This window comes from Prinia subflava, chromosome 2 (assembly GCF_021018805.1).
Source record: "Prinia subflava isolate CZ2003 ecotype Zambia chromosome 2, Cam_Psub_1.2, whole genome shotgun sequence".
Classification (NCBI taxonomy): Eukaryota; Metazoa; Chordata; class Aves; order Passeriformes; family Cisticolidae; genus Prinia; species Prinia subflava.
In genome coordinates, this window is record NC_086248.1 from 22,905,672 (window position 1) to 22,977,760 (window position 72,089).

General features: G+C 37.3%; 1 protein-coding gene across 1 annotated transcript; it reads left to right on the top strand.

Annotated features, from left to right (window-relative positions):
- The first annotated feature begins 24,914 nt into the window (after positions 1–24,914).
- LOC134546528 (uncharacterized) lies at positions 24,915–32,662 on the top strand. The gene is made up of 2 exons (XM_063389342.1): positions 24,915–25,252; positions 30,676–32,662. Exon 2 carries the CDS (start codon positions 31,042–31,044, stop codon positions 32,254–32,256), a length of 1,215 nt encoding a protein of 404 aa, XP_063245412.1. The 5' UTR covers positions 24,915–25,252; positions 30,676–31,041; the 3' UTR covers positions 32,257–32,662.
- Positions 32,663–72,089: the final 39,427 nt, after the last annotated feature.

Consider the following 72,089-nt stretch of genomic DNA (forward strand, 5'->3'; position numbering starts at 1 on the left):
CTCTATTGGTTTGCCAAATGAATTAGTACAGAGGTTAATAATCATACTTTAGAAAAAATTGACATAAGTTTAATTCCCTTTTTTGGATGAGGTTTCTAGTCAAACTAATTGGTGCCAGTCCCTAAGAACAGCAAAACTAGTAACCTAATTATTTATAATAGCATTTCACAGAGATAACTCTAAATGCATGCAAAGACTATACCCTCAGAAAGTGTATGTTTTGCTACTGTAGCATGACAAAATTACATTACACTTCTTCAGAAGTCATGTCAGTATTATCTGTTTACAAAAAAAAAAATGCTGTTTCCTACAGAAAAAATTCCAGATGTGCCAAACAAGTAAAACTTCAAACATCTCCAAAAGACTTTGAATCACATCATCTTTTTCTTCTTATTTATTATCCACAAATACAAGTCAAAAATGAATTTTTGTTTGTAAAAGTGTTCAGGGAATCAAACTTCCCATTGATTAATGAGAAAAGTTCTCAGAAGCCACATTAAAACATAGTGGGATTTTGAGTCTGGAAACAAAAAAGACAATATTTGGAAATCTAGCACTATGGAGGAGATAAGGGTGAAGATTTGAAAATGCTGCTGTCTGGTTGTGTTTATTCGTTATGGCATTCCCTTACATGTTTATATTGGGCTCATTGTTAGGATCCCATTTCTGACAGCAAAATAATGTTATGACACACTGAAACAGTACTAGTGTCTGATTATTAAGAGATGTCTCTGCCTGAATGAAGGTGCAAATGAGACCATGTATCAAAATCAATAGTACAGATTCTATTTAGCAGTCAATGAGAGAAAGACAGAGAGCGAAAAATAAGGGGAGCAGGGGGGAGGGGAAGAGGTGAAAGAATGAGAGAGAGATTAAGCAAAAGATATCACCCAGCACATGTGTTCCTTCTTCTGGTTCTCTTGGTGCTGGGCATGTCCCACATATTCTTCTGGAGGTACCACTTTTATGCAGTCCAAGTCCTAGGTATCCACAAGGCATATGTGCTGTTCCCATAACTTGGGATGGCATGTGTGTAAGCAGCTGCTTCCTTTTCTCACAGTTTGTTATGGCAGAATTTTTTGCCTGGGTAAGATACCCAGATCTGGCTCACCAGGTCTCATCACCTCTTACTGTGTCTGTCCTTCTCCCATAGTCTGCACAGTAGAATCTTGTCTGGTGTGCTAGTTCTAAATCTCTTACGTCCATTTAGGCCTGAAATTAATGCCCTCCTGTTTGCCAACTGTGCCTGTTGTAGTATCTTATCTAACGGGAACTTCCCTCTTCAACGGTGTTTTGAGATAATTTAATTGCATTCTTTGAGTCCTCACAGCCATCAGTACAGAATTTTATAGCATGGCTCAAATTCATAGGTTTTCACTCAGGGACAGTGAAACAGGCCTTGCCATAAAACACTTTTGTTATATAAGTAAATTTTTTGTGGTTTTTGTACAGAGAGAGACTTCTGATTTTCTTCTCTGGTGTCACAGTAATATGAGTCTGTACCCCTTAAAGTTCTGAGGATTCTCTATGCTTGAATGGCCCTCTGAACATTGATTATTGGGTTCCAAACTATTCTAGGTTCTGCTTCACACTCTGTTAAAGACTAAAAAGTCTTTAGTTCTGTGAACTCTGAAGACAGAAAAGACCTTATGTCACCCAACATATCTTGCAGATGGAGGATAATAGAATTTTATGAATTGCATCCAGTAATTTCCCTTTGAAACATAAAAACTGATGCTTGAGGCATGAGTATACTGTGAATAAAAGAAAATCCATTCCTTCTGTGAAAATATGAAGGCACTTAGGATCCAATATTTTCCATTATATTTTTTGTAACTACTGATCATCCTTACAATTTAAAAAGTCTAACATTTTATATTTTAATTCTCTATCCTGAGTATCCCTTTAATCTTTGTATGTGTAATTAAAGATACACTTAGTACATAGGATTTTCTGCATATGAAGATATTTCAAGAATAACCAGATCATCTCTCAGTTTTTTAGTCAGAAAAAAAAAAAGGCTGAATTTATATGGCTGAATTATAGTTTGAAAGAAAACACTGCAACTTACTTAGTCCAAGCACCTGCTCTCTAAAGGGATATCTTTATGAATGCTGGTCAGATTGGTCCAACCAAGTTTTGAAACTGTGAAGGACAAAGATTTCACAACCTCTCCTGGCAGCCTATTTCAAATGATTGCTCACACACTTTGCAGTGAAAATACGTTGTCATAACTGCTGTGGAATTTCTTCTGCTGCAAGCATGAAAGTTCTTCGACTTCCTCCTCTTAAGACATTGTCTCTGACTCTGAAGTAGTGTTTCAGATTACTTTCCACTTTTTCTGATTTCTCAAGAACTTGTTAAAAAATTCTGGTCACTGAAGACTATTACTGGCATCACCAGCGCAGTAGATTTTGCTAAATCCCTGAACTGCCTGCATCCTTCCTGTCTGCATTCTTCTTTTTGCCTTTATGTCACGTTATCTGCATTTGTTGTCTTTTGTGGTCATTACAATTGTCATGTAGTAGTTGAGTCATTGTTGTCCAATGTACATAACCCGTAACCCACACAAGTCTGCAGTCACTGGTCTTAGATATATAGCTTGGCTGTTTAAAATACATTTTGTTTGAAGACTCCTAGGCATTGAAAAAAATCTACCTTGGTTCAATATGGCCACATAGATTCATCCCTATTTGTCACTTTATTAAGTTTTATTCCATCAATATTATTTTAAAATACATTTTATTTTCAACAATAAAATAGGTTTTATTTTCATCAATTTTATATTTATTTCCAGCTTATTCACTAAGCATTCAATTGCATTTTCTGTAGCACTCCTGAAAAACCTCAAATGCAGTTGGTTGGGAATTGTCAGAGAATCGGCATTAATTCATTTATTGTGTGCTCTGTTATACTTGTCAAGTATTAATTTAGTACTGTAATGTCATCAGGTATCAAGTCAAACACCTTCCAAAAGCACTTTGCATCTGCATAACTGAAATTATAACCATTACTATGACTACAAAATACAAAAATACTCTTTCTTCTAAGATCTGTTTTCAGCACAAAACATTAATTGACACTAATGACATTGTCAAAACATAATTCTTTATTAATTATATTAATTATATCTTCACAGGGTCATAGTATGTTAAGGGGCTGAAATGGACCTTAAAGGTCCATTAAATGGACCCCCCTGCTATGTGCAGGAACACATCCCGGTAGTCCAAGTTGCTAAAGACTTTATTCAACCTGGCTTTAAACACTGGTGGGTTTGGGGCACCCACAGCCTCCCTGGACAATTTGTTTCCCTATCTGGTAACTCTCAAAGTAAACATTTTCTTCTAATGTGAATTAATAATTGTATAATTTTTACAATCAGACTATTTTTCAAGAAAAAAAAGATGCTAGAACAAAACCCAACATTATTATCAAAATGCTGCTGGAGTTGTGGCAGCTAGTGAGTTTGGAAGGCGGTTCCCTGGAATATTGAGTACAAACAATTAATCATCCTTTAATTGGAAAATATATCATTAACAGAAATTTATTACCCAAGGTAAATTCTCACTACCTGGAAATAATGTCGTTTACTGAAAAATTAAATTGCCTTCCTCTGGTCTACAAAAACAGTAGTTTGTTATTTTATGATAGACTATACAATAATATTGTGTGGTAGTGTAGTAGAAAATGGATATTTCAGGATAAATTGGATGTCCTTCAAATATATTCATAAGAAAATGATTTATAATAAAGAACATAACTCTTAGAATATAATAGTAAACATATATTTATTTCAAATTTAATTGAGAACAAATCTGGGATGCTGGTTGCAGTGTTGGTTTTTTGGGGGTTTTGTATATTTTTATATATATCTGAGCAACACCTGGCTTTTGATGTTGATATACAGACATTCATGGGTTTACATATTTGGTAGAAACCATCAGCATCTGAAAGCTGAACAAATTCAGTATTCAGTCAACCAATAATGAAGGAGTATTTCCAGATGGATCCTGCCAGGTGTTAGCAATTAATTATTGATATATTCAGGAAAATATTTAAAGGTACATTCAAATATAGTCTTCCTGCATGAGACTGCTACATTATATTGATGGTTGGTGATTGTATGAATTTTCCCTTTCTATCTTACACAAAATGTTCAAAACAGATACTTATTAAGATATCAAAGATATCACTCTGGCAGGTTATTATGGGGCCTTTTGAAATCAGGGTTTGGAAGAGATTGTTTCAGAATGTATTTTGAAAAGGAATAATGATCACCCAAAAATGTGGAAGTTTTTCTTCTGCTTTCTTGTTTAAATGCATACTTAAATAGCAGCCATGAGTTACTAATAAAAAATCAAAATAAAATTAAGCATAACCTCCTGTTAATGGTCTGATTATGCTTTTGAAGTGCTGAAGGACAAGAAGAAACATGATTTACCCAGTCTATGATTTACACAGTATGATGCAATAGGTCAGCTGACAGCACAGAAGATTGATGTCCTGTCTTTCACAGAGAAGGGACCACAGTAGAAAAGTCACCATAGAGGCATGGAAATGCAATGTCTATCAAGCCTCTCACTGGTATCATAGCTCATGCTTTCCCAGCTCAATTTCACTGTCTCAGCTGGATGGTGAATAGTGGTGACAGTGGTTTCTGTGATATCAATATTTGTCTATAAATTCTACCCTATAGGAGCTTGCGAGAGACTACCTCAGGGTTCCAGTCCAACATATAGAAATAATGATGTGACCAATGAACTTAAACACTACATTCTATTTCTCTTTCTGCTAAAAACAATTAATTTTATTTTTACATGACTGAAAGTGGTCTTTGAGCCTATTTCTTCTTGAATATACCTTTGAAATAATGTTAAATAGAGCTAGGCACAGAGTTTCCCATCTGTAAAAAGCCACCTTCATCTCTTCTTCAATGAGATTTCTCTCTCATTGTGTCTTACTCTTAACAAGAAAAAGAAAAGTTGGGATTTGTTTTACCTAACTTTGACATGTAGAATTTTAGGTTACCTGTACACTAGTGAAGTTTCTGTCCTTTTTCAATCAAGAGAGAAATATTGGTGCATCCAGAAAGTAATTAATTTTGCCTATTCCATAAGCTTCTTTTACAGTGAAATGATTCTCCTTCTGCATTTATTTCTTTGCATTTACTATGGAAGGAAGGCAGTATAGCTTACTCAGTCTTAGAAATGTATACTCTGTGTACATAATTCTTATCCCCAAATATCTTGAAAATATTGCTTCAAAAAGAGCTCACAAAATCTTTATCCTAATGTCACGCTACCCATGAAAGGACTGTTCTACAACCTGAAAATTTGAACAGGTTCCTATCTTTCTAGAAAAAATTTCAGTGTGGAGAAAAGCTATCAAATGAGTTTCAAATCATGCCAGATGCGTTCATGATATAAAGAGGGTGAGACAAGGGGAAAGATTCCGTTCAAATTCAGCTGTCTACACATTGGTATCTGCATAGGTGTCTCCCACAAGTGAGATCTGAGCATCACTGTGTTTGTTCAGTAAGATTTTACTTGTCCTAGGGTCCCCTGTGCAGGCTCTTTTTACCTGTCTTAAAGGGGATGAATCTCACATTTTTCCCATGTCACACCCACCAGGGCATCCTATAGTGTCTCAAATTGCTGTAGGTGTCGATGAAGTTAAATTAAACCACTAGTTAATGTAGTCAGTGGAACCTAAACTGTGATTCAGCTCTCTCTAAACATAACCACTGTGCCATTTCATTGCTCTAGTACAAGCATCCATCAGCACGACCAGTCTTATCAGACACATCTGCAGGCTACAACAGCAGCTTTCTGGGAGGGCTGTGACCTTCTGGTGCACGAATCAGATGTGAGGCTGGATATGGTCAGCTGAACTGCTTACAAGTCTTCTCAATCTATTATGTTGACTCCTATTGGCTGTAAGGAGGTGTTGAGCCACCCATTATGGCAGTACATAATCAGGGAAACTGACCCCTAAGTCTAAGTTGTTTTAATCTTGAGACAGATTCTACCAATGAAACTTTTTGATGGTCTTTCTAAATTCCAGAGTTCAGACCTGGTGTTCCACACTTCTGAAGTCACACCAAAATTCAGAACAACATGAATCAGAGTTTTTGTTCTCGTCTATCTGCTTGCTCCAGCTGAGAAAGATGCTGACAGGTTTTTATGTTTGCATATCAGAGCAAAGGGTCTGCAAAGCCATTGGGCATCTGGGAATGCTTCAGGCAGGAATTCCAGGGACAAATACAAAGTCAACACATGTGGCTTCTTCATTTTTAGAATAGAAATTTTGACTGTGAAGAAGGGGGTATGGGCAGCATATTGCTCTGCTCCAAATATGCTTTTAGCCATCTGGGTCTCTACCTAGCTGAAGCAGCTTGACCAATCCTTTTGTAATTCCGAAAATTTGTTTATTTTATATATTAAATTATATATGTTTTTTCTAAAGCTGCCTGAACATTTGCATCCTAGAGGACTATTTGAGTATCTTTAAAATCTCAGTGAACATATTTAGACAGAAGAAAATGATCTCTTCCTTTGGGAACCAACCATAGTATTCTCTCTTGGATCATTTTGGGCCTAAAGATTTAGAGGGAAAAGGTGTAAGATCTGAAAGCCATTCAGATTTACCTAACTTCCAGATGATAACAACTTGAAAATTAGGGCCCTGGAATAAATAGGGTTCAGATAGAAAACAGAGGGAATTTAGATTGATTGTACTGTCAATGTGGAGATTGAGGAACTTATGAAATATAAAAATTTCACAAACATACATCAAGAAAGATCTGAGCTTAACTGCTGAGTTTGAGAATCATCTTTCCCTGGAGCTTAGGTGACTTAAATTGGAAATGCACATTATACACCTGTGTCTCAAGCTTTTATGGATGAAGTTAATTGGATAGAATTCCCTTTTTGCAGGTGGAGGGCTAAACAAGCTTGTGAATCACTGCTTTGAAGCTAGTTCGTGTCACTGACACCTCTCATTGAAGTTCAGTTTTCATTTCAGTCTGCACTGTAAAATATGAAACTTTACTATAAATTTTTACATTCAGTTGCCATAATTATTTTGATTTCTGAATGTTCTTGCTTTATGTTCTTGTCTAATTTAATTGGTTTATGTACAAAGAATGGTCATCGTTGATAAGAATGCATGAAATGACATTTCACACTCTAAAGGTGGCTGGTAACTGATCCTGAGAGAGATCCATGGCCATGCTGTCACATATTCAAGATCATTAGCATTGATCATACATGTGACATCTTTTCATCTCTGTTTATACCCCCCCTTGCTTCAGAACATTGTCTTTAAACCTTTTATGTTCCAGAGATCAATAAATGCCATTTTTACTATTCTATTGGACTGCGTAGGAATGGAATTATAGATGCTGCTGTTCAGGGTGGTATAGAGGCCAACAGCATTTTAAAATTAGGTATGTCTATTATCAACAATATTAAGAGTTAATGAAACAGACTTCAAAACAACAAAAAATGTGCACATAAATGCATTCTTATCTGACAATATAACTGGCTACAACCCAAGTGAATTTTTGCAAGTTATAACAAAATACTAATAAAAATAACATGAATATATGTAGTCAATGATCCCAATTTTGTCTTGCACCTTTTTTCCCTAGAGAAAATAAGGTTTTGATTGTTGTTTTGTCTTCTTGCAGAAAAAAGAAGGGTTTTCTCTTGCTTTCCCTTTCTACCCACCAAAGAGACAAACAGACACTTGTCCCTTCTCTGACTTGCACTGGATCCTGTCCTGAAAGTTCTTTTCTCAGATTTCACAGCAGCCCAAGGATACAGACTTTTTTCTTGTGAGGCTGCCTGACACCAATAGTTATGCCAAAGCATCTTTTCAAACAGCTATTTCTTTGAAGAGAGGGCTCCAAGTGATTCTATTATCTAAGGTTGTGTCTTCTTCCATCATACAAAGAACAGGCTGTTAGAGGCCTCTCTACACAGGCAAAGCTTGCTCCTGATGTGACTGACAGACTAAATAGTAGGCTTGAAAGCATATCTTACTTCTGCCCACCATCCTTACCAGATTGTCCCTTCTAAGCAGCACTTTTTTCTAGTGAAGCATCTCTTGCAGCCTCCTGGACAGCACAGACACCAATCTGACTCCTCACACTTATGGATTATTGCTTTATTTCCTTTTTCTCTGAGTATCAGCTTTGACTTTTCTTCCCTTAGCCCTTACACCTCTTCTTCCTTCTAGAGACATCCTGTTGAGATGCTGCCTCTCCTCCTGCTACTCCTCTGCAGCTTCTCTTTTAATGAATAAACTGAGCTCTTCCTGGGATGAGCCAATCCATCCCATTCCTTCCTCTAAGGTTTTCCATAAATCTAGGTATGCATCTGTCACACCAGGGTAAACATACACTCCTCTCCTGCCTACCTTCACAAATTTTTTTTTCCAGGGAATCCATTCAGGATTTTTATTGTGGGAATTTTTTTATGTTTTCATTTGGGATTTTGGTTTGCTTGTTTTTTGAGGGGGAGAACTCAACTCAGTTAAATTGTCCTAATGCATATTAAACTGCTGACAAAACCTAAATATGCTTACAAATTATGTCCCACCAGCCACCTCTTTTCTGTAGTTGTCTTACTCAGAGTGTGTCTCCAGCAGACCTGTTTGACTAGAATATTCTATGTAATACAATGTCTTCTTTTGATGTTTTTCTTGTAAATTTCCCACAAATTCTGAAAACTTTCAAGCTTGTTCTTAAGGTATTCCAAAGATAAGGAGCTTCCTCAAAACAAAATTTCCACACTGAACCAGTGTACTGGTGAAGAAGACAATTGTAGGATCATAGTCTGACTTATTTCCTACTCTGGCTCAATACCATTTCATGTAACAAATAGAAAGCAAAAAAAATTGGAAGGAGCAAGTTACAAATTGGACCATGTGAGATGAGTTTCTATCACATTTATTATTGTTCAGTGTTTATATATATTGAGGATAAGGCCAGTGACATGTAAATGCAGCAAAGATTTTCTTAACGAGGGATGAGTAAACAATTCATCACTGCCCCTTTCACTGCTTGCACTAAGGTCCAGTGAAAAGGTACCACAGATAGAAATTCAGATATAGAGAACAGAGAAAAAATTCTAAATCAATATGCACAAGACTAATGATTGAAAAAGTAATTTTTACATAGGCATTCATTTATTTTTGAGTGTTTTGCTCTGCAGCCATTAAGGTTGGTTGATAGTGATTTTCATATCAAATTCACAAGAAACATTTTCCTACCTCTTTTAATTCATGAACATACAGTGACATATTTTGCAATATTTTGTTCCAGGAAAAAAGGATATTTTTGAAATTGTAAAATCCTCATTGAGTTATCCACGGTGTCATAGAAAAAAATGTACTTAGAAAGTCATGTTAGAAAGTATATTTGTTGTGAGGTATTAATAGTTTGGTATTTGTTCATCCAAAATAGCTTTAAGATTTAGAAAGTGAACCATTTTTAAAACTTAATGTAAAAGGAGATCACTTTCCTCCATGTTTTGCTTTGTAATTTTTTCCCCAGATTTTAAAGCTCCAACTATAAACAGATATTGATATAATGTCTACATGTTGATATACTGCATATGTATTGATGTAGCTTTATTATTTTAAAGCTACTTCATTCCCTTCTACCCCAAAAAAATCAAAGCTATTTCATGTCATTTTTTGGAAATGACATATGTAGACTTTTTAGAGACCAATAGTATATTCTTATATTTGTCCTGAATTGAGGTTTTGTACAGAAGAAGGAAAAAAAATTATTTTATTTTTGCCTTCAATTGTTGGACAAATTAATATACACCTGTAAAGCAACAGTAGTAACAAAATTACTAAATAACAAGAAAAGTTAAACTATCAGACAGTGTTGAAAATATGACCGTAAAACAACTGTGACATTAAGAGAGTTTGATTTGGACTGGCAAAGTGTTTCTAGACAAAAGATACATGAATCTGTAGCAACATTACTTGGAACCCTTTTGTCATCTAGTGATTGAAATTAACAGAGACAATAATCTCACAGATAAAGGTAATTAACTAATATGAGAAGCTTAAGCAATTGTATTTGTAGATGAGGTTTGCCAAAAAAATTATAAACCAAATTATTTCATAAAAAGCCTGATCAAATGCCCACTAAAGCCCATAGGAATCTTTCCTATGATTCAGTGAGCTTTCTTCAGACTTGAAACAAAACATCAAAGCATTCATAGAGAATAAATGCTGTTACCAGAATATTTTTAATTTGAATTTTTATTAGGAAGAAGTTTTGCATAGTGGGCTGAGTCTGACAATATCTGCTTTTCTGTTGACTGGCACAGCAGTTTTTTGAGACAATGTTCCAATTGTGCCAGGACAGTAATTTGTACTGGTGTTACCACTGACTCACCTGCACCCACTGGTGTGACACCACTGTCCTTGGCTCTGAGGAGTGTGTGGTAACAATGACTTCAATTGCTGCCTGCTCAATTTGCTGTACTAAATGCACCATTCACCCTTACTTGTGTTTGGAGATTCAGCTTTCACCACAAGCAATCCATACCCAAGGAACTCCTGGTTGTCCTGCACAGATATTTGCATTGTTTTACAATTAGAGGAGCTTATATACAAAGATGATTGAAAGTTAATATAAAAGTATAGGGTACTGACACTAAATAAGATGTACTGCACAAGAAAAAGAAAATCCACTGACACTTAAAAAATAGCTAGATAGCACTAAAATCTCGACATTTTGCTTTGTTTGATTTATTAAATTGTCATTAGGGACAAAAAGCCATTCAATAAGTCAGTGTAACTGATGTGTGCAGCTGAGCCTGGGAAACTAAAGTAAATTAATTACTCCATTGCTTGTTAGTTTCTTTCACTACTTATTAACACATTGGTTTTCTCCTTTGGTAATAAAAAAAACCTCTGCTTCTTTATACATCAGCAAAAACAGTCCTAAAACTGTAATTACATCTCTATCAACTACTTGTTTTTTACTCAGTATAAACATGATATTTCAATTTTGCTTTTGTTTGACCTTAACAGAATTGTTCTTTTAACTCTGCAAGTTCTCTTTCACCTAGGCTCCTTGGACAACTTAATTTGTTTCAGTACACTTCTTACACATATTTTGACATTTTGCAGTTAATAAATCAGACCACCTAGTAAATGTAAATGAGCAGTCATCACTGAAAAACCTTCTCTCCCCATGTTGAAGATTCCTGGATGTATTTTCTCTGTACTGTAGCTGAAGTATCACCATTTTCCTGTGCTGTCAGGCATTTGAAAAGAGTGCAGATTTGTAGAGTCTTTCCCTCAATTTTGCAATTTTCATGTTTGTTTTCCTGATTTTCTCATTACAGGCCAACCTCTATTAGCCTGTACCAACAAAAGCAATATTGTTTACTGCTCACAGTCCTGTCTCTCTGTTTATCTAAAATTTATTCACACCAACAGAGAGGTGTCAAAACAAGGTTTTTTACCTCCAATGAATTTCTGGAACTTGCACAAAAGCTAAGTTGTTTTCCTAAACAATTTTCCAGGGCAAAAGAGGCCTATCTTAATCCCAGGGTTATTCTAGTTATTCTAAATTTCCAATCAGACACTGTAAATATCTAAATGAGAACATCCAAACTTTAGTTTTATAATGATTTCAAACACCATCAACACAATTTTGAGCTGACAAGAGTAAGAACTTTATTTTATGGTCAAAATCAATCAAAATCTTCCTGGATTCGATGTTTCCTGTGGAATTTGTAGTTTTGTGTGTTATACTCCCTCTTTCAGGAGGAAAGAAAAAAAAACCCAGCAGCATAAGCTACAGAATTAGGCTAAGTGTGGTATAAACCTCAAATAGCAACATCTCAAAAGTAGCCTCTGTAGAAATATAATATTCATAGGAAAAATTCATTGGTTTGAGGAGAAGGTTAAATGATCCTTATATATGTCTCTCTCATCCTCTCTCTCCTTATTCTTGTCATTAAGAGACAATACTGAGATGCTGAAAACATTTGCAGCAATGGAAATTAGAGTTTATAAATATTTCACACAACCAGATGATTATACTTGATTAATTAGTTTTCAAGGAGCAAGTTAAAAACCATGAAAGCATCAACAGACCTCTCTGAATAAATTCTCAAAGAGAGTATCTGTAAGCAGCAATCTCTTATAGCAGAAGTAGTACAAATTGCCAAGGCCACCTACCTCAAATACATGGGCTGTAGTATCAAGAAAAAAAAATTGATGCTTATTTTAGATAATAAATCTGTATCTACTCCAAGAGAAAAAAACAAGATACCTATACCAGAGTGCAAATATGAAAAAAAAATCAGCATTTTGGGGGTTGAATCTTAATTTTAATCCTGATTTTTTTAATACCATCTGCTACATAATAAGACACATCTCCTATCTTAAAGTGATATCTGAAATCTTTTAAGACCACTCAATATGGATGATAACTAGTGGTTAGAAAATAGTGTTTTCCCACACCTGCCAGCACCATTCAACATCCAATGATCAATTAATATAAAAGTCCAGTAATGAATAAAGGTGATGTTGGTCTCCAAGCCAAGTGACCATTTTTTCTTGCTTAAAACGGAAATTTAAGATTGTCCAGAGTTGTGGGTGCCCCATCCCCAGCAGTGTTCAAGGCCAGCTTGGATAGAGCTCTCTCAGCAACCCAGCGTAGTGAAAATTGCCCCTGCCCATGACAGAGTGGCTGAAACCTGAGGGTCATTGAAGTTTCTTCCAACACAAACCTTTCTATGAATCTTTGGAAGTAAAAACAATATTGAGTTTACAATACTGGTTCTGCTGTTAGGACATTAGTTTAAATTAGGCTTAATGTATATGCACATGTTGAATGCATTTCAACTGTTAATTTTTGATTCTTTATAGGAATGACTAAGGATTCCAAAGTTTGAAAATAAAATACAATTTCAAGATAGTATTTTTGCATTCCCATCAATCCATGAGATGCAACATAGAAGGCAGAATCTTCAGCTGCACTAGATAAAAGATTCAGTGTCCTAACTGAAAGAAAATAGTAAAAGAGGGCAAAACTCCATTTTATCCTGATACAGAGTAAGAACTACACCCTTTTTTAATAAATGCATGAAATAAGTTTTGAATTTGCTAACATTGGAGTTAATTTAGTTGATAGGGAGAGAAAGGAAGGTGTAACACTTTGCAGCACAGGCATACGTGTAAAATACTTATTTTATTTTTAAGAAGGAAAAATTCTGCTGTGGGAGCAAAATACTTGCTAGTTTACATAACAGTTCAAATATGGGGACAAAATTCTTAAGAGGTAGTGCTCTGCATCTCTGATGAACCTGGGTACTTGAGAAATAAAGTTACTTCTCTTTCAACAGTATTTTATTCTTCCCCAGCTAATTAATGGAAATAAGTAGATAGCTGTCTTTAAAACTGGAGAAAATAATTTTTTAACAGAAAGAATGCAAAAAAATTGCCAAAGCTCATGGGTAGTTTCTGTCCTATTTCTTTGCCAAAACAAGCAACATTCAATAATAATAAGCTAGATTTCACTACATGTAATTACTTGTGTTTGATTATATCCTCTCAGAAAACAATACCACTCTGTCTACCAATAAAAATAATCATTGCTCAGGTTGCAATGCACTTATCTGAAAAGCTCCAGCAAGCCATAACATGATCTTCTACTCTCTGAGGCTGTAATCTGTAGTTATCCCTGCACAACTACTGCTTGCTGCACATACTGTGTAAATTATGTATTTTGATTTTCTATCACTATCATAATTCTACCTCCTTACTTGAGGCCTGCTTTTCATCCTTTGTTATCTAAATGGCTTCTGTCTCAGCATGGCTATACTGCCATGGGAATATATCAAGAACAAGAGCAAAAAACAGAAGGAAAAGGTAGGTAAGCAGCAGTAAAAAAGGGGTTGGAGTGCCAGAACTGATAAAATGCAATCAGAAAAAAAGAAAGAAAGAGCTGATGGGAAAGGTGTTCCAAGTAGCAAATTTTCTAGTCACATTTCTGGTTCATTATTCTTTCATTACTGGAAGCTTTATTATTCTCTGGGATCATAGTGTAGGCAGGAGGAAAAAAACATCAAACAAAGCCTAAAACATAAGCAGAAGAGTCAGCAGTGTAGTGGTTGAAAATAACTTTCTATCTCTTCTCATCAGCCACCAATGCAAAATCCTTCCGGTGGATATGAAAAGAAAAATTGTAAGAGATTCACCAAATCCCCTACTTTCTCTCAATTCATGTAAAAAAAAACCCACCAAGATTTCAAGGGAATATGAAAGGAATTTTTCAAATTTATTTATGAAGGGGTTTTAATGGAGAGAATCCTGCCTTGAAGTATCAAAGTGTATCTCTATTACAATGTGTTTTATATACTGTGTAGATATACTCACCAATGTTAAAAATAGATTTACCAAGTTCAACAAAATCACTTCTGTCAATTAATATCATATTAAAAGCAAGAAAAACTTTTCTTTTTACTTAACTTGCTTCTGTTGCATTTTCCTCATGCTGAAATCTTTTCTTCTTGTATTATGAGAATGTAAACTGGGACATCCTACAATCCCAGTCTTCTTGGTCTCTCCTTGGATGGAAGCCTTTCCATGCCTCTATCTTAATTGACTCTTGAACTCTTCATGTGACAATTTGATCTAAACTAGGTAACCATGCCAACCTTCTAAATCATAACCTCTTCAAAAAAACCACCAAAAAAGCGCCAAATAATACAGGGCAGCTGTTATAAAATAATAGCAATGTTTTAAAATGCTACCACCTGGTGGTAACCGAGTAGCAAAACCTTGACACATTAAAAAAAGATGACCACATGCTGCCTCAGACCGAATATAAATTCAAACCTTACAGGGGTTGCAAACAGGTGAGTGGAACTGAATGGGATTGCACTGTTACACCTACAATGTCTTGAAATTATGCTCAAGAGAGGAAACATATATTCCCAATGTTGTATGAGCTAGAGCTAGTGGTAACTGTTTTGGAGTTGGGTGCTCTTCAATTCACATCCACATCTCTGGATAGGAAATCAAAATTGAAGTCTCCTAAACAAGATGACTACAAAGGGCTTGGTGCTTGATATTGAATAAGTAGGGTATTTTTCCCAGTACAGAGGAAAAAAAAAAAAAAAAAAAAAGAGAGAGACAAAAGGAGAAGAAAAGGCTGTATTTTCTGAAAATGTAATCATACTGACTTTAGCAGAGGTGCTGGCACAGCAAAACTCCATTCAGAGCTCCCTTTTTGACTGCATTATATAACATGATATGTATTAATCAGTAGGTAAGGTAATGTAAAGTAGAAAAATGTATTCTTCTAAAAATATCCAGTGATAGCTTTTAAAATCTTTACAATTGCCACTTTAAGGTAATGAAATCCCCATTCTCTGGGCAAGGAAACCAAGAACATTGAGCGCCTCCATAAACTGAGCTAAAAAAAAAATGAAAACTTTTATCGCAGACACCATGGACCTGGTCCTGATCTCACACTGAGTCAGTATAAGGCTGACTCTGCTGGCTTCAGCTGAATTATTTCTGATTTGTACTGGACTGAGATCAAAACAAAGTCTTCCTCCAAGTCTAATTAATTGTATTTTAATTTTGATTTGCACCTGAATTAGCAGTGAACAGTTGATGCATATGCATGAATATTTCCCTGCTAACTCAGATGATAGAAGCATATGTGCACTTCACACAGTGCTGTGTGTCAGGGTACCTGGAGAATATGGTTTTAGCTGGTACAGACAGATCATAAGGGAGGATACCCCCAGGTATGAGAAAAATGCCTGATCATTTGCATAAGCAGCTGGCAGTGTGCTCAGAGAGCCAAAAGCTCTCACCACAACTGCAGATCACCATCACATTGCGCTGCCTGTGCTTCTGAATGGCTTCTGTACATACATATCTTTCACTACAGAAATTACAGTTCCTTTTTCTGCCTTTCAATTTATTGTGAAGCTTAAAGATGAACATGCCAGCTCTTCACTTTCCCTCAGATATAGGAAGCTTTTCCCTATATGCAAAACCTTCTTTCTTTTTAAGGAAAGAAATAGAGTTCTGTTTTATATACCCTAGTACATTCAGTTTCCTAATCCAGAATTGCTGTGTTGTTTGACAGATGCATAATAGCCCGAAATGCATGGTAAAGTTGAAAAAGAGAGTAACATTTGCTGCAGTACAATATTTCATGTAAAAAGCTATACAGTTGCAAATTTCCTATATTATTTCCTATACTTATGATAGCATATAACTGTGATATCTATTTGCACTTACATTTTATGATGATCATTGCAGAAATTGACTACTGTGAAGCAGAATAGCTTGTTCAAATAAATAAGGAAACCTTTATTTAAAAATAAGACGACCCTTCCCTTTTTTCCAAAATAACAGGATTTTAGACTCTTTTATGTCTGTCTAATTTGTTCTGGTCCATGTTATTTCAAATACACTAGAACAGTAGTATAATACACAAAAGCAATAAATGCCTTCAATTATTTAAGCCATGGTCAGGATGCTTCTTTGATTGGGGCCGAAATGGAAGGTGATTTGCACATCATTACAAGTAGCTGCTACTAAAATCATTTTAGTAATCAAAAATATTCTTCAGATTTTTTGAGGTGGGGGGATTTGCTCATATTTCTGAGGAATGATCAAGAAATGAGAATTTGATTTTTTTACAGTATCAGTTCTGTCCTGACCCCTTGTTGTTACTGGTGTTTATTTACATCAACAACACAATAGGGCATTCTTTTGAACACTCATTTTTCTGCAGAAAATCACACAATACTAAATATACTTAATATTGTCAGCTTGCACGTTTTGTAAACCTGAGCATTGACCCAACTTTCTCTCAGGTGACAGTCTGGTAGTGGCTTAAGAGCCTTGCTGAGTAACTAAGATAGTGATGGATTGGAAAAACAAAACCATTTCAGCCACCCCCTACACACACACACACTTCAACCATTAAAGTTAGATTAGGTATTTTCAGTTTGAAGTCTGGCTGGTAAAAGGTCTGATTGCCCAGCATTTTGTCAATGCCCATAAAGCAAAAGGAAGTGTGCATCGGGGGAGAGGAATGAAATTACTGATGGGAGCTGCTGGTTGAGTCAGAAATCAGGAACTACTAGATAAGTGTAGTGTGATTAAAATCAAGGTAACATAGCTGGCACTAATAAACAAGATCCTCAAGAGGGACAGTCTAAAGCAGTGTAAAGAGCAAGGGAGACAAAAAAGATGAAGGAGAAAAGAATGCCACAACTTCAGAAAAAAAAAGGATGTTACATTTATATTAGAATTCCATGAACAAGTGAAACTACTTCACAAACAGTGATATACACATAGTTCTAGATAAATCTGTGACAGCCATGTTATGCAAAAAAAAAAAAAAAATTTGTAAACAACACAGTTTTCTCAAACTAGGAAGGGCTTAAGCAGAAATTAGGTCAGAGCACCAAACAAGAGTGGTTGGGAGAATCAAGGGCATGCTAAAGCAGATGAAAACCAGAAAGAATATTTGGGCTGCAAAGCAAAAATCTGGAACTAAAAGAGGCAGACATCAAATACAACTTCAATCCTTAATAAAAGCAAAGCCAGAAGTCAGCCAAGGGTACATCTAGACCATTATAAAAATAGAGTATAATACAAAATGTAGTAAAAAGCTCTTTAGAAGGGTGCTTCTAGTGGATGAAGGAGGCTATTCCAATAATAGAGATGTCTGTGTGTAATATTTTCAAAAGTTTCAGAGGCAGCAAGGTATTTGCACATTCATTGCATACATAATGAGATAACAGAATGAAGAAAAGTTGTAAGGAAATTTTATTAAAAATGGAAAAGAGGGACTAAAGCGTTAGTTGCATAGTTAGAACAGTATAGAACTTGGCTTCGCAATCAAGCTGAAAAGATTTGGTAAAGAAAACAATAAATAAAGCTACTTATTGAGGACTCAGACTTAAGTGCCAGATACATTTTTCATACCTGGTGTTTCAAGAAACTAAATGTCAAATGCTGTATCTAAACCAGTCCTTAGCATCCAACACATATTGTTTTATAGAACGATCAGGTAACTGTATCGTTTTAAACTGTGTTTTTCAGCAAAGAATATATTGATCTTGATTTGTCAGCCTATTGCTTTGAACCTGATCTAGTGAAAGTAAACAGGTCGTGAGACAACAGTTGAGAGTAGTGGCCTGTTCTTCAAAGAAATTAACCCCAGGGATTTCTATAAAAGAAAACAAAGAAGGTCCTGAAGGTGAAAGTTCTATGGCACACCACAAAGAATGAGGTCTTATTATATTGTGGTCTGTGACTCTCAGCAATTGTGACACAAACAATCAGGCAAGTAGCCTGAAATTCTAAGCAATATGGCCAGACTGATCCTTGGTATAACTCCATTTATTTGGAGGAATTTGTATCCCAGACAACTGTTTTGTTGAGTATAGTTCAAACCTGATGTAAGCAGCTTCAACTCCCTTGGTATCGGTGCAATATGACCAACTTAGCGTAGGAGGCCTGGACTTGCTACGTGTCCCTTGTATCAAACTGATTTTGCAAAACTCCAGTTTGTCAGCCCTTTTGATATCTCCAGAGAACTGCCCCCTTCTAGTACTGCATTGATTCATTGCTTAGCTGACCTTTACAAATGGACCAGAATAGAATGGAATTTAGTTCTATAATGTCTTTCATTCAGGAGATGTCTCCAATCACTGATAAACCATTAAGATATGAAGATAATTTGAAGGCAAATATAAAAGCAGTTGTAAATTAAGCAGCACTATCTATAGTACCTTCAATACAAGACTATCACAAATGAAAAAAAAATTTGGTTGTATTTGAGTCTTTTTCTCTTTCCAATTTAAATTAATTTGGGGGTTAAGAATACACTAAACTGTAGCATCAACATACATGTAACTGATTTCATTAGTTTTTTTGCTTTTAAAATTATTCTGTTTCTTACAGATTAAAAGTATGTACTTTAATTGCTTTTCAAAATGGGTTTAAGTTGAATCTATACAGTTATTTTCGAGATGTGTGAGGCTTTGCCTTGTAGGTTTTGAATATTTGTCTCCACATACCTGCCCATTGACCATTATAAAGCGTTTTTTTCAGCTCCATTAATTCCTTTCTATTTTCTGATACTTCTTTATTATCAGGGAGGTAAAGAATCATCATCGTGCACTTCATCTGAAAGACTGAAAATGCTTTAAACAATATAGAAGCAATAGAGCAGTGTGCTGAAACATTAAAAATGTTTGTGAGCCTCCAAAGCCATTAGATCTCTTACATGCCTTTATATTCACCCTGAATTGTATGATGCTTACTAGGACTCCTAGCAGATAATTGCCTGGTCTGCTTGTGAGTCCAGGGAGCTATACCACGGCCACAAAAAGTACATGAAGTACTTGTTTTGCTAGAAATGCAAAGGACAAACAGGACAAACATAAGAAATGGCAATCTCTAAGCCTGAAAATCCATGAAACCATAGAATGAGGAAATTCAGGGAATGTGGGGAGGTTCAGAAATGCAGACAAACACCTCCATTGCCTTGTACTAGCTGTGGTTGCCTCATGTCAGATGCTGCCTTTCTAATGCATGTTTCATATTTGCTTGTTACCAGTATAATATAACCACAAATGATTAATGCATCATCAAACACATCTTTGTGAAAAAATGTTTTAAGTCCTCAGAGATACCTGTCTTGTTCCTAAACACAGCTTTGTAAAACCATTCCATCAGGCTGTGGATTTCCCACTGCTCTGTGCCAGCTCATGGGTGGTTATGAAATGCCAAGATCTGGTACGTACAGACCTCTTTGAGTGTAGGGAACTTTTCATATATAGACTTTTCTTTTTAAATGGATACAGTAGATTGTAGCAGATGCTTCCTCTGTCTGGTGAATCCTTTTTCATTCGTGGCTCATTGATCTAGTAGAGTCATTACTGTCTAGCACATTAATTTGGAATACATGTGCTAAACTTCATTGCAAAATTTTAGGATGAAGAGATTTCATTTGTGTGCACAATAGCTACTATTTCTTATTCAATATGGCAAAACAGTTACAGTTCCTTCTAGATAATTTCAATCTGTATTTTCAGCTCTCATCTCCCATTTGATTGGAAAAGTAGATTTCCTGAATCTGTTTTTAGTTGCTGGGAAGTTAATGAAGGAACATATTTTTTTTCCTAGTGGCTTCAAAACAAGCTTAAAAAGAAAATCCCCTTATAAATTAATCTAACATTAAATATATTTCACAGTTACAGCTGCACTCTTCAATTTTTTCAACCTTTTTCTCAGCACAGGATGTATTGAAGAACTTCACATTTCACATACTGCATTGTTCATCTCTACAACATAAGGCAATTTGCACTGGAAGCGTATGTTTAAAAAAAACTTAGAAATTGATCTTCAGCATTATATAGTGGATTTCCTCAGGCGCTTTAGTGATTAAAATTTTAATCACCTGATGATTAAAGGTTTCATTACTAGGCAATTAGCACTTTAAGTGGAAGGCATTTAACTCCGTTTTGGAAGTGGAACCATCAGTACCTGGGGATTGCAAAGTCGGATGGAACACAAGGCAGCAATGAAGGAAGTGCAAACTGACCAGACGAGGTCAGAGGGAAGGGAGAGCTGCAGGGTGCAAGAGCATGAACAGCATAAGGATCCCTTCCTGCAGGACAATGAGATTTGGGTCTTACAGAGGAGATATCGGCGTGCAGCAAGCACCAGTAGTTGCCTGGGTGGCAGAAGCACGACAGCCAGGGCAGGCCCAGCTCTGGGCCTCAGGCACCTCCTTGGAGATGGGGAAAGTTGTTCTTGCACAATAATGTGGATCTTGAGGCAAAATACATCTTGCCAAAAAATTTGGCAAGAATATTTGCTTAAACTTCTGTGCATTTTGAGATAGAAACCATTGGTAGAATCTGAACTTTTTATTGTAGCACATTTTAACTCAAGTCATAATTGATGATGTTTCCCATAAAAATACACGTTTAGCTGGAAAGTGCCACTCTATTGCCCCAGGCAAACTGAATTGCAAGGTTAATTTTTTTGTTAGTTTTTTCAGAATTGTAGATTTTGCATACTGGCAGTGAGTTTTGAGATGCCAAGCTGGAAGCTGATTAATTCTTTTCGTAGCTCTTGCTAGTTTTAGCTGCCTCAAAATCTTTTTTTTTTTTTAATTCACTAACAGGAACAGTTTAGTCCCAGAAAGGACCTAATAGTCATTTATATGTGAACAAACTGAATTTATTATTTCATTATAAAATATTTACAGTAGATATTAGATCTGGAGGATGTTAGAATTATGCAATTGATAATAATAATAATAATAATAATAATAACTAGATTGAAAAAAACCCCAGCTTTTCCTGACTTAATTCTATAGCTCACTTTGGTATTAGAGGATGTATTCATATAACAGAAACTAAACAATGAAGCTTAATATATTCCTTCAGAGCTGTTGTGCTGTTTCAAAGTAACATAGAGGTATGAAACTATAATCAGCCACTCAAATGGATAGGAAGTTCACCCTTTTTTTCTCTTTTTCTCTTTCTTCACCAGACAAATACCATTCTAGTGATCAATTACCAGCATAAAATTCACAGTGTTTGTAGCAGATTCAGTAAATACATGAGGAGAAAATAAATCCAAATATTTCCCCATGTATTACCTAATCCTTTTTATTTGGTAGAAGAGAGATGTAGCATTAATTAAGCATTGGACTAAGTCCTGTCTGTAACTGTTGCTAGATAGTAATCAAAAAAGGAAGTATCAGAATGAACCAAACACTAGAAGAGATCTGTAGGAATTCAATAGTGAGTGTGAGCTGTAACAGTTTTTTGCAAATGTGAAGTTCAAAAAGGTTCAATACACTGTTACAATATTTAAAAACGAATGCCTGATTATGATCTGGTGTTTTGGGAATAGCAAAAAGTACACTAAATTGTTCTATCACCTGAAGAAATAATGTTGAGTAGCAAGCAAAATCCTCCTTGTAGAGCAGCTACTGAAGAGATGTTGTAACCTGGATTTTTTTTTTTTTTTTTAATGATGTAAGAGTGCTCATGTCCTTACAGTGGAAATTACAATGTCCTCTACTACTCTACTATCTTGAATAATTTCCTTGAGACAGGCTGAATTCCAGCATGGAACTGAGGTCTGAATGCTGGTTTTGTCTGTATTTCATAATGATGAAACACTATAAATTTATGTCAGAATATTCTACAGATGTCATAAACACAGCTGCAGCTTTTCTAAGATGGGTCTATGTGACCTATAGAACGAATGAGGTGTGATTTATCTCATATTTATTTCAGCCACCTGCAGAAATTCACCTGACCAGTTTTACCTTCTTACGTACGTACCTACCTCAGAAGAAAAGGGTTTATGTCCTTGAGGTGCTTATTTTTGCCTGCGAACTGCAAAATGGACTGAAACAGTCAGGTGCATTGTGGATATTTACGTCTGATGACACACATTTTATTCTCAGGAATATGAAGGTTTTTTCAGGTGTTCATGGTCAGCTTTCATTTTTATAAACCCTGAATCTGGATCATCAACAGCTTGTCACATTACTGCTAGGATAAGGTGAATCATGCTGTGATAAGGTTCTGGGTCTCTTTTTGTATGGAGGTGGGTTTTTTTAACCCAAGCACATGATTATGCAGATTAAAAATCCTTAGACAAATGTTATTGCAAACAAATTAGGTGGTGTGAATAGAGACCCTGGTCTTTCCTCTTCTTTATCAGTCAGCCATCATGCTTCTGAACTGCTAACAACACATCTCAGAATGAAATGAATTTTAAAACACAAGCTGCAGCTACCAATGAGCCATTAGCCAGCAACTTGAGAGGAATTAACATAGCAATTCCTGTACTAGCAAAATTGACCTTTGTACGTTAAAAGTTTATTTTCTCCCCACTTCTTAATTTAAGTACAGGGCTACCATGCAGCAGGATACAAATAATATTTTTTAATTCCACACTGGTGTCTGTACTGTACATAAAATTAAATTCTGATGGACTTTGTGTAATGGTAATGACAGAAAACCCAGACTCATGAGTTATTGGAGTTGAACGGTGAGAGAAAATCTTGAGATATTTAGCAAGATTGATCAAGTTCATCTTCTTCTGGCTTTTAAAGAAAAGTCTTTTTGACGAAGCTATTTGGAGACAAGCAGGACAATTTCTGAAGGAAAATACAAAGGCATTGACACAGAAAAAGCCCTAAACAGTTAATTAGATTTACAGAAATAGTACCTGGTCAACTGGGTATAACACTATGATAAACTAAATTAACAGGGGATGAGACTTTTATAAAGCTGTCTTTGTTAAAAAGACTTGGTTCAAAACTGTAAAAAGAAAATTGTCAAAAGTGCTTCAAAACCAGAATTATTACATTATTTACAGTGTAATTAATCAACCTTCCACTTCATTATTAAATTCATAAACATATAACATGGAAAAGAAATGAGAGATTTAGAATCTATAGATACATTTACTAAATCTGTGAAAGTGCAGTGAGCAGACCAAAAAGGAAATGTAAAATTATTTAAATACATCTCACATTTTCCATGAGATACTAAAGAATTCAATTCTGCTTGATGGATTTTCCTATGAGATCATCTGCATAGAGAAAATTTGATTTAGGAGATTTATTTTTCTAGTAGCAAACAGTCTCAATTCAGGAAATTAATAGATCACACCAGAGTTGCAAGGGGCATTCTGTATACATAAGCATGGTCTTCCAATTAATTAGGAATCAGTGATCTCAGTTAAAGCAATATAAAGACACCTGCTTAAAAACTTTAAATTCAGAGAAGATATTTAGAGTTGATCGGCAAGAACCAGTAAGAGCCAAGATTCAACATTACAGCCTTCTTTGGTCCTTCCTTATCTTTTAGTAGTCCATGCTTGATTCTGTGTCTGAAGATGAGAAGACAGACAGAAGAATGGAGAGAAGTTAGGTCTATGGAAGTGCTACAAAACAGCAATTTCACAAGCTACTCTTCTCAGTTTTACTGATGGATAAATTTCTCAATACATTATCTGAAACAAGTCACAATATCTGACTGCATCTCGTTTTTATTTCCTGTATCCCATTAAGCTTTAAAAGCTTTGAGGAATCTTTAACTATGTAAATACTGGCTGAACAATTTGGTTCCAATATCAGTCTCCCAGTTCATACAGCAGCTACTTTGTTACTTACGCTGCCAGCTGTCCCCCCTTTTAAATGCATCCAAAGGCTTTGCTACTCATCCAGTCAGCAAGTTCTTCCACTATGCAGCTCACCACTGTATTTTCATTTCATAGCATTCAAATTAACTTTTGAATGGACCACTTCACCATGTAATCTAGATCACATTCTGTAACTGGTCTTGCTTAATCATCATCCTTCATAATTTTGGTCTTTCAATCCCTCACAGATCTTACCATATTTTGATTTTTTTCATATCTAACTCTAGCTCATTTAGATGACTATTGGGTGATATTACATTATTTCTGGTCAACCCAGAACCCAACTAGAAACCCACTTTATTCAGCAAAGATTCCCCTTTCCTTTTTATCTTTTGAGATGTGATAGCTCTAATTCAAATGATCTGAGAACTGTTGATACGACATTATGCTACCTTTATAGTCATCATGTGAAGGGACAATAAACTGAAAATGTCGATACCAAAAAAACCATATTGTTGGTGGAGGGTTAAAAAATATAATTTCTGGATTGAGTAATGTGTAGGGGGAGGAAAGTAGAGAACGTACAACTGGAACTTGACGCAGCTAGCTTGGAACAAGCGTCAGCTTCTGTAAACAGCTCCATGCTATTGTTTTAACCAAATCAAGTGTAAATCAGGGTAGAAGTGTAGGTATGATTTAAGATAGTAACTAAGGAATAGGATAATCAGTATCTAGGGGTGGGGGTTAGTTAACATGTGTATAATTTAAACTATAAAAATCACGAATCGACTCTGTATCCTTTGGACATCAGATTTGGGTGTATTATCACCCCTGTGTCCCGCGCGCTGGAATAAAGAACCGCATATGATCGCCTCTGTGTGGTTATATGTTTTCCTACGCTAACATTTTTGGCGACCCAGGACGGGACCTTGTGGGCGCAGCCAGGACCCCGCGACCCGATCACGCTCCAGCCAGCACCGGGTGATTTCTCGGGGAGCCCATCGGAGCCGCGACCCTCGCCGCTCACAACGACCCCTGGTGAGAGGTAAGGTTCTTTATTCTCTGGTCTGGGGGCCTGCCATTAAGACGCAGCGAAAGCTACGCTTGGTTGGGCAAAAGGAATTCCTGGTGGTATTGCCTAGGCAGCCGTCCGTCAGACATCGCGAAAGCGTTGCAGGTTCGGCATCTGTGGTTTTTATGTATCTGTAATATGGAGAAACTAAAAGGGTTAAAAGAGGTTTTGGGCAGCAATAATGCCTCTATACCAAGTTCTTCTCCGTTGGGTTGTTTGTTGGCACATTGGAAAGAGGGGAACTTCGGTCAGGAATTACGAAAAGATAAGTTGATTGAATATTGTAATGTTCACTGGCCAAAATACGCTTTGCCTGAAAATCAGAGGTGGCCGAAAAACGGGTCTTTTGATGTGAAGGTTATTATGCAACTTAGATCGCTTTGTACACAAGATGGAAAGGTAGAACAATTACCATATATTGACTTATTTCTGTGCTTGCTTGAGAAACCGGTTTTGTGGCTTGACAAAATGAAAGCAATGAAGCTTGAGAATAATAAGTGTCTGGCTTGCGTCCAAAATAAGCATTGTATGGAACATGCAGTTTTAAGTGAAATTTTAGGGGAAAAAAGAGATGAACTGGAATCGGAATTATTGGTATCTCCCATGGCTCCCGGAACCACCACGGCCCCCTCAACACCAAGTTCTACCCCGCTCACCCTGAGCCCACCTGATTCTCTTACACCCCCCTCGCTCGCGCCAGCACAATATGCTTCACCCCCACCTTTGTCTGCTGAAGGTAATTATCCTCCTCTGCCTGCGCCAGCCGCTCCTCCGCTTGCCCCTCCTCCGCCTGCCCAGGTGCCTGTCCCTCCTCCGCCTGCTCAGAGAACACCCCCTTCTCCACATACACCTGCCCAAAGCTATCCTGCTCCCCCGCCCACACCTGCTGAAAGATTTATCCCCCCTCTAACACCAGCTCAAGGGTACCCTCCGCTCCCACCTACACCTCCTTCACCAGCCCCTGTCCCGTCTGCCCCCCTGTACCCCCCCGCCAGATTCACCTGTCCAGGATGTGATTGTGAGGCGGAAGCAAAGGGGGAATGTGAAGAAGACAGATAGAATGGAAAGTAGTGACAGTGAAGCAAATGAACTAGACGCCCCAGTAGCTCACCGAACACGAGGAAAACTGGCCCTGGAGTGGCCTCAGGCAGGAAAGGGTATATTAAAATCAGGCAAACAAAAGAGAACGATTATTGCACCACTAAGGCAAGGGGTGGGAACTAATGGACCCGTCTTTGTAAAGGTACCCTTTTCACCTGCGGATTTAGTTATATGGAAACAATCAGCCGGAACATATAGAGAAAACCCAGATAAGGTAGCTCGTGTGGTTAAGATGATAATGAAAACTCAGAACCCTGATTGGGAAGATATTCATGTCATATTAGACACTCTGATGGATGAGACAGAGAGAGATATGGTTCTTCGAGCAGCAAGAGAAAGAGCTAGAGAAGACATACGAAATGGTTTGGTGACAGGGACACTGGATTATAATTTTCCCACTGCAGACCCAGAGTGGGATGCTAATGACCCCTCTGGAGTGGATATGTTAAGGCTAAAGAGATATCAGGAGTGGATTTCAGTTGGTGTTCAACAGGCAATTACCTAAGAGTATGAACTAGTCTAAGTTGTATGAAATTCGACAGGAAAAGAAAGAATCTCCCACTGCCTTTCTAGAAAGACTTAAGGAAGCAGCTAGAAGATATACTGATCTTCAAGTAGACAGTGAGCAAGGAAGGACTCAGCTTGCCTTTATTTTTCTGGGTCAGGCACAGGAAGATATTAGGAAAAAGCTACAGAAACTGGAAGGTGAAGAGTTAAGAAACTTGGATAAACTCCTAGAGGTTGCCTGGAAAGTTTATAATAACAGGGACAGAGAAATTGTCAAGAAACAGGGGCAAAGCCTTTTGGCAGTTTTAGAGAGACAGGGGCGGGGACGTGGTAGAGGTGGTCGTGGCGTTAATAGAGGTGGCTTTGGCAGAGGTTCTGGTCATGGTAGATTAGGTCTGGATCAGTGTGCATATTGTCAGATGGAGGGACACTGGAAAAGGGAGTGTCCAAACCGGTTTAGCCAGAATGGTCAGCCTCAGTTAGACAGTATGTTTAATCAAAGTAGTGAGCATCAGCTGGATGGTGTAGCCAGAGTCATGGTTTTACATGAGAGAGAGCCAGGATCAAGGGAGCCCATGGTGACTCTGCATTTAGAAAGAAAAGACGTAGATTTTCTCATTGACACGGGGGCCACACATTCTGTACTAAATTATCTTGAGGGGCAAATCGGGAACAAGTCAGCAGCAGTCATTGGAGCCACAGGGAAGGAGGAGGTACGGCCATTCTTGCAACCCCTAGAATTGAGCTTTGAAGATAAGATCTTGACCCACGAATTCTTATACATGCCAGACTGCCCAACTCCGCTCTTAGGGCGCGATCTACTCGCAGCACTGGAGGCAGTAATTACTTTTGAGAATGGTGAACTCGTAATGAAAATTCCGGAGTCTAAGACAGGAAAGATTTTGATGATAAAAGAAAAACCAATTTCTAATATTCCTAAAGAAGTAGAAGATGCAGTAATTCCCTCTGTCTGGGAAACAGATGTACCTGGAAAATCTAAATTGGCACAACCGGTACATGTAGAGTTAAAAGAAGGAGCAAAGGCTGTACGAATTAAACAATACCCTATAAAACCAGAAGCACGACAGGGAATAGCAAAGACCATTGATAAATTTTTAAAATATCGAATTCTAGAGGAATGTAAATCGGAATACAACACCCCAATTTTCCCAGTGAAGAAACCCAATGGTGAGTATAGACTTGTACAGGATTTAAGAGGTATAAATGAAATAACAAAAGACATTCATCCAGTGGTTGCCAATCCCTATACATTGTTAGCATCCGTAAAGGAGATATATAAATGGTTTACTGTAATTGACTTAAAAGATGCTTTCTTCTGTATACCCCTTGACCAAGAAAGTAGGAAACTATTTGCCTTTGAGTGGGAACATCCAGAAAGTGGAAGAAAAACTCAGCTCACCTGGACTCGATTACCGATGGGGTACAAGGGGTCCCCCACTCTCTTTGGAAGTCAACTGGCAAAAGAACTGGAAATCTGGACCAGAGAAGGGCAAGTACCAAGAGACCAATATTTATTACTCCAGTATGTAGATGACATTTTGATTGCAACAGAGGAAGAAATGACCTGCATAAAGGTAACCATTGAGATCTTAAATTCATTAGGAATGGGAGGGTATAAGGTATCCAGAGAAAAAGCACAAATTGCCCAACAGACTGTGATTTACCTGGGATGTGAAATCTCACAAGGGCAGAGAAAACTGGGTACTAATCGTATTCAAGCTATCTGTGCTATTCCAGAGCCCCAGAATCTACACGAGCTGCGGATCTTCCTCGGAATGACAGGGTGGTGTCGCCTGTGGATCATGGACTATGGACTGATTGCAAAACCCTTGTACGAGGCTCAGAAGACACAGCCGTTCACCTGGGGCAAACCACAGAAAGAGGCCTTCCAGAAGTTAAAGGAAGCACTGACAACTGCTCCTGCTTTGGGGTTACCTGATCTGTCTAAAGACTTTCAGCTGTACGTGCATGAAAGGCAGCGACTGGCACTGAGAGTCCTAACCCAACGACTGGGAAGCTGGAAAAGGCCGGTGGGTTACTTTTCCAAACAACTCGACAACGTAAGTGCCGGATGGCCTTCATGTCTGCGGGCAGTGGCAGCTACCCTGCTGCTGATACAGGAAGCCAGGAAGCTCACAATGGGAAGACACATAGATGTCTATGTGCCACACATGGTAACTACAGTCCTGGAACAAAAGGGGGGCCATTGGCTCTCTCCAAGCCGGATGATGAAGTTTCAGGTAACCCTGACTGAGCAGGATGATGTTGCACTAAAAACAACTAACCTCTTGAATCCAGCTCTATTTCTAGGTGCCACAGCTGAGGAAGGTCCATTAGAGCATGACTGTCTAGAAGTCATCGAGCACACTTATTCAGCAAGAACAGATCTGAAGGATGTCCCCCTGGAGCAACCACAGTGGGAACTCTTTACAGATGGAAGCAGCTTCATGGAGAACGGAGCCAGATACGCGGGATATGCGGTAACTACAATTGATGTAGTAATAGAGGCAAAATCACTACCACCTAACACGTCTGCACAAAGGGCAGAACTAATCGCATTAACCAGAGCACTCGAGCTGAGTGAAGGGAAGACAGTGAATATTTGGACTGACTCCAAATATGCCTTTGGAGTAGTGCATGTACACGGAGCTTTATGGAAAGAAAGAGGACTGCTGTCCTCCCAAGGGACAAATATTAAACATCAAGATGCAGTCCTACAATTGATAGATGCAGTACAAAAACCTGAAACAAGTAGCAATCATGCACTGCAAGGCACATCAATCAGGCAACTCCAAAATTTGTGAAGGAAATCGAAAAGCAGATTGGGCAGCCCGTCAGGTAGCGCGAGAGGTGCAGAAAACAATGGCATTGATACCATCAAGACTTAATATCTCTCAATTTAATTTGCCTCCGAAGCCAAACTATACAGTTGAAGATGACAGACTAGCACAACTGCTGAAGGCACAGAAGAACGCAGAAGGGTGGTATGTAACCGCACAAGGGCAAATAGTGGTACCTCCTTTGGTAATGAGAGAAATTTTACAGGTAAAACATAATGAGTGTCACTGGGGTGCAGAGGCGTTGGTAAAGTGGTTAAGACAATACCTAATCTCAGTACGGATGCAAACAATGGCCAAGTCAGTAATGTCTAAATGTGAAATCTGTCTGAAAAACAATCCCGTAGCTAGACGACAGGCACAGTTAGGCAGAATTCGGATAGGAATAGAACCAGGAGACTATTGGCAAGTGGATTTTGCAGAACTGCCAAAAACTCGGGGATACAAATACCTGTTAGTAGGGGTTGACACGTTTTCTGGATGGCTAGAAGCCCTTTCCTGTCGCACAAACCAAGCAAAGGAAACAGTTAAGTGGTTATTACAGGAGATCATTCCCAGGTTTGGGGTGCCCCTAGGGATATCATCAGACAGAGGCCCACACTTCATAGCCACGGTGGTACAAGAGGTAAGCAAATTATTGGGATTATCTTGGGACCTCCACACACCATGGAGACCCCAGTCAAGTGGGCAAGTAGAAAGAATGAACCAGACACTGAAGAGGCAGATCAGTAAAATATGCCAGGAAGCCAAACTGCAGTGGCCACAGGCTTTGCCGATCGCATTGCTGAGGGTTCGGATAAAGCCTAGGAGTGGGATGTCAGTTAGTCCTTATGAAATATTGTATAGGAAACCATATGAATCTCCTAACCCCAATCCAAATGTTCATGTCACAGGGAAACAAGATGTGTATAATTATGTTCTGTCCCTCAGGAAAACTCTAGCTCGGCTTCGAAGTGTTCTCGTGTGGAACAGACCACTGGCCCTGGAGAATCCAGTCCACAATATCGAACCAGGAGATGAGGTATACATCAAAACCTGGAACGAAGAACCACTAAAAGAGAAGTGGACTGGTCCCCATCAGGTACTGCTAACCACCTTTACAGCAGTCAAAGTGGCTGGAGTGGAACCCTGGATACACTACACGCGTGTGAAGAAGGTCCCTCGTGGAGTCCAGTCGTGGGCTGTAGAAACTTTTGGACCAACAAAGCTGAGGCTGAAACGTCTGTAACTGTTCAAATGGTATTGGTAACTGTGCTCATGCTCTTCTTGTGGGTAATGTTAATTTCATAGATACTAATGTCACCAGTAGGGATTGCTGTTACTTTGGGATATGGGATACAGAAGGGTCAACTAAAAACTCTTCATTCTAGAATGAAGAGAGAGATACAGGCAAAAACACAAGTAATAGAAATTTCTAATGAAATTCGGGCTGAGAATGTAATGATTGGATTGGTCAGAGACTTTTCCAAAATGCATAATACCAGCAGAATAACGGCCTGTCTGCCAATACCAAAGGCAGCAGGGGACCCAGTAAGCTGGGGAATAATAACGTCAAAATTACCTGAAATAGGAGGGAACAAAACAATTAACTGTAAACAAGTACCAGAGTCAAGGGTGGTGGTCAGAGAATACTGGAAGATAACAGAGGATTCCTATATGCAACCCATGAGAAAGTCAGAGTGCGTTCTTAGTAATGGCAAATTGGGACAAATCATAGAGTGGTGGGTTAAGGACCAAGACCTTGCAAAATGGCAATGTTGGTTTCTACGCTATCAAAAGATCAGGGACAACGCTACAGAAAGTGTTGTGGTGTGGAAATGTGAAGAGAAGGATTGGAAAGGACTGGAACCTTGGGACAGTGCATGGTCTGTGAGCATCCTCCAGAAATTCCAATATATGGAAAGCACACCCTGGTGCATTAAATGGAAAGGCTCTGAAAATGAGACAGATCCCACAGTGACGAATACTGATACTAGTAGTCAGAAAGAGGCAAATAAGGTAAGTTGGTGGGTATGTAAGAAAATTTATGATTGCACCTCTGATAATCTGGAAATGAAACAGTGGTCACCATTGGCAATAGCCTTACGAATTGGTTGTGCCTGCAGGAAAATTAAACACAAACAAGGCAAAATAGATTCTAAGATTATAGTAGGATGTAGCAGGAGTACAATTCGAAGTCCAGGACCATTTGTATGGGCAATGAGTGATGGCACATGGACAACACACTTGCCTATGGACAGGGAGGTAAGAGAAATCACCCTGGGCCTTCCCACTTTATGTCCAATTTGGAAGAAATCCCCATTTAACAGGAGCAGTGAGGCCTTGCAAATAAAAGCAAAGCGAGACGTCTCAGAAGACAAGAACCCAGATGACACTTGGAAGGAACCCTCTAGTGGAGTAAAGATTGGGTGGGCCCTAGAATCCTTGTTTGGTCCCATTGCAAATTATCGAAATAGAGAAATGCTATATAGACTCACAGGTCAGGTAGACAGATTAGCAAGAATCACATGAGAGGGATTTAGGGAACTCAATGTGCAGTTACAGGCCACCACCAAAATGACCCTGCAAAATCGTTTGTCTTTAGATATGTTACTTTTGAAAGAACACGGAGTGTGTGGATATTTAAAGGGACAAATCGACCATTGCTGCATCCACATCCCAAATGTAACTGCAGATGTAGAACATGACATCAGTCAGTTAAAACAAATAGAGCATGAGGCACAAAAGGAACAAAAGGATTTAGCTACTAGCTGGTTGGGTAAAATCTTTGAAGGATTAGGATGGAATGTGAGTTCATGGATAAAGTCTATCCTTGAAAATCTGATAATTTTACTGATTATATTTTTAGTAATTTGGTTAGTTTACAGAATCCTGAAGAGAGAGATACAGAAAAAGGCATCTTGGAACAGGACCATAATGAAGGCATTGGCACGGAACCCAGCACCTTCAATCCGCAACAACATCCCGGACAAAGCCTATGACAACAGAGGATTTGAGGATGAACATCCAGTATGAACTCTGAAGCCTAATGGACTGTATTAAGTGAAAGCATTTACACTTAGTATATTAGAGTGAAAATACTTTCAAAGGGGGGAATGTTGGTGGAGGGTTAAAAAATATAATTTCTGGATTGAGTAATGTGTAGGGGGAGGAAAGTAGAGAACGTACAACTGGAACTTGACGCAGCTAGCTTGGAACAAGCGTCAGCTTCTGTAAACAGCTCCATGCTATTGTTTTAACCAAATCAAGTGTAAATCAGGGTAGAAGCGTAGGTATGATTTAAGATAGTAACTAAGGAATAGGATAATCAGTATCTAGGGGTGGGGGTTAGTTAACATGTGTATAATTTAAACTATAAAAATCACGAATCAACTCTGTATCCTTTGGACATCAGATTTGGGTGTATTATCACCCCTGTGTCCTGCGCGCTGGAATAAAGAACCGCATATGATCGCCTTTGTGTGGTTACATGTTTTCCTACGCTAACAATATTGCATGTACATGTTTATCTTTTTCTTCTTGTTCAAACCACTGATAAGAAAAGATTATAAATCTGATTTCTGTCAGAATATTTGACCTAGTTATTCTTGATGCTTAATTAAAAATCTGCATTATATGTAAATTAGAAAGACTAAGCCCTTCTCAAACATAGTTGTTAATGAAAACTCATCAGGTTTTGGGCACTTATCTCAAGGTAGAGGTGCTTTGCCAAGTGCTATTCAATAATTTTGGCAAGAATGCAGACAATACAAAACCTTGTCTGTATGAATTTATAATTAGCATTAAGATGGTCAGGACAGTAAATAACAGGAAAGGCTGCCATTGCATTACTGGGTGATCAGTGTTGTTCAGTTAAATTGCTACTCTCCAACCAAGCATGCTTTCAAACACCTGAAGGTAAGTTAATTGATCCAAGGACGAGAAATGAATGTTCTTGGTAAGTAATGAAAACTTTTTTGGAAAACAGGAATTCAAAAGGTACACTGGAGACCTAATATATGAGTATCTTGACATGCTAGTGCAACTTCTGGATAAACAAAAAGGGGATTGTAGAGAAAGAATATTCCCTTGAAGACAGCTAGTGAGATTATTGCTGTACATCAAAGGAAGATGGTCAAGGGATGTTATTATCTCCCGCTACCTCACTCTTGTGAGACCCCATTTGGATTGCTGCACCCACCTCCACAGTCCCCAACATAAGAAGGACATGGGGCAGTTGGAGTTAGTCCAGAGGAGCCCAGGAAGATCAGAGGGATGAAACATCTCTTCTTTGAAAGCAGGCTGAAAGTGCTGGGAGAAGGGGGCTGCAAGAAAAATGAGGAGATAAGGAGGCACTTTTTGCAAGAACATTTAGTGATAGGAAAAGAAGAATGGCTTGAAACTGAAAGTATGTAGATTCAGACTAGATATTAAGAATAAATTCTTTACTCTAAGGGTGGTGAGGCGTGGGAACAGGTCGTGCAGAGAAGTTATGGATATGCCATCACTGGAAGTGTCTGAGGCCAAGTTAGATGAGCCCTTGAGCAACCTGGTCTAGTGGAAGGTGTTCCCACTCATGACAGGAAATAGATGATCTAAAAGGTCCCTTCCAATCAAGTATAATTTAATGATTCTACTGGGACAGTGTCTGTCGACCACATTTAAAGAGTAAATACGGAAAAGAAACATGTAGTAGGAACTCAATTTGTTCAGCTAATCAAAGCAGAGGTTAAAAGGTGATTTGATTGCCATATAGAGATACTTATTTCTACTTTAAAAATATATCTGATCAAGGGAAATAAAGGTAAACTTTCAGTCTTACAGACAGAAGTATAACAAGCTATGTACATCCAACCTTGAAAGAGACAGTAAATGTAATTAACAATTTATCAGGAAAGGCAATAGATGCACTGTGGCTCTGAGTCTGTAAAATGAGATTAGATATCCTTCTGGAAAACATGCTTTGACTCAGCATCTGAGAAAATCATATCCATTGTAGACAGACCAAGTGATCACAACTGTCTGCAAATCAAGTCTATGTCAAATGAGAAGCATCGGCAAAGAAAATCAAGGGGGAACCTGCCAGAATTTAATCCTGTCAGGGCATTTTGAAATGGCAATATTTTGCTCCCTTGTCCTGTGTAAGTGTGTCTGAAGCGATCTGGCAGATCTCTCCCAGCTGGCTGAATGGTACCTGGGTTTGCCATGACAAGGAAAATAACCAGCTCCCTGCACTGGACCATGCAGGAATGTTATCAGTACCAACATCCTAGACCAGAGGACACGCTAAAAGAAAATGGGGTTTGGGCTACTGAAGATTGTTGATGAAAAGATGACTTTACAGATGGGTACTTCTGTCTGAAAATGACACTGGAACTCCCTGAAGGAGAGTCCTGCAAATGATGTGATCTGACTTTAGTAGATCAATGAGCTCTTCCTGGGTATTATTTGGCTGGCAGTTTCAGTACCATTTCAATGTAAATCAGCACAGAAAGTCTTTTAAATTTTTACACATACATATACTAGCCATACCCATAGATAAATACATGGAAACACATTGAAAACCAGGCAGTAAAAAATTTAAGAGAGATAAAGGTAATTTTATTTAAAATGAAATTAAACTATTAAGTCACATTAGCTAAAATACTAAGGGATAGAGTGTGGTACAAGATAAAGGCTATTTTTAAAACTATTTGAAAAATGAAGGTTAAATTTCCATTAAACTAAATTACAGCTGAGAAGCAGTTAAAGCATATTACTTTGACCTGCTTGGGGTAATTTTCCTGTTACATGGTCACTTTAATCAGCATCAATCTTTTAAGAAACAAACATATTTACCAAAGGTAGCTCACAAGTGTGTTTAGTGAGTTTTACTAGTGATTTGGTAAAAGGCTGAACAGCACTGCAAGAACTTCAGCAGCAGATCAACTTGTCAAAATAAAATCTTAAGCAGATGGTTCTAAATCACTGGAACTCTCCGGCATATGCTAAATGCTTGAGCAGTTCTATGAATAACAGAAAGCTGTCCACAAATGCAGAAGAAAATAGCAGGTGTGAGGCTGATGTTACCTATCTCTATCTGTTAAAAGTGCTGTCTCTTGACTGCTTCAGAGAGTGACTACAGAAGCCTGTTGATGCAGTTATTCCTAAGAAACATGTTATTTTTTAAATACTGTATCTCAGCCTGTTGCTGAGAAAAAAAGGAAATTTATACTGGCACAGAGAGAAGGCAGCTATGGCAACAGTTCCGAGGACGTTTCAAAATCTCTTCATTTCCAATTTACATGTCAACATGAAATGCATATGTACTTTCTGTTATTCTACCAAATGCATTTCACTTTCTCCAAAAAAACCCAAGTCCTAGTCACAACAATTCTTGTTGATGAGTCTCTGCATTCCATGTACCTGTAAGGTCTTACTCCAGTGTAATGTTCTGAGATAGAAATTTCCTTCTTGTTCAACTTTTATTTAGCTTCTCTTGTTCACTTCAGAGAAAGTGAACTGAATTTTGTTCCTATGGCTAGTACTGATTGTTTGTTTGCCAACAAACTATTTAGTATAAAAACTACAGTAGAACTCATTCTTTCTGGAGCAAGTGCTATAGCCTTTGGCTTCCAGAGCTCTGGTTTCTGTGGGAGTCTCTTTCTCTGAGAAATAAGGCCCACACAGCAATAACAAGATTGTTTCTGTAAGTACAATACTATGGTAAACAGAAGCAGAAAATATAGCCTTTAGCTGCTGATCTTGCATTCTCTACATAAATAAGGATTGGTCATACTTGAAGACCTTCAAGCATGAATATTTTTCCCAAAATATGAATTGATTGTTCCTGCAACCTCCAGTATTTGGTACTGGCGGAAAATGCAGGCATTCTTCCACTGCTTTATCACTTCTGTGTAGGGTAGTTTAAATACTGGTGTTCCCAGAAGCTGTTTTGATTTGAATTATAACCTTAAAACTGCTTTCAGTGATATTAAATATATATATATATCAGAATGCAGAACCTCATCTGCATGAGAATGTATGATATTATATTATCTGTCATTATACTATATAATTATATAATACTATAATGATGCAATAGGATACTATAATGATACCATGTGTATCTATAAACTGCAATAATAGGACAACTAGCTTTTCAGTATATTCACAAAGAATAAATACAAAATGAAATATTACGTATTATTTTTAGCACATATAATCTTACTTCTGTTTATAGGGTGAGCCTATGCAAACTGGGAAAAAAATAAAATTGTGTATTCTTATCTGACAGTTTTGCTGCAATACCCTTCCAAATAATTCTGGTATCTGTCTCTGATCCTAGAAATTGGCAGATTGACTAATGTCTGGAGTCCAGAGTCCGAAGGCATCTTTAGAATTTCAGAAGTTCAAGCCAAACATTAAAAACGAAGTGAATTTGTACCATACCAGGTGATTTAACATCATCAACTTGGATGTCATCACAGAGCTGCAAATTAGATCCTTCTGAGAAGTAGTGTTTGGGTCTCAGTTATTTTGTGATTTAATAAATCACAAAATAACTTGAGGATGTTGAGATGCTGAAAGATCCTTTATTGGTATCATCAGGTGCTTTCAAAGATTTTTTGGTCTTCAAATAAAACATGATCATATTTGTTCCATAAGAATTTTAATATAATCTGTCAAAAGTCTACCGAAACTAGCAGAGTTCTCATCTTATTTTCAGTGGTAATATCTTTCTGACTTTATCAATAGAAAATGCTTTTTGGTGTGTTTTTTGTGGTTTTGTCTGTTCGGTTTTTTTTCCATAAAAGGGAGCTACTATTTTATGGTGCTTGAGAGTTAGGAAAAAGTCTTCTGAATATAACTGAAATGTTATTAATTTGAGTGCAATAGCCTTGGAGCACAAGGATAGATATAGCTTAAGCTTCTGTTGGAAACTAAAAGTCTCAAACAGTATCATTAGCTTTCCAGAAGCTTTAGTCCATGATTTGCATAATGCTATGGTACCAAGAATGAGGCACAGGGAAGATTGTCAGATATTTGGATACTGGTATGCTAGTGTGCGCCATCTTTCTCTCCTCTCTCATTTTGTAGAAGAAAATCCAAGGAAAGGGGCAGTTACATTTTGCTCTTGAGTTAAGGCAGCCAAATGTGTCTTTGTATAGTTATCTGAATGACTCTGTGGCTAACATTACGATCAATGGATATTTGATCTCCTTTTATTCATGGACCAGCAAGTTTGGCTTCAGCTTAAAGCCTAGGGCACCCAAAACATTCATGATGCCCATATGTGGGCAGTGGAATTGAGCTACTGGTGACTGTCAAGCTGACTTATTCACCAGGCTGCACAGCACTTAACTGATCTATGACAATACCCAACTCTTCATTTATGGGCCAATTTAACTCCCTCCTCAGTGAAGTTCTGATCCTCCCTTGCAATGGCCTTTCTCATATTCATACAAGGCAGTTCCTCTTTAAATGACTGCAGGTTCATCAGCATTGTCCAGGTGGTTTCATGGAATCTTGGTTGTGTAATTCATGTACCTCACTGAGTTCATGAAAGGAAATTTCTTTGGTCCTTTTAAATCCAACAAGATGTGATATTGTTTTACATTATATATATATATTCTTACACTGATATCCTTCCCAAACTACCCCAATGACTTTGTTAAGATCACTGGAATAATGTTACTATCTCACTCCTGAAATAATATTCGAGTCCTGTTATTAAAAGATACCTCTGCCCAAAGTAAGATGCAAATTAGATCATATGCCAAAGTCAAAAGTACAGAAATTATTTAACAGTAAATGAGAGAACAGGGAAGTGGGAGGAGGGGGGAGAAAGAGAGAGAGAAACAGACAGATTATAATCACCATCATGTGAGTTCCTTTGTTGTCTCCTCTGGCCCTTTTCCTTATGGTCCTCTCAGTGGTGGGATCTCCAGAGTGTTCTTCTGGAGGTACATCTTTTATACTCTACTGTCGCAGTCAGCATGCATGCTCTCGATGTCCAGGATGCACAGCAGCAAGGGGGCACGATGCTTTCCCCCTGGGGAGTTTGTAGCTCCCCACTTGGGGACTCTGATGCTCTCAGTGGTTGCTTTCTGGGGCGCAGAGATGAGGCAGAGAACGAGATGGATTCCTGGGGTGAACTCAGCAGGTTTATTGAACATATTGACAACTGAAAAGCTAAGCTCCAAAAACTGAACTCCAAGAACTAAAAGCCCCAAGAACCCCAAGCAGGGCTCTGGCAGTGGGTTTTATAAAGGGGTGGCACAAAGCAAGCAACCAATGAGGGTATGTGTAGGGAGGAGTCTAAGGCGGGGAATACAGAACTAAATCCAATAGGGACAACAAAGGGAGAGGAACAATACAGAACAGCAAATGATACATCAAGCAAGGGGAGATTGGCAGGGAAGGATCTAGAAACAGGGGCAGGGATACAGGGGATTGACAACTGGGAAAGGAGGGGATTAGGGAAGGGATAAATGTTTGAGGGCCAATGGGGACACTTCTAGGTAGTGGCCAGCTGACAGGCAAAGGAATTGACACATAACAGTATGCATATCAATTAGGTACAGAACCTAAGAATAGAACAAACTGATACAAATGAAGGATTGTGCCTGTCTCAAAGAATGGAGGAGGGCAGGTTCAGGGGAGACAAACTTCCTTCTAACACACAAATGAAATAAAAGGCTGGCCAAGAAACACAAAGTAAAACACACCACCACACTCTACAAGTCCCAGGTATCCAGAGGCATGTGTGCCATTGCCCCAACGTAGGGCAATGTGCGTAAGCAGTTGCTTCCTTCCCCACAGTTTGCCATAATGGGAACTTTTGTCCAAATAGATTACTCAGATCTGCCTCTACCAGGCTTGGCATCTTCCTGTTGTTGTGTCCGTGCTTCTCCCACAGTCTGCACAGTGAAATATTGTCAGGTCTGATAATTCAAAACATTTCACCTCTGCATAGGCCTGAATTTAACGCCCTCCTGTTGCCATCTGGGCCTGCTTTGATGGCTTATCTTGGGAGAACTTCCTCCTTTGACAGTGCTTTGAAACAAATTGACTGCACAGTTTAAATCCTGACAGACTTTCAACATAAGCAAAGGGACTAACATCTCAGTTGTGCCTTTTCTCTTCATCTTCTGCTCCCTATACACAGTGTGCATACACAGTGTGCAGCTTTTGTTTCAGTGAACATTGTTTCCCATTGTTTCCTTTGGTTTTGTCTCAGGTTGGGGATTTTTGGTCTTTTTTTTTCTTTTTGTTGGCTTTTGTTGTTGTTGTTGTGGGGTTTTTTTGTGGTTTTTTTTTCCCCCGAGGGTAGTTTTTTGGTTGATTTGTTTGTTGGTTGGTTGTTTTTTTTTAATGAAAATACTCTTAGGAATTTATATTGAAAATTACCATCAAAGGAACATACCTGGTGATTGCAACAGCAGATAATGAGCTGTGATATTGTTATTAATCTCTGGAAAGTGTTCGTTCTGTAGTCCCACAGAAAGCATCCCTCTAGCAGACATGAGCTTTATCTAATGGTAGATAATTCAGTGTGCCAGTGGAATGAAATTCTTGGCCACATTTTCCAGCCCATGGTTTAATTATTTTTTAGATCTTCTGGGCCCAGAAAAAAAAAATAGGCAGGACTCTGAACTTGACTCATTCTTCCAGAAAACAGGAAGGGCAGAGAAGAGAGTGTGCAGGAACTGATTGTCAATGGAATTGACTTGTGACTCCATGGTCAAAAATTTTAAGTCTAGATGTGACTGCAGGTGTTGTAGTGTAACTTCTTTCATAACAGAGGCCACATACTGTTCTTGTTGATCTCTAGTGAGTTCAGAAAGTGTTACTTAAACATATTTCTAAAACCTCTTGCAGGGAGGAACTACTCTGCTTTTCAGTGAATTGTATTCTATTTGCTTCACTAAGATCCATTTTTTTTTCTGGATGTCTCTGCTTTTCCTGTAATAGCTGTTGAATTTACTCGCTGCTGGAAGGTGAATTTAACTGGAAGGGGAAAACTCTCAAAGATATTAAGATTAAAATTGGCCTCTGGATAGAGCAACTGTTTATGCTTTTGCTGAAGGAAAGGTTGCAACATAAACTCATCTTTTTAGCTGGTCAAGCCTCACCAGGGCTGAGTAGAGAGGCAGGATCACTTCTCTTGGTGGGCTACAATGTGCTTCCTAATACACTCCAGGATCCCACTGCCCTTCTTTGCTACAAGGGCACACTCCTGGCTCATGGACCTCACTGATTTCTCCTGTGCAAGCCCTGACTGTTAAAGGAAGGCAGAGACACAAGTTAGATGAACTGAGTGCCCCTCTGAAGGTCTTTCAGGGGACTTGCCTCCCTCTGTTAGCAGTATAAGGAACAGAGGGGATGACAGTGTCTGAATTTCCCTCCCTTTCTGATTCATAGTCTTTTCAATGAAGTAAGGTCTAAACTGGGCACGAAAAATAGATGCTTTAGATTTCATACTGAGGAATCCACTCAGGAGAGTCAACAAGACTTGTATTTTTTCAGATATCAGATGTATCAGCAATAAGAGAACAGAAAATATGGTTTATTTCCCTATAAATTTAGTTTAAGTGTTCCTAATTACTTTCTTTTTAAATCAGGATAATGAGGGACTTTTGTGTTGATGTCTGAGAAGTGCTGCACAAAAGCATTTCTTTTGCTTCTGTGTCTTTCTTGACTTAATTACAATATTATTTCATTATTCAATATCTGTTCAGTGTTTTTAAAAATGTGGCTGAATATACTGGAAAAAACCCCAACGTTCATCTACAATTCTATGTGAATGAAGATTACAGTAGTGTAAATTTATGGTAAATTTTCCACTTAGTAATAAATTTTATTATCTAATGTCCTAGTGCTACAAATTACCTTTTCCTGGATATCATGAGGATTATAGCAGATAGTCAGACTGAACTGACATATGCTTGATAGAAATTTCCATTTATTTTTTGGAGCTGCATATTCAGATCTTGATGGAACCAGCTATTTCCATGGCAGCAGTGTTGTGCCTTGGGGTTAAATCTGGTCTTCTCTACTTAAGTTTTAGCCAGTGCCACCTGGGGAAATCTTGGAGCTGTCAGTCAGACAGCTTTGCCTATTAAGGAATAGGAAGTAGATATGACTTGGGGAAGTTAACCTTTGTTAAAGAAACTCTTTAAATTTGTCTTTCAGAGTGCGTTTTCATCATGTAGCAATATCTTCCTTTTGGGGGAAGAGAGAATTAATCTGGTAAACTGATCCCAGTACTGTTTGAAGCTTCCTGGGTTGCTCAATTGAAAATGGCTTCGCAGTGTGTCTGGTAACACCGTGCACTGAACTTGGCAATGGACAAAGATAAGATGCATGACATTTCATAAAACACTGAAAAATTCAGTGAGAAGTCACACTCAAATTGTAGAATTCCTGTTTCTGAAAACCCTCCTTGAGGTCCACAGCACTGACCAACCAGGCTTCTGTGAGTACAGCTTTGCCACATAAAACCAGAGGCACACGTGTCACCAGCAGCAAAGTTCATGAGTGAGTAAAGGCCTCTGTGACATCCCAATGTCAGTGACATTCAGACCTGTGCCATTATTCATTCTTCCCTGGGCCTTTGAGAAGCCAAGTTAGTGTCTAGCAGAAACAGTGCTATCAGTAATAGTCAGCTTTGTTAGGTGTTGCCTAAAAGAAAAAAAAGCAGCCTCTATATCTGAAAAACCTGTAACACCTAGCAAAGAAGCAATTTCTTCCAGTTGCCATTGCAAAGCAATATCTAGAGTATCTTTACTCCTGTGGCAGGGGTTAGCATTCAGCTTTAGCCCACTATTCAGCAATAATGACTAATACCAGGTAAGGGAAGGAGAATTAAGTGTAACAGATATACAGAGGTAGTTATCCCTAATAGTTGTTACACATAAATTTTACTATCTATATGTAGCATTGATAGCATAGGGTTAAAATTTTTCTAAAATTATGGGAATTGTATACAATAGATTCAGGAGGGGTAGAAAGAGAGGTTGGGCCTGGTAGGCCCTGGGAAAGGGAGTCAGGGCTGGATAAGCCCTGGGAATGAATGTTGGGCTTTGTCTTTACTGGATCATGTGAAACTGCACCTGCATAATCATTGTATGATAAATTATATGATTGTTAACTGTGATGATTGGTAATTGAATATGGTTATTGTTTAGTCGTTACAAGAATCATGAGAAACGATATTTGGGGGCGTCTGATGAAAATTACAAGAATTCATGCTTGGGTAAGATCAATGTGTACAATAGATCAATATAGGTTTAATAATTAAAATGTAGTTATATAACGAAAAGGTATAAAAACGTGTCCATCTCGAATCCATGTCAGAGTTGGATTTGGGTCTGTACCCCTGATTCCCAGAGCTCTTCAATAGAAGTACCTGCATATAATCATATTCTGTGATTGTGTGTTTCTGAACACTAACACCATGAATTTTTTTTTAATGTTGTTGGTTTTTCATCCCAATAAATAAATTTATGCATTATCCAGAGGCCTGGTTATTCCCTTTAGAAGTTAGGGATGATGATTCCACATTAATCACATTAAAAAGCAATAGTTTAATCTATAAAACTATAGCAGTGGAACTAAGCTGAGGCACTTAAGCTAAAAGAGGAAAGACTTATTCTTTCATTTCAAGAGTCATGTTTCTGATGAGAAATCATCAGCTTTCTAATAGATGCTTTTTGGTTGGTTCTCTGGAGTCCACATTTGTGAACCCTTACTTTCTCCTTGTCTTGCCTGGTTTGGAACACTGAGCTTATGGAAAACCATGGTAAAAAGAAACCTGTGACCTTAGGAAGGGAATTTCCTGGCCTGGCAAGAAAATCAGTAAATTAAGCAAAGGCAACTCTTCCTATGCACTGTTTTTTTCACCCATTTCTCTTACTCCCAAGAGTTTCAGCATGTACTATTATGTGAATATATATGGACATACATCCATGAAAGGATAAACAGATTCTTTAGGTTCAGGAGACAAGTGAATAATGCTTGCAGACAATTACACAAAGAAACTGAAGACATTATCAAGGTGCAGTGCAACAACCGCTCTCAATTTGTTCACCCAGCCACCCCTTCCTTCTCTTAAATAAAATGGACTCTCCTACCAGCTTACAGAGTCATGTTTGCCTTAGATTTTTGGCTTGATAATTCTTTTACCATGCAATGCTTGAACCAAAGTAAACAGGTGGGGTTGTGAGGGTATCTGTACTGGGAAAGGTATACTCTAAAGAGCAGAGAAAATGAAACTAGATTTGTTTCAAGAAAGGAAACCATAGTCATTCATACTAGGGATAAGAGTCTTAAAACACTGAACTGGTGAGTGTGTCTACCGACATGCGAAATGACAACGTGAAGGCAAGAGGTCTGCAGTGCAAGAGCTGTTCCCCAAAAAGAGAGTGAGACTGCTTATTTCTTAATTTTTGTACATTTGTGGGTCCAATTGTGGATTGGCTGCTGGGATTACTACCCCTTCGCCCCACTGACCAGACCAGCTGTCAATCAGCATTATTTTCAGGCTAGAAAATATGTAAATGAAAGACAGTGAACAAAAGCAAGAAGGTTTGATTATGTTCCAAGGCTTGAGAAACTGAAAAACTGACTCCTAATATTGTGCAGAAACTAAAGAACTGACTCCATCTTATGAACAAGGCAGAAGGCTTTAGAAAAACTCAGAAAAACCAGGGCGACAGGTGAGGGTCATGATCTGTCATCCTCTGACAGAAGAGGCAGGAATTGTTTGAAATGTTTGTTCAACAGGCACTTGCTTGGACCCACTCATAGACTTTAAATCCTTAAGAATACTGAGGGAGAGATGAGATACCTAGAGTTTCTGACAGCCCTTACACATGAGGATCTAAGTGCTTCAAAAGAGAATCTTCTAGCCTTTCCCAGAACAGAACTGAAAACAAAAATGAACCCTTGAGTAGGCTGCCCAGGGAACTGGTTGCATCACCACCCCTGGATATATTTAAAAGATATGTAGATGTAACACTTACAGACTTGGTTTAGTGCTGGACTTGGCAGTGCCAGGTTAATGGTTGGACTCAATGATCTTAAAGGTCTTTTCCAACTCAAGTGATTCTATAAGTATTTTGTTTAGTTGGGTTTTTTTGTGGGGTTTTGGTCGGATTTGTTTGTTGGTTGGTTGTTTTTTTGCAGATCTGGTCTTTCTTGCTAGGACATTGAGCTGATACCACCATACCATATTCAAAATTAAATGGGTAGTATTGTCTTTCAGATGAACTGTGGAACACAGTTTTAGTGAACTGTGAAGGATGAAAGGATGTTTGATGTTTCCTGTTGTTTGTCTTTCTCCAAAGATCTGTCCTATGCTTATCAATGTAGCACCTGAGCATTAACTTCAAGTATTCTGAACCTTAGTCTCACATCTGATACTTATATTTTGAAGTTGCTCTGCACATTGGTTTGCATATTGTTCACGGACTAAGGCATGGCTGTTTGAGATGACAAATGAACACATTGATTTCTTATGATCCAAAATGGATTGAAGCTCGCAGCCCTCTAAGCTTGATTTTGCCAGTTAGCACATTCCGTGGCACAGTGCTGAAAATGGTTTCTTGACTATGACAGCTGTAAAATATATGCTCCAGAGCTGGGCAAATTATTTCTTTATGTAATGTTTTTCTTTAAAGAGTGTCAGTTCTGAGCAACAGATCTCTGTTTCACGATCAAGTTGTATCTTTGAAATGGGTATTTGGATAGATTAGGCAATTGGGTATTTGGCAGGATCATTAAGGTCCTTATTCTTACTTCTGAGATGGTGCATGGTAGGTAAAATATTTACTAAATTTAACACTCAACAAATGCTGACTTTGAATACTAGAATAGCATACTGCCCCCAAGAAAGCCATGGCCTTTGCTGAAATTGGGTGGAAGAGCTGACAGGCACCTTTGTGGACATTCAGTTGTCATTTCCTGCAGAGCACAAATGAAGCAATAACAGCAGAAGTGAATCACTGCTTGCAAAGAGATACTCACTTTTGTGAATTGTCAGTCTGTGTGGGTGTTTAGATCAGATGAAGAAGTCAAGCAAACAAGAACACAGGAGGCACAGGAACAGTTGGGAGCAAATCTAAACATGTATTTTTGAAGGCTGCAGGTGGGCTTTGTGAGCAGGTGTAAAAATTATTACTGTGAAGCCAAAATGTCTGTTATGAGTAAACAGTGAAGGTTTTGATCTTATTCTGCATGTATGAAGGGGAAATAACCATTCGTAGGTAATTGAGTATATTTAACCAGATGGAAAAGCGATTCCTAAAAATTTGAAAAAGGAGAAGGAGCCAAACATGCAATATAGATCATGGGTCTGTAACTTAACCAAGGCTTAAGATACAAAATTATTTAGATAGGGAAATATACCCACCAAGCTTCCAAATAATAAAGAAGCAGACTTGTTTTTAACTGTTAAAATTTCTGTATATTAAAGATTTTACTATCTCTTACTGATCTGACCTATTCTATTTTTGAGTTTCTGGAAGTTTTCCCTTTTGGGGGGATTTTTTGGTTCTTATTTTGGGAGTTTTTTGGGGTGAGCGGGTTGGGGATTTTTTTTGTTTATTTTGTGTTGGGAGGTTGTTTTTGTTTGGTTTGGTTTTGTTAATTTATTTTTGTTACCCAATTTTTAGTAAAAAGTGTCAGTTATTTATAATTACCAGTTGTTGAAATAATGAAGACCTCTGTGGGAAAGGTTGTGACTGATCCCAGGTGCTTTTTTCTCCTTTTCCTTGGGAGATGTTATATGTAATATATGCACAAATATGAAGTTTCTGAAACTAATAAAGAGAAAAGTATCCCAGGTCAGTAACTTAAGAAAAATATTTCTCTAATTTCTTTCTGCATGTGTAATGGACTTGCAGGTAATTTAAGTTTCTCTGTTGAAAATGAAATTGTGCTGGAATGACTCGTAAGTAGAGCTCATTGGCCTATGAAAACAATTTGGTGGTCTCAGGTGACGTGTGCTGACACCACGCACAAACAAAAGCCACAGCGCAGCTGGCGCTGGTGTCCTGCTTTGGCCGCGCTCCGAAAGCAGCAGCGAAGCACTGAATCAGATGGGAGCAGAGGTCTCTCCCTATGGCTTGTGCAGGTCAGGTTTAAGGCTTGCTACCAGGCCAAGTTTCACTGTCACTGTGGACACTTTTAACCTTTTCTTCAACGGAAGGCCAGAAAACAGAAAACAGAACATAGTTGTTAAGACCATGCAGCATAATTCCCAAGAGGCAGCCTCTGTAAAAAAATGGAAATCTCTTTGATTGAGTTTCAGTAGCTAAATGTTTCCTTGAAAAGAAGAGGGGTCTGAAGGAAGAACAACCTAAGAAGCTTTGACTTGCTTTTATACAATGCAGGATTTATACTGAATTGGGAAATAAATACTATTCTTCTGGAAAAAAAAAACCAAAAACCTGCCGTTTAGAAAGACTGTTTTCTGCACTGAGAAGATACATATTCTGAGATCCCAAGCTATTTTTTCTCTGTGTGAAAGACAAACTATTTTGAACCTCACCAACAAATATTATTAAAATATCAAGCTCTCATATGCCTAGAATTTTTAAAATTACTTCTGTGGTCTCGCTTCTCCTCTGTAATAAATGTATGTAACAAATTTGATGTTTCCTTGGGATGTAAAAAAACTTGCAACTTCTTTTTGACACTCCAGAATTCCACACATCCCAGTATCTTTATTTCCATGACCCACTACATCACAAGGCTTAGCATTAGGCGGTGCAAATTTTATCTACTCTCTACAGTATTAAAACAAAGGGCGTGATTATCATTGTAATGTCAAACAGTGGGCAAGTCACCAGTTGCAGAATTTGTCGGGAGAGGAGCAAACAGGGAAAATCCCAGATTAATCCTTTTCAAGGATTCCCAAGTCTAAGGAATGCAAATACAACCACTTAGAGACAGAACACCCTAACACTATCCCAATGTGCAAACAAAATTAATCATTAAAAGGGGAAACTAAATACAGTATAATTACAAGACTCCAGACACTGATATGTGTGCACTGATATGCCTTTACTAGACATCCCCAGTGGATGAATAAGACAAATTATTCACTGTAACAGGAGCCTTTGAAGAAAGTATTTTGTGTTTCTCTAATGACTGTGCTTCCCTTAGTATCTGAAATAACTCTTTTTTCCTCAGCACCACTTCTTCCTGTGTTCCACATTCTTGTGATTTTGGAAGTTGTGCAACACCTTATCTTTTAAAAGTAAATCAAACCCCCATAAAAATAACAACAGCAAAACATCAAACAACAAAAGACATTCAGAAACTGCCAATCAGCAGATTATTCACCTTGGTTCTGTAAATATAAGCCTCAAATCCTTTTCTAACTATTTTCAGACAAAGATTGCAATTTCATAGAGCAGAAGAATGACTGAACTATCAGTCTGTTATGTATTCAGTGTAGGATACAAATATTAATTTAACCATAGCATTAGATTCATATTTTCTCTGCACATTTTCTGAATCCATGTCTATCTAAGCAACTTAAACTGAAGGTAACTGAGTTTTGGCACTGTCTACCCAATATAAGTTGTTTTCTATTCTCAAATGAAATATTGTTAGATAACAGTGACTGCAATAACACTGTATCTGTCCCTGGAAAGTATGTGACTCAATAGTGTAGATGCTCTCTCCATTGCTTTGTGTTTTTGCATTAAGCTTGACTGTTTCTCTAACAGATCTCTAATTCTTGAGACAGAAATTCTTAAGACTTACATTATTACTTATTACAGAAATTGAAAGTCAGCTATGGATATTATCTGTCTAGACTTTAGTAAAGCCTTTGACACCATTTCCTGGAGCATTCTCCAGGGGAAACAGTCTGCACATGGCTTGGATGGGTGCACTGTTCACTGTGTAAAAGGTGGCTGGTTGGTTGGACACAGAGCATGGTGATCAGTGGAGTTACATCCAGCTGACAAGTGTGTTCCACTGGCCTCAGGATTTGTTTAATATCTATCCAATAGATAATTATCTAGTATAGACAGATAGTAACTAAAAGTCAGACTATATTAGACAACGTTTGATGTTAAGTACAACAGATGCTCCTAATACGCCCATGTAAGACTTGAATAATTTACTGACTAATTAACTATATTGTTTTCCACCTTATTTTTAAAATAGTTTTTGTATTTGTATCTATTTGTAAGTTCTTTCTAGACATTGTCTAATCTACATAGCTTTGGTTGATAAGGTTGTGATGACATTAAACTTGACAAAATTGTAGAAAAATTATGGCTGCACTATATTAGGATTGTTCTGCAGTCAAAACCCGTACCATGGAAAAGGTAGAAAGTTTATTTATTAACAAGACTTTCTTCTCTTGCAGCTCTTCTGCATGTACCTCTTTCCCTTACCCTTTGAGGAGCACTCAGCCTGATAATCCTGCACCAGCTGCCATTTTCCTGGGTTGGCCTTCTGCCAGCCTGGCAGGAGGTTGGTGACAGAGCAGCTACACAGGTCACACAGGTCCAGTGCTCCCGTGGAAGTGCTCCATGGGCTGTGCATGCACAAAGGGATTGGTCTTCTGGAAAGGGACAGATTTCCTGCACCTGTGGAATAGATCCAGACATACCAGCAGGCTAAGGATGTGCCAAGCCCTTCTTTCACTAAAACAAGCTCTGTTTTTGCAAAAACTGGCTGTCCTAGTAATTTGCTTTCCCAAGACTCTTGCTGCTAGACAATTGGTGACTTTTTTTAATTAGTAGGAATCTGCATGTCACTCTAGTTCAGGATTTAGGGGAGACAATCTGTACAGACATCTAACATTTTCCATTTTTTTCATCCCATTCCAAAAGTCTTAATCCAAGAATTAAAATTTTGTTTTGAACAATGACATGCAGACCCATTAGTTACATTCAGATCTTGTTTTCTCTGGCAATGTTATAAAATCCTGACAGAAAAAAAATGTATTCAGGTATATAAAATTAACAATGATATGTCACATTTTTGTCTGGAGATAATCAGGAACATTCAGAAGTCTTTGAAGGTCACCTTCAGTCAAATGGATTTGGTAGTGGGAGGGTATTCAGTTTCACATTATTTGTCTGCTTTTGAAAGGTCAAAAAAGAAAAATATTTGGAAGTCTCCAGAATTCCTTGTTTATGGGGTCAAAATTTGTATAACCAATATTTTGACTTTTTCTTCTTATAAAAAATCACAAAAAATTTTAGTTATTTTAAATTGTCTTTTCCCCTTTTTTTTCCAAATTTCATATTTCACTTGTGCATTTTCTAGGTAGCCCTGCAGAAGAAAATAGTGATTTCTTTCACAGACTTATGCATGTAGCTTAAGACAAGATACAGTGAAATGGTAGTACCAGTAACTGGAGGAAGCAAAGCAGAGATATTAATATACACACCTGATTAGTATCTCATTTAGATCAATTATAGGGCTGCACTATGGCCTTAAGTCAATCCAATGTTTTCCATTAACTTCAACGAGCACCAAATGAAGCCCTATGTAAGAGGTTCAAGTAGCTCTTAAAAGTATATCAATAAGAAGGAACATGAATGGTATTATATACTTTTTTCTGACCTCCTGCCTAGATATTACTAAAGAAAAGAATGATGACGTCTAGTAATATCATTCCTGTGTCTGACATACCTAACTGTTAAATTGCTGCATATTCTTCCCTCATATAGCAGTTCATGCCACAAATTATATTTTTATCTAAGTTTAAGGTAATTTTTTACTGAACAGTCCAAAAAGCATGGCATGAAATATCTGGCAAAATCTCCTGAAAACCGGTTTTCTTGGCCATGTTCTAAAAGTGATGTAGAGTTCTTCATGTCATAAAAATGGCCATTCAAGAAGGTACAAAAACTACCTGATATATTAAAATTAGCTAAAATATAAAGCAGTGAGTACTCTTTTCTGGTGCAAGATTTCAGAAACAGTTCTGGAGAAGACTGGACTGGATGCAACCTCTGGGGGAGATGTAGCATAATATGAACAATGACAAACTGAATTGGTGCAACTGAAGAAGACTATGGCATGATCTTTATTATCTCTCTGTTCCTCTACTAGAGGAAATAGTCCTCATAGCTGGTGCAGCTGGGACAGCCGAAGTAATGTGCTGTGCAAGACCTGGGATGGGAGGACCAGGATCTGGTCTATCAACTGGAGAAGTCCATGCATGTCCTGATAAACCTTACAGGGGAATGGAAAATGCTAACCTTGTTGTTGAAAATTAAAAACCATACCTCCTCCTGGCCTCTGAAGTTCTTATTTTCTGACAGACCTGTGCATGATGTGCTGGTGCCTATTTGTTGGAAGAAGTCAGAGAGTCACCAGTGTGAGAGGAGGGAACTGCTGCTGCTGCTGAATAGCCTCTAATGCTGGTCTGTGTCAAAGCCACACATCTGAGCCCTTTGAAATTAGTTTCAATTGTTGGATGTGACTGTGCTATAGAGATTTTAATGACAAGGGGAATCATGTGAAAAACAAAGTGTCTGTGATTTCTAATGTCTTTACAGACTAAAACACAGACACTTGCTAGACAAATATCAACAGATGCATACTTCTAAACATCTGTGCCTGTACTCATGTTCATGTACATCATGCACATAGAGGACAAAAATATTCCATATCGTTTTTAGACACAGAGTCACTTTGTCAGGGTATCCGTTTACCAAATAAGAGTTTTTCTCTAAGTGGGAGATGCCATTTTAGTAAAGTTCTACAGCTGAAGTCTGCTTTGATAATGAAAAGAGGAACAAAAGAAATAACCTCATCACCAGGAAAGAGAAAGAATCATAAAGCCTAAACATTTTCATATGATACATTCTGTAATTTTAAAATGTTTTTTGTTAATTGAATAACTTATTTTTAGTTAAGGGACTTACCTTCTAGCAATGAGCTTTCTGACCTCTAATGCTTTCCTTCCTAAAGACAGTCCTTTCCAACTTACTTTAATTAGCTTTTGCTCTCTTTATTTTTAAAAGAACAATATCTTTTTCTGGGTTAATCTCTTACTTATAATATTGCCAATATAGCAGGATTGGACATTGTACCTGCTAATGCTGTAGACATTCTTTCTCTCTGCTGGTCCTTGAAAAGGGCAGCTCTTCATAACTGTCTCATTTTCTGGGTTATACATTGATCATGTACATACATACATACATATATATATATATATATACGAGCATATATATACAAGCACAGGAGTGAGGGAAAAAAGACCTCCCTAAAGGCCAACAGCAAACAGCAGGGTGCCATCATCCTTCTGTTAAACCACAGAGGCAGAGGCAGGACACCCTGCTGGGCTCAGTGGCACATATTTGGACACAAAATGAGGTCACAGAAGAGATGCAGTGCGAGCTCCCTTTCCCGGTGTACAGTGGTGCCTTTGAGTGGTATGGAAATGTACTTCACCTTTCCATTATTTTTAAGTCTACGTTGTCCCTGAGTCTTCAGCTACTGTGAAATGATTTTAAAATAGCAAATATCAGTTGCTTTGGAAACCTCTGTAAGCATTAAGTGTGAGACTGTTTTACTGTAACACGTGAATCCATTGGATATGCTCAGCCATGAGAACCAGTCAGCTGGAGTAATGAATTCATGCATAACAAACCGCCTAACTGAGTTTACAAAGAACTATCTTTTCCTTAAGACTGTCCCAAAAATTATATTCAATCTTTGTTTTATGCTGTTATAGAGGAAGAGTACATGTATGATTGATATCGTTAGATATCTAGCTTGTTAGAAATTCATTAGCACTGAGGAATATATTTCAACATCTACTTAGGGTTTCACTTAATTTTGAGACTGATCAAAGGCTGTGGACCAGAATTCTTCACCCTTTGAACAGTATTACTCCTTGACATGAAAAGCTCTGCAAAATTCAACATGTAGACCTTTCTGCATATTCTTCTAGACTTTATTTTTCTCTCCCACCCTTTTCCCCAACAGCTCCACTGAAGACCCAAGTGGTTTGGTACTTTAGTTTCTGTTCACAAAGGGTTCCCTGAGGCACTCCACAAATTGAGAAGGAGCTGAGCCTGATCCCTCTGTGATTCTCCTGCTGTAAGGGCTCTCTAGCACTGTTTCACAATATACATAGGCTACCACATAGGTGCCACAACTTGTGCTGCTTGGCAAGAGCATGTTTTTGAACAGTGTTCTCTTGGATTAATATAAACTCGTTTCATTAAATGCTCTCTGCCTCAGTAGAATTAAATCCTTTAAAAAAAAGGATTACTTGGTAGTCACAGACTTTTTTAGTGACTTTAGAAACATCTGTTACATTGTTACCAAACTCTAAACCTGGTCCCAGTAGCCCAGGAGCATCAGGTCATGTTCTTCACCTGCAAAGATGAGAATTAGGAATCTTCTGCTGCTACTGAAGACCAAAAAAAGGCAGTCTTTGAGTTTCTTATTTTCTTATGAATTTGAATATTATGTGAATAATAATAGCTGAACAATCCAAACAAAGTCATAGCCTTGGCAATAGTTAACTGACAGGCCCTTTTTGTAATACACATCACATACATCCAGTGTCATACGGAATAATGAAAGCCTCAGTGTGAACAATAGAAGCACATTTGGGTTGAATTATTTCAATGGAGTTTGGTCAAAGCAATTGGAAATGCAGTGGGGAAATGATTCCTCATTAACCATGTGCTGTGATTTTAACCCAGCTGGCATCTCAGCCCCACCCAGCAGCTCTCCCAGTGGGATGGGGGAGAGAAACAGAAGAGTAAAAGTGACAAAACTTGTGGGTTGAGATAAAGACAGTTTAGCAAGTAAATCAAAGTCTCAGCTTGCAAGCAAAGCAAAACAAGGAATTCATTCATCACTTCCCATGGGTGGGCAGGTGTTCAGCCACCTCCAGGAGAGCAGAGCTCCATCACACATGATGTCACTTGGAAAGACAGACATCATCAATCTGAATGTCCTTCCCATTCCTCCTTCTTCCTCCAGCTTTGTATGCTGAGCATGAGGCCATATGGTGAGGTCATTTGTCCTGGCTGTGTCCCCTCCCAACAGCTTGTACAGCCCCACTGTCTTCACTGGTGGGGTGGTGTGAGAAGCAGACAGGACCTTGGTGCTGTGCAAGCCCTGCTCAGCAAAAACTAAAACATCAGTGTGTTGTCAATATTTATTTTATTTTAAATCAAAAATGTACCAGCTGTACAATCAAGCACTGTACCAGCTACTGGGAGCAATATTAACTCTATCATAGCCAAAAACAGCACACTATGAGGTAGACAAGATGACCTAATAAAATTCAAATATATCATAAGAACTTTGTTATTTAAATAGTAATAAGAATTTTACATTGCATATAATGCATATAGGGGCTTTGTGACATAACAGGGGTCAAAGCCATGCACACACAAAATAAAAAGTGGTCTCCACCCACAAGAAACATGAGAAGAATTACAGAAGAATGAGACAGTTCTTCACAGCAGCTCAATAACCCTTATTACCTAGCTTGAAGATTTGTCCTACTCTTTGGGATATAAACAATTAAAAGCATTTCATTGAAGCAGAAAAGGAAAATTTCCTTTCCTAATATTTCCTAATTTTACCACAAAAGCAACACATAGTTTTAGTTTTTAATTAATATTGTTTTATTTTGGAAGTGTTACATACCTTAGCTGCACCAGCAATTTACTACACAAGGCTTCAGACTATTCAGACCGTAATTCAGTCTGAACCGTAATATATCTGTTCTAAGTGAAGTCAAATGTAAGACTCCCTCAGCCTGAACAAGGATGCAATTAGCCTGCAGTTCTCTTTGGTATGTTCTCACTCTCATATATCTCAAATGCAGTGCCATCTCATAGCAATCTGCCAAAGATCAAACAAGTCTGCATATTTCAAATTTAGTCAATTAGAAAAGACTATCAGTATCATTATTTTTGGTTTAGAATAAAAATTTTCCTTCAAAAAAACCCCTGAGATTCAATTTTCAAACACTAACAATTAGGCATACTATTTAACAGGAACTCATAAGCTCTCCTTTTATATATATTTTTTCAGATTAGCCTTATGATTGGCATGACCTTCAATTAACCAGATCAGACATCATACATTCCTTACAAGCATTTAGAAACGGAAATGGCAGTTGATCCTCTCAAAGAAAGTCCTGATTGTTGGAAATGAACTAAACTAAGGGTAGCTCTGAAATGATGCAGCTCACACTTGCCCTCTTTTGAAGAATTCTGTTATAATAGGCTGTCTTTATACTCTGTGAGGGTACTTGGTTCCTAACTGTGATAAATCTTCCTGAAATCACTCCTTTAAACAAGATCAAACAGCTTAGAACATCCAAAACGCTTAATTCTTTCACATTGATTGCATTTATCATCAAAGAATATGTGTATTGCATGACATTTAGAAAATAGTTTTAATTGCCCTTTTTATTCATTATCATAATCACAGAACATAGTGTGAACAGGAGTATCACAGATTCTACTGTTTTCAATAAACAACAGAAGTGTTTAAATTTTGAACCAGATGTCCTTCAGGTATCCCTTCCACCCTACTTTATTCTATAATTCTATGGTTATATGATTAGCAAATATATATACATGAATTGCATGCCAGGGAAGGTGTTAGACAATTCCTTCTTTATGAAAAGTGGTGTGCTTGAAAATCTTTCCCCATGAAGAAGTGACACAGCTAGTCAAAAATAGAATCAGAAATATTATGGTTTAGGAAGGTGTAACTGTACAGGAAAGAGTGAGAGGAAGAGCACTTGCTGAAAGTACTGCAGGAAGAATGCATTACAAACGAGGAACAAAAGCCAGGACAACAGTGGAAATCCTAACCTTGATGGGTTCAGAGTGAAATTATATATAAGTAAGTGTTGCAGGAAAAATAAGGGCAGTATATGGAGAATTACCAAAGGTGCATTGAGGAAGAGTAGCACTGACACTAGTAGTGATTGGAATAGAGACTATAGCAATGCAGTTCATTTTACAAGGAGTTTTCTGACAGGAAACACAACTCAGGCCAGCTGGTGTTAAGCTAACACCAAGGGGGAAGGTACAGCAGTGTGAAAAAAAAGAGAGCAATTGTTATTTAAGAGAATCAATGCCTTGAGGTAAGTGGTGGCAATATTTGTATTGTTGTGTGAAATATTTTTGCATCAGAGAGCAAAATGCCAGTTATATCCTGCTAAGTAGTAATGCCCTACATGAGGTGAACACCAAACCATTTATTGCAAGCATGTTTTGCAGAAGTCAATGGGCCTGCACATAATTCTGAAGAATCAGAGGACAACAGAACTGAATATTTTTCTTATATTTTTTCACAGTGAGGTTTTTTTCTCCTCATTTTGAATGCAAGTGTCCAGAAGTGCCTTTTTAGGGGGTGGGGAGGGGTATGTGGTAATTTATTTATTCATGAATTTAAGTCAAATATGGCAAATCGCTCAGGCTGAAGGAAAATGGGAAACTAAGAAAAATCAATTTGCTTTTTTGACAAAACAATTTTTTGTGGCAAAAATTATTATAGACTATCTCAATTAATTTAATGAAAAATTTGATCTTTAAATGAAGAAAGTGTTCATCATAGATTCAATATTTTTTAGTTTCTTTACTTTTTCTCTTTGAAAAAAGTAACCACATTTACTGTGTTAGCTAGGACACAGCCATTGCACAACCTTTGCAGTCAAATAAAACACCTAAATAGGGAGAAAAACATTTCTTTCAGGGATTTCCTTCACTCATTTGCATCCAGAGTTGCTGCTACACGGAGAGAGCTTGTTCTCTGAGCCATTCTACAGGGCCACCATGGGGGCTGCAGGCACAGAGGATGAGAGAGGCATCTCTCTGCTGCTGCACTCAGACCAACCTGCCAAATACTCATCGTATCACAGTGTTAGTCTGAACAACAGCTACGTGTGCCAGTGGACAGTGTATGTGGCTGACTCACTGTGGCTGTAAACATGCGCCAGTTGGCACTGACGGGGAATTTTTCAGCAATCTAATTTTGATGGAAAACATTGATTTGTCAAAACTAAGACACTGCAGTGGCAATGTACATACCAATTTTAGCATCCAGACTTGTCTGCTGCGGGATAATCAGTATCACTATGGTAGGCTTCTCCTCTAAAAGACCAAGGTCTTGCTCTGAATTAAATCTATTCTTTTCTTCATTCATTGTCTAGAGAGCCTAGGAAAACTGGTCATCTAGGTTATATATCTAACCTTGGTGTATTCAAATACCTACCCACAGTTCAATCTTTTCAACCCAATGTCTTGTCACTCAGTGGGAAAACTGTTCATAATCTCCTCAACATAAATGAAATATCTAATCTTATTCAATGATACAGCAGCACACCAGGTGTCTTACAAGGCTGACAGCAAATGTTTGAAGTATAAAACGCCTATGAAGAACTAAGGAGTGTGACTTTTATTTGTGGTTTATGATTCATCATTTGGGCTCTTTATTGGAACTGCTATAGGAATTAGCAGAAAACACATTTTTCACTAGTTAACGTTTTGAGAATCAAAATGGTTTTGTGTGCTCTTTCAGAATAATCCTGACACATTCAAAATGTGAAAAAATGTGAGAGCAAGACTGCAAAGAATGGAATTGGCCCACATTTGAGTTTTGGGAAATTTCGGTCCAAGCCTCTGCCTGTTTAGTAATTGCTTGAATAAATTGATCTGGAAGATATTCAGAGGTCTATAATCTTACAAGAGCTGATATCTTATTCAGTAGGTCAGAGAACTCTCTTAAGAAGTGGTAAATTTAACATCTGAGATGAGTCAAATAGACTAAGGAAATAAACAATTTAAATTGGACCCCAAGTAACAGAATTATGACTCTGCTGGTATTTCCCCAATAAGAAAGATTTCATACCTTTCCTGCTCATTTGACATTTGTTCCTACTGAGTTAAAAATGCCTAATTCCTATAAACAATTATTTGAAAATCAGCATCTTTCATCAACAGAATGTATGCAACTGAAAAATTCCCAAGTAATACTGATTTTTTTTTGACTACTACAGAATATTCTTGAATTCCTCCCTACCCTTACAGATAATCTGAATCCCAAGAGAGCTCTATCCACAAAGTTTATACGGCACCTCTGTTTCCAGACTGCCCAAGTTTGCTGTAAATATAATCTCACTTCAAAAATATGCTTCTTTCCTCAACTCCAAGCAGAAAGGATGTCCTATACCTTTTCCTTCTTGCTTGTACTTGTATACTGTTAGAGCAGATGGCAGAAATTTGCTTTAGCACTTCATATCTACAATTTGGGTCCCTGTGGGCAGATAATTCCCTTAAATTTCACTTTGATCTATAGTGAAAAGCAAATTAAAAATATGAAAGTAACTCTCATTGAAAGTCACAGATTTTGTGTGAAACTCCCTCTGTTGATTCTTATTTTTCTTTTGGATTGCAAACTTTAATCTGAAAACCTGGAATAAATTTAGACCCTGCCAGATAATAATAATAATTCATTTTCATCATATCCCTTTATTTTTTTGGCATTTGTTACACCACAGCCATCCTTGATCTGTTCATGAGACAGAAGCACAGACTTTATTTTCCAGACTAATTTAAGTAAGTTTTTCTTGCATCAGCCTGATTTCAGTACTGCTCTATAAATCCCACTTGAATCTATCTTTCTTAGACATGTGTGTTCAGATCTTTATATGGCACTACAAATTATTTCTCTCCATGATCTTTTACCTTAACATGTATAATTTCACATTGTATGCTCACTAGAAATATATTGATATCACTTACAAATTCCATTGTCCTCTTAAATACATCATTGCTCACCAGTTGTCTTTCTGTAACCTTATATTTTTCATATCTTTCTCCTCTTCTCTCTGACAAGTAACCCAAAATTTTATCTTCTGTTACATATGTACACCATTTTTAAAAACTTCACACAATGCTACTAATCTATTCCTCAAAATATTCACTAGTGTAGTATCGGCAAAATTTTTTAGCTTTCCATCACATCTGGTTTTCTATAGCATGTCCATTTTTATGCCCACAATGTCAATGAAAATATTAAGCAAGATCATTTCTAACATAAGTAATTTAGAAAAATTTAATCCCTGCCTGAAAAGGCCAATTTTTACACCACACATTCCTGTCTGTCCTTTAGCCAAACTTCCTCATCTTCCTCAACATCTTCAGTTCAGTAATTTCCCCTGTGCCCATACAAAGTACTATCTGAATTCCAGACAAAGCAAGCTTATGACATTTCTTCACTTTTAAAATAAGTTGTCTTGAGAAAGAGAGATACAGTTGGATGAAATCCATCATTGGTGAAATTTTTATGAAATGCTAATTATATATGGGCTTTCTTTTCTAATTCTTCCTCTACTTTTTTTTTAAACCTTCCAATCTATTTGTGTCTGAATAATGTTCCTGCACTTGCTTAGAGTACTTTTTATTCCTTTTCAACATACTTATTATTTTTGCATCCTACAGACTTGGTATGTTTATTTAAAGTCATAAGACAACCCCCATGATTTCAGATGCAAGTTCTTTCTGCATTTGAACTCTGAGGAATTTGGTCTTGATCTTTGCACATCTTGTTTTCATCTTGAACTGAGCTATTTTCATTAAACTGCATTTCAGTCCCACTTATATTTGTATGAACTATGAATTTGCTAAAGATACGTTCTGTCTCATCATCCAGGTAATTAACAAAAGAACTGAGCAATTCTGGCTTCAGTTTCAGCCACCAGGATAGTCCATGTGTTACTGGCCATTCACTGAATTTCAAATCATTTGTTAAAACCCTCTAAGATGTTCAGTCTAGTCAATTTTTATTTCATCTAACAGGATTAGCCTCTAGTTCCTTCAGTTTAAAACAAACCAGCTGTACAAGATGTTACTAAAATCCTTGCTAAAGAGAAGTCAGATTACATTCACCCATTTTCCTCATTCACATGCCAGTAATTTTGTCTCAAAAAACAATCCTGCTGATCAAACATGATATGGCCCTCATAAATCCATTTTTCCTGTCTCTGATTGCCTTCCTTTATTGAAAATGCTTTCTCATAGGATATGCTATTTGTTTAAAGACTAAGATGAAGTTAACCCGCCTATTATTTCACAACTCTGTCTTCCCACCTTTTCAAAAAAATGAGTAGAAGATTTCTTTTGCTGATCATGAGGAAACTCCCCCGATGGCCATGACTGTGCATGGAAAATGACAGTTTCCATTTTTGGGTAAAATCCACCTGGCCCCAGATACCTGAATATACACCTGACTTTTGTCAATAGTCTTGCTCTGCTGTCCATCTCCTTCCAAAACCATGGTCGTGTGCACCAAGGTCTGGGAACAAATTTATCCATGAACAATGAGACAAAACATGTGGTAAGGATTTCAGCCATTTCTATATCATATTTCTGCACTTCTTTTTTCTTTTCTTTATATCTCTGAAGAGTTCTTATTAACAGCTTCCATTTTCTTATTAGACTGAAAACAATTTGATGACACAAAGAGATTCCACTTCAGCCTTTATTCTCTTTATCCATGTAAACTTTATTGATATCCACAGACAGTTCTCTTTTATAACCTAGAGTTTGTTACAACCCCCACCCCACCTTAGTTATAGCCCAATTTTGTTTAAATGTTTCTCTGATGTCCATAAACTTTTTATCTAAGGATGTTGCCTACAATTCCATCTCCTCTGTGAACTGAAACTGACTAAATTATGTCTGAGATTATATTAGCTCTGATGATTTTAGATAAAAATATTTTGGTTATTACATCCAGCAACTAGCTATCATGTAAGGGTGCTGTCACTATTGGTACCATTTTTCTATCTAATCTATTTTAAATGCTAATAACACAACACCCCAAAAATTCTCTTTTTTTAGTAATCTTGCAGAAATCTATTTGTACAAGTGAATTATTTATTAAGGCAGTTGCCCCTAGTAATATTTGTTTCTATTGTGGCTAATGCATTTTACTAGACTATAAAATCCTCAGAAATAATCTGTGTATATCTATGTACACAGAGATTATATATAGCATACATACATGTTCATGTTTTCCTTCACTTACAAAGATCTTTATCCTGACACTTGAGCATTACAAACTATAATTATTACTTTGTATTGCAGTTTTTTCGGTCCTGATTTATATTGTTCTATGTTGTCTTACAATGAAGAGTGAATTAAAATTAAACTGGTTTTCTAATGTAGCAAAGTAATCTGGTTGCAAATGATACTTTTCAAAACCAGGCTTCTTTAGTCCCTGTTCTTTGCCCTCCTGTTGTTTTTGAAGGACACAGTAGGAAGATATGTATGACTACTGTGCAAAATTTCAAAACTTAGGCATTTTTTTGGTACATAGTACTGTGTTTCTTATTATTTGTCAGTAGCCTGTTAATTTAGTGCTGATTTAGTGAACTGTTGATGGCAACACACACAATTTTGCTGGAAAAGGAAAGGAGATCAGAAAAAAATTAGTTGATTTATATTTAAAGATGTAAATATATTAGTTCATCCTATTTACATGGAATCACATGTTTTGACAGCCTCGAAAATAATTTTCATCTAAATATAAGCAGTATCTCACTACTTTGTTGGACTCTAAAATATTTGCAGCTTCTAACAATTATAAAACATAGAATGAAAATAAAATGTATCTAATTATTAGATTAAATACAGCACACCAAAGTAGCTGCTGAAAGCAAACTCATTCAATGTAGCTCTATATAGTACTACAGTAGTCTCTTAATATATGCAGCTTTTAATGACAGTAAAACTGAGTGGCAAACATGAGTGATCCAGATGAATAAACTAAGTGCACTGACGAGACCCGACTGAAGGAAATTTTTCAGTGATGCATATGGTATAAAATTCACTAGAATTCTGTGTGTGGGACTGCATTTATTTGTATGTATTTGATAATAAGATATATTTCTTTTTAAAGGCTACATCTTTCAGAAACTTCAGGGGATGATTAAAAAGAGATAAGGATGATTTGACTGACAACACTTCTGAGAATAATAAAACTTGACTTAAAGCCTCTGAAACCAAAGAAGGGCTACTTGGGATCCTAGATAAGAAGTTGAAGGTCCTGCGAGTGAAGGTGACAAAATGCCTTCAAATCCATACCAAATCTACACCACCTTATGACAGACAAGCTCTCACTTTCAAAATTTGAGAGATTTGTTTGGTTTTCCTTTCTTTTAAGAGGTTGAACTTGTTCTTGCTGTAAAGCTGAGCATTTGGGTAGTAATGTTTCCATCATGAAGACAAGTACATCCATAGAAAATGTAATTTGGAAACTGAGCTTCAGACACAAATATGAAATAAAGATCAATTCACATGTTCAAGTGGCAGATAAAAACCAGTATCAGAATTGCAAAAAGAGGCCTCCAGAGATAGATGAAATAGAAAATGAGGGAAAAGTAGCTCAGATTTGGTACAGGTAAAGTGTTGTACTTAAGTTGCTGCTACACACTGCTGCTACTTTTAGATTAAATTTAAGTTAACCCTTTGGGTACATTCCCTTTTTTTTTATGGCATTCTATCTTGATCTCTTCTGATCCCAAAATGCTATCATATGATCACTGGGATCTGCATTGTTGGATAAATTAAGCCTTTCAGTTCCTGATCCGAAAAAAGCTGTTCAACATAAATTATCCATTCATTTAAAAAGAAAATCAGAAATATAAGAGATTTTTGGTCTCAAATTTAAAACGTCATTTTCTGAATATATTCTTTGCCTCGATAAAAGTGGGAGCAATGAAACTGCTTGAATGCCTTTGAACAGTCCAAACACACTTATGGCAGAGCCCTCTCCTTTTCTTCCCCTCTTTTGGATCTTTCTAGTCATTATTTATTTTCTTCTGCTAAACCCTTCCTGCAGTTACATTCTGCTGGCAAGAGCAGTAGCCTGCAAGTGTCAGGCACATTTATCCTCCTTCTATATTTATCCATAGTCTTTGGTAGATTCTGTGAAAAAGATACTTAAATCAGACTGTAAGAGGTAAGGAGGCAAGATAGCTATTCAGATGGAAAAATAACCCCTAAAGTAAGTGAATATTTTGTCAGAATCAAAGAGAAAACTAGTAAAATTTTGTAGAGGGATAAGAACATATAATCTGTGAACACTTGGAACAAAGACAAGTTGAATTTTCTCCAGTTTCTTAAGTCAACCAGGATGTCCAAAAAACAGATTGATTAGGACTTCTTATAGAAACTGTATATCTCAGCTTAATTTTACCTAGCTATGCAGGTACTCAATAAAAATAGTGTTAGAGGACAGACTGTCTTTATCTCAGCTGCTGACTGCCCACAGCCCAAGCTATGCACTCTGACAATGGCCTTCCTCAGCAAGGATGAATTTGAAACTCAGAAAGGATAAGGTCACAATTTGCTAGGTTACTGCAATTCTCTTTGCTTTTCCTTCAGTAGTAGAAGGAGATGCATGGATAATATTCTTGTTTCAGATAAATAGACATGGAAATATGTGTCCAACAGCATGAGGGAGAGTGTGAAGATGATTTTTTATGGCTTTAAATAAATTTTATATCTTTACATTTTATCTAAAAGAAGTCTGTGACGAAAGAATACAACCCATTTTGTAGAGGCATGGTTATTCTAAAATAAATTTTTCATCAAAGCAAGTGCTTTTCAATATATGTATATATACCTGTACTCACAAAAAGTAATTGAAATCATATTAGGTGAGAGCAAGAATTCCATAAGAAGAGGAACTACAATATTTTTCTTATAATGTAGCAACCTAGGTAAAACCTGCAGTGAAATCTGCATATGTTTTAAATTTGGAAGACATTAAAATAGCACAGGGGTTTTAGCTGAAGCATAATTATTTCTGATTACTGGGTCAATTCTAGACATTTCAATCATAAAGAAAAAAGGAAGTCAATTGCAGGCTAATCCTCTTTGCATGAGTCATACAAACTTAAGACATGCCTTTAAAGGAGGAGGCTTATACCTTTAAATAGAGTCAGGGAATAAACATGTGCCCTGAAAGTGAATTCTTTTTGCCATTCAAATACTCACTGAGGTCCACACAGCTTGTGCCAGCTTACAATCCTGTAGCAGCCATTCCCAAGGAGCCAGGTGCATTGCTCCACACTGGAGGATGGAAGAGTTAGAAAGCTGGGATATAGATAAAGTTTGCCAGAGGATACGCATTGACAGTGCTCAGTTTACAAATACAAATACACCCCTAGTGTCCCACATACATCTCAGGTGAGATGCTCAGCTTTCCCTGGTTTTTATAAATGTGATTAGGAGATAAGCAGAAAATGTATAGAAATCCCACAGTTAATACTTATCTTGTATTATTTTAGGTGGAAATTGAGTAAGAAAAACATTTATGATGCACTTAACTGCTTTTAGAAGTGAGACAGGTGTGTGCAAACACAGAGAAAAGACACAGAAATGTGTATTTTCTAGAAAAATTTAAAGGCTCGTAGTGTTAAAGTGACATATAATGTCCACAGAGACAATGGACACAGTACAAGGAATTAGAATGCATATTTATTTCTAGGGTTGTGATTCAGGTGGAAAGTTTGCTTCATTCTTTAATGACAAGATTTGATGACACAAGTAGCAGTTAGGGGAAAACTACAGTTTTTAGCTTTGCGATCAAGTGTCATTTATCCAGAATTCTGTATTACTCCAGTGATATAATGTCTATATCAATAACTAAAGTTGAACCAGTAAGGGACAATATAATGATTTATTTGCTGAAGTCTTTATGAGCACAGCTGAATTTTACATACACAGTATCTGCAGAGATCACACACACTCAATACTTCAAATTGCTCATTCTTTTTCCTAGAATAGCCTTATGAATTAAACTTTTACATGTTCTATTCTATCATTTTAAAGTTTGCATTTCTTCCTACAAGACATAACTGTTGTACTTTTTAACTCTTATATGATTAGTTGACCCACCCTGGGTGGAGATGCTTTACATATTTTGTTGCACAATCATACCACTTAATCAGCTGCTGGAGAGTTCCTTATGGCACCTGCTCTTCTTCTTTCCTTTGGGATCAAGGCAAATATTTTGATTTTAGTCTTTCAAAACAATGGTGTATGATCCTTAAGAAAAATAATTTTAACATAACTGCAGCATTCTGTTTATGAGAAGAGTAGTACGGGAGAAAAGGAAGGAAGGAAGGAAGGAAGGAAGGAAGGAAGGAAGGAAGGAAGGAAGGAAGGAAGGAAGGAAGGAAGGAAGGAAGGAAGGAAGGAAGGAAGGAAGGAAGGAAGGAAGGAAGGAAGGAAGGAAGGAAGGAAGGAAGGAAGGAAGGAAGAGAGAAGACAAAGAAAGAATGAAATTTTAAAAAAGAGAGAAAGAGAGAAGGAAAAAAGAAAAAAGAAAGAAAAAGAAAAAGAAAAAGAAAAAGAAAAAGAAAAAGAAAAAGAAAAAAAAAGAAAAAGAAAAAGAAAAAGAAAAAGAAAAAGAAAAAGAAAAAGAAAAAGAAAAAGAAAAAGAAAAAGAAAAAAAGAAAAAGAAAAAGAAAAAGAAAAAAAGAAAAAGAAAAAGAAAAAGAAAAAGAAAAAGAAAAAGAAAAAGAAAAAGAAAAAGAAAAAGGGAAAGGAAAAGGAAAAGGAAAAGGAGAAAAAGGAAAAGGAAAAGAAGAAAAAGAAAAAGGAAAAGGAAAAGGAAAAGAAGAAAAAGAAAAAGAAAAAAAGAAAAAAGAAAAAGAAAAAGAAAAAGAGAAAGAAAAAGAAAAAGAAAAAGAAAAAGAAAAAGAAAAAGAAAAAGATGAAACGGAATATGGGAAAAAATGAAAGGGAAAGAAATTACAAAAGTGAGGCAGAGAGATTCCAAATTTGCTTTGACCAAGAGACCAGAATTTCACAGGATCTACTGCCCCTTGTGAATCTTTTGTCTCTCCAGAAGGAAATGGTAATTGGCAGAGAGAAAGAGCAACTGACAGATATGGTCTCATCCATTAATCTGTCTAAATATGTGTCATAACAGAGTGGAGAGAGGTACAAAATAGCAGGAGTATAAGGAATCTAAATTTAGACTTACTGTAATTTTAGACCAAAGATGACTGCCTGAAGCAAAGACCCAATTACTAAGTGCCAGATGTTGCAATTCAGAAACACATCTGTAGCATGGGGAAATAAGTAGGAAATCCTCTCAAAGATAAAAATGCCAGATGATAAGGCGTTTTAAAATTTAATTAATTTTAAAACATATGGCAATGCTTTCAGAAACACTGAGTGTGTTTTGAACAACTTAAATAGGGGGTGTTGACCAAAAGTGAGTTTGTTTTCAGAAGCAACAGTTTGCCACATATATTTAAAGTAAACAGGGTTTGTTTATTCAAAATAAAAAGATGGGAGAGGTTTGCTTTTTAATTAAATAAAACATGAACAGGATCCATCTGCTCACTTGCTGTGCCTTGACAAAACCTAGGAGTGTTAAAGAAAAAAGAGAGAGATCTATGCAATATGCATCAGGCAGACATCCAGTGACAGCACTACTAGTAAAGAAGTAAGCCCAGAAGCTTCAATTACCATCTTTTACACCTAGAATTCTCACTGAAGTGTTGTGTATTTTGAACTATTTTCAAATACATTAGGAAGAGGGGGAATTATCCTGTTAGAGTTCATGTATGAATAACTGAATCAAATGTACCATGAAGCCAAGGGACAGAGTTCACAGGCAATTTTTTGCCCCTATGTATTGCTGTTTACATTTTGTTGATGTGACTGCACATCTTTATTCTACTTGTAAAATATATCATTCTTTTATTTTTATATATATATAAAATATATATTATTTTATTTATTTTATATTTCACTGTGCTGCATTGAAATAATTTTTGAAAGCAATATAGGGTTTTAGACGAAGCTGCTGATCTTTTTTAAAGGCTCTTTTCCTCTTGTGGTCTAACTTCATCAGTCAGACAATTTCATACATAGTGGTCATTTATATTATTTTTTAGGGCTAGAAGGGGAATTTGTCTTAATCCATTATAATTAATTTTGAGAAATCTTGTATGTCACATTTAAATTAATGAAGATATAGGGAGAAGAGGGTGAGAGATGATATGCAGAAATTGACTTAATATTTGAAACAGGTGCACTGAATATAATGAATAAAAACAAACCCTAGCATTGTCAGCCCCAGCTTCTGTAATTTTTCAGATTTTCACCCTACAGGTATGTATCAGGAACACACAGACACAAATATTTCTGGTCCTAGTTAAACGTCAAACAACCAAATCTTTCAATAACACTTCAGCTGGGACAAGTGGTGCTGACTAATCTGGCAGCCCAAATATCCTGGGCTGCATCAAGAGAAGCATGGCTAGCAGGTCAAGGAAAGTGATTCTCACCCTCTATTCTGCTCATGTGAGATCCATACTTGCAGCGCTGGATCCAGGTCAGAGGTCCATAACACATGAAAGGCATGGAGCTGTTGGAGCAGGTCCAGAGAAGAGATGGTCAGAGGACTGGAACTTATTTCCTATGGAAAAAGCATGACTGGAGAAGAGAAAGTTCTAGGGAGACATTATTTTGGGCTTTCAGAATAAAAAAGGTGCTTACAAGAAAGATAGAGGAAAATATTTTATCGATACCTGTGGTGACAGAACAAGGAAAAGTTTAAACTGAAAGTCAATAGATTTAGACAGGGCATAAGGGGGAAACTTCTCTTAAGTCTTGTGAGACACTACAACAGCTTGCCCAGAGAAACTGTGGATGCCTCATCTCTGAAGTGTCTAAAATTGATTGTATGGGGTTTTGAGCAACCAGGTCTAATGGACTGTGTCCTTGCCCATGGGCAGGGCTAGATAATCCCTAAAGATCCCTTTAAACCCAAACAGTTCTTTGAGTCCATGGGTATCTTCTAGATGTCTAGCAAACTAAAGTTGTTTCCACCAAAGTAGTTCTTTCATTCTAAAAGGACTCAGTGTAATCTGGCTAGAAGTGCTGGGAGACTGAAGGATATATAGGTGATCACAGTGTTACAGCCAGAGGTGGCAGGAGTATATAAAATACCTGCTCTTTTACAGGGTAGTGGTGTCTCTCGAAATGAGGGATAGCTTGGCAAATCTCCATTATCAACATGGAAGACTGTAGTGAGGCCAGAGCCAGCATGTTGTACTAGCTTCTGAGTAGATGTGGGAGTGGAGATTTGAGTGGTAGTCTACCTCAAAGACCTAGCATCTGAATGGATGGGAAGGAAAATAATACTACATGGAGTTAAGATTGTTTGTGTGTAGAAATACAGAAAGAATGTGAAAGAACTTGAACAGAAAGCTGCAGGTCTTGGAAATATTTTGCCAATTGCACAAGACTGTGCTTCAAAGTCATGTATAATTCTGTGTAATTCTAATACCTCCTTTAATACTCTTAGATTCTTATTTTCAAATCCAGTTTTTTCAGCTGATGGTGATTCCTCAGTATATATGTAACCACTATCTATTAAACAGTGTTTCACAATGTCTAAAATTTTTTATCATCTTTTTTGTTATATCTGTGCATACTGGTTAGAAAGGACCATAATAGTTTCTCCTTCCCATGGTGTGCTCAACTTTATAGTAAAGTGCACTGGTTATTTGCTGGCTATTAAACTTTAGTATAGTAAAATCAATGTTGCATACTTTTATCAAACAGACAATAAAACCAATTCAGATTATGAGCCTTAAAAAAATTCCATCTTCTGGAAAATTAAGAATATTTCCCCTGTGGATTTAATAATTAAAAAAAAAAAAAAAACCCAAACTCATACTTCTCCTGCTCTTACTTTGAGTTCATCAAACTTTCAAATCATTTCCAGTTAAAAGAAAAATGAGCTCCCTCTGTTTCCAATGCACACATTTTCTTTCAAGAAATTCTATGTACTACTGCTTTAAAATTAAGTCTCACCTTGTGGCAAACAGAAACCAATGAGGCAATCAGACTCCAGTAATTGCAGTTTTAGCTTTGAACAACTTTCTATTAGAAACAGGAAAACAGTAATTATGGAGCCCAAAATGTACTTATGGAAAACACAGGGATCTTTGACATAAAAACTCAGAGTCTTTCTGTTTTTCCTTTGTCGAAAGAAGTGGCTTACAGTACAAATAAAATTGATTGATTTGGGGTAGGATTTGGGAGCCTAGGTTCCACTGACAATCTGTGGGATTTGTCCTAAGTCTCTTATTTATTTCTGGGAATCTCATCTTTGAGGAGGATCTATTGTTAAACATACTGAGGTTTCTTGGGAGTTTTTTTCTGTCTGTGTATAGCAGAGATGTGTTTTCATTATTAATCAGTAGCTCACTCTCTACATCCTATCCTCACATGGGTATTTTCATTGACTGTGAAATAAGTATCTTAAAGAACATTTTCTCTCTACAGATCAACAGCTACTGTAGAAACAACTTTTCAGACATAAACATTTCTTGCTACCATCATCTCTTACAATTCTATCGCAGGCAATAATGGAACAAAAATAAAAATTAATTTATTAACTTTAACTAAAAATGATAAAGAGAAACCAAGCTTGACTGTATGCTAAAAGTTGATGCTGAATAAATACAGCTTGGCTATTTGGATTTCCTCAAAAATGTGAAATTCATTTATACCTGTTGCTCTTTATACAGGAATAATTCTCTCTAAGCATTATGGCAAGCCTTTAGACTTTAGGGGTAGCTTTGGGAAGGAAATATCACTAAGTGCAAATTATTAATCTGTCACAGGATGTAGGAAAAAAATTCTGGTCATTATGTCCTGAGCCTAGAGCCATCACTATGGAAGCCACATAGATGGTCTGAGAGAATAGCTGTCACGTTATGTGCAGCTCTTTGAGTGACACATTTTGAACAGGTAGCAATGAGTGATGGCATTGAAATTTTTTCTGACTTTAGCTGCCTCCCTTATCTAATTTATCATCATTGTTTTTCATCCTTTCTTTTCCACCTTCCACTCTTTCTAATAATGTCTCCATTTCTTATTTATTTCCACCCCACCCCCCACTTCTTTATTTAAAAATTTCCCTGGGTTGGTTTCCAGTATAAGTCATGTTCCAGTAAGAGGAATTCTTCAGATAAAAGTACACTTGAAAATCCTTCTAATTGGAACGTGACAGCTAGCAGTAAAAGAATTGTCCTAAATTACTGGAAATAGATCAAAGTATTAGAGAGCATCCAAAGGAGGGCAAAAAAGATGGGGAAGCACTTTGAGAGGAGGCTGTGGGGAGCAGCTGAGGTCACTTGTTCTGTTCAGCCTGAAGGAGACTGAGGGGAGACCTCACTGCAGTTACAGCTTCTTGTGAGGGGAAGAGGAGGGGCAGACCCTGATCTCTGCTCTGTGGTGACCAGTGAGAACCTGAGGGAATGGCCTGAGGCTGTGCCAGGGGAGATTTGCTTTGGAAATCTGGAAAAGGTTCTTCACCCAGATTTTGATTCTTGCAATTTTCTCAGGAAGCACAACTCAGATTTGCTTTATTCTGAAATTATCCTGAAATTCCACAATTGTTAGAAGCAAGAAAATTATACAGCCTAGATGCTTTATCTAAAAACAGAAGGAAATTGAAACATATTCCTGTGGCCAGGAATATCTTTTGACAGCTGATAACTAATGTTTTACTCTGTCTGTACTCAGGCTACAGAGAAAAAGGTCCTTTATCACAGTGCAAGGAAGAGTCCAGATAGGGAACCAAAATGTTAGTTTTAACTTTGCTCTTCTGCCTTTTCTCTCAGCTCTTTCTCTCTGACTTTGTTTTGAAGGATACAAGTTTAGATTTCAAATATAACAATGACAGAGTCTCCAGCCCATATGAATCAACCTGGACTTGTTTCCTCACAAAGGACAAGTGATGCATCCAGCTTTACTGAGCTAGAGTTTTGTTGGGGTTTGTTTATTTATTCATTTGCTCGGAGGGTTGGGGATTTGGGGGTGGGGATTGGTTTGGGTTTTTTTTAAATCAGTCAAATATTTCATTTGCCATAAATGTGTATGTAGTCCCATTCCTCCTAAACCAGCAAGAAGAGAAAGAGAAACTCTTGTAGCAGGTTTCTCAAGGTAACTATGCTGTCCATTTGTTCTAAATTAATTGTTTTTTCCAGAATTACACCTTGTACTTCTCTCTTGGCACTCAGAGATCTGGTTCTTTACAGAGGTTCGTAGTAACCTGTTCCCAAATCAATGTCTCCAACTTCTGTATTTTCAGTCAGTGCGCCTTTGTCTTCAACAAGCTTCTCTGTGTTCTGGGTTTTGATCTCTATCATTACATAAAAAGATTTTATAATTTTATTTCCCCCTGAATGAAAGGTGTGACAACATACAAGTTCTCAGCAGAATCAGGCATTACCACCAAAAACTACCATTCTGGAGGTAACCACAGTAACTAAAATTTTGTTCATAAAATTTTGCTAAACAGATGTCCTACTCATCTCTTATTAAGGTGGACTCCCCTCTATTGCCTTTAGGGGAGACCCCTTCACAATACAGGTAAGTTCATGGGTCAGTGTGTTTTAATCTCTATTTAAACCTTCATGCAAATAACTTACTAATGCAAGAAAAAGATTTTAGTAAATAGAGAAGGAATCTCAGCTTCTTGTGTAAAACCATGCAGAAGTCTTCATAGTTTGTAAAGTAAAACCTTGAAGTATTTAAAGCTTTTTTTAAAATATAATTATTTTTCTTTTGGTTTTGGTGTTTGGTTTTTGTTATGTTTTCCTCCTTAATCTTCTGCATAAATTATATAGCTGTTCTATGTATATTTTTCAGCACCACCATAAGTATCTGATAGCCAGAGTTCATATTAACCAGAATAAAAGAAGGATTTCAGGAGAAGGGAAAAGCAAAATCAACAACAACAACAACAAAATAGCCCAACAACCAAACAAACAAAAAGACACCTCAGAAGAAAGAGAACAAAATTAAGCAAAATAAGAGAAAAGAAAGATGAAAGTATGGATGAGGCATGCAGGCCTAGGAATTAAATTTTTTTCCCTGCTTGCAGAATCTCTCGTTTTTTGAAGCACTAGGCTGATATGTGGATTGCACCTTTTCAAGGTGAGAACACTTAAGGCAAAAAATAAGGGTAGAGGGAGAGTGAGCAGAATTCACACCAGACAGATGTGTGAACTCATAGGGAGCAGTAGAGACAAAGGTTTCTATCAGAGACATTACAGCTGAGGGATAATAAAGTTGTTAAGGACACAGAAAATTAAAGCATGGTTTAAGTTCGGTGCACATTAAATACTGAGATCTCAAACAGTAACTTTGAAAGAACCTTTTGCAATTTCTGTGCAGTACCAGCAGCCCCACATATTTTTTGACTTTTTTTAATATGAGTTTGAGGCTGTAGCATATAAAGAAAATAGTATAAATAATATTACAAACCATTAAAAAGGGGGATCAATAAATTTTAACATAGGC

Excerpts from the sequence above, each read along its gene's own strand:
- LOC134546528 (XM_063389342.1), top strand. The coding sequence starts at position 31,042 with ATGTCACCAGTAGGGATTGCTGTTACTTTGGGATATGGGATACAGAAG.